The 72,089-nt window shown below is 46.7% G+C and overlaps 2 protein-coding genes across 3 annotated transcripts; both read right to left on the bottom strand.

Moving 5' to 3' along the window:
* Positions 1-37,402: 37,402 nt before the first annotated feature.
* Positions 37,403-41,193, bottom strand: LOC125527899 (uncharacterized). Of its 2 annotated transcripts, none has more exons than XM_087528553.1 (2): positions 39,401-41,193; positions 37,403-37,995 (listed from the first exon to the last, which is right to left on the bottom strand). In XM_087528553.1, exon 1 carries the CDS (start codon positions 41,056-41,058, stop codon positions 39,910-39,912), a length of 1,149 nt encoding a protein of 382 aa, XP_087384679.1. In that variant the 5' UTR covers positions 41,059-41,193; the 3' UTR covers positions 37,403-37,995; positions 39,401-39,909. The 2 variants fall into 2 exon arrangements, with proteins under 2 accessions (XP_087384679.1, XP_048548364.2); XM_048692407.2 differs by having other exon boundaries at positions 37,403-37,929.
* A 5,370-nt stretch (positions 41,194-46,563) lies between these two features.
* Positions 46,564-49,882, bottom strand: LOC147963453 (uncharacterized). The gene is made up of 2 exons (XM_087528552.1): positions 49,695-49,882; positions 46,564-48,864 (listed from the first exon to the last, which is right to left on the bottom strand). The coding sequence occupies exons 1-2, from the start codon at positions 49,754-49,756 to the stop codon at positions 46,713-46,715; spliced, it is 2,214 nt and encodes a 737-aa protein (XP_087384678.1). The 5' UTR covers positions 49,757-49,882; the 3' UTR covers positions 46,564-46,712.
* Positions 49,883-72,089: the final 22,207 nt, after the last annotated feature.

Raw genomic sequence — 72,089 nt, 5'->3', positions numbered from 1 at the left:
CTCGTCAAGTATAACCTGAGTATTCCGCGTGTGCAACTGTTTTGCACCCGTTGTATTTGAACGTAGAGCCTATCACACCCGATCATCACGTGGTGTCTCAGCACGAAGAACTTTCGCAACGGTGCATACTCAGGGAGAACACTTCTTGATAATTTTTGTGAGAGATCATCTTATAATGCTACCGTCAATCAAAGCAAGATAAGATGCATAAAAGATAAACATCACATGCAATCAATATAAGTGATATGATATGGCCATCATCATCTTGTGCCTGTGATCTCCATCTCCGAAGCACCGTCATGATCACCATCGTCACCGGCGCGACACCTTGATCTCCATCATAGCATCGTTGTCGTCTCGCCAATCTTATGCTTCCACGACTATCGCTACCGCTTAGTGATAAAGTAAAGCATTACAGCGCGATTGCATTGCATACAATAAAGCGACAACCATATGGCTCCTGCCAGTTGCCGATAACTCGGTTACAAAACATGATCATCTGATACAATAAAATTTAGCATCATGTCTTGACCATATCACATCATAACATGCCCTGCAAAAACAAGTTAGACATCCTCTACTTTGTTGTTGCAAGTTTTACGTGGCTGCTACGGGCTTTAAGCAAGAACCAATCTTACCTACGCATCAAAACCACAACGATAGTTTGTCAAGTTGGTGTTATTTTAACCTTCGCAAGGACCGGGCGTAGCCACACTCGGTTCAACTAAGGTTGGAGAAACTGTCACCCGCAAGCCACCTATGTGCAAAGCACGTCGGGAGAACCGGTCTCGCGTAAGCGTATGCGTAATGTCGGTCCGGGCCGCTTCATCCAACAATACCGCCGAACCAAAGTATGACATGCTGGTAAGCAGTATGACTTATATCGCCCACAACTCACTTGTGTTCTACTCGTGCATATAACATCAACACATAAAACCTGGCTTGGATGCCACCGTTGGGGAACATAGTAATTTCAAAAAATTTCCTACGCACACGCAAGATCATGGTGATGCATAGCAACGAGAAGGGAGAGTGTGATCTACGTACCCTTGTAGATCGACAACGGAAGCGTTTGGTTGATGTAGTCGTACGTCTCCACGGCCCGACCGATCAAGCACCGAAACTACGGCACCTCCGAGTTCTAGCACACGTTCAGCTCGATGACGATCCCCGGACTCTGATCCAGCAAAGTGTCGGGGAAGAGTTCCGTCAGTACGACGGTGTGATGACGATCTTGATGTACTACCGTCGCAGGGCTTCGCCTAAGCACCGCTACAATAATATCGAGGAATATGGTGGAAGGGGGCACCGCACACGGCTAAGAATATGATCACGTGGATCAACTTGTGTGTCTTTGGGGTGCCCCTGCCTCTGTATATAAAGGTTCAAGAGGGAGAGGCCGGCCGGCCATCATAGGGCGCGCCAGGAGGAGTCCTACTCCCTCCGGGAGTAGGACTTCTCCCCCAATCCTAGTTGGAATAGGATTCGCGAGGTGGGAAAAGAGGGAGAGAGAAGGAGGGGGGCGCCGGCCCCCTCTCTCCTTGTCCTATTCGGACTAGGGGGGAGGGGCGCGCGGCCCAGCCCTGGCCGCCTCTCCTCTTCTTCCACTAAGGCCCACTAAGGCCCATATAGCTCCCGGGGGGTTCCGGTAACCTCCCGGTACTCCGGTAAAATCCCGATTTCACCCAGAACACTTCCGATATCCAAACATAGGCTTCCAATATATCAATCTTTATGTCTCGACCATTTCGAGCCTCCTCGTCATGTCCATGATCTCATCCGGGACTCCGAACAACCTTTGGTACATCAAAACATATAAACTCATAACATAACTGTCATCGAAACCTTAAGCGTGTGGACCCTACGGGTTCGAGAACAATGTAGACATGACCGAGACACGTCTCCGGTCAATAACCAATAGCGGGACCTGGATGCCCATATTGGTTCCTACATATTCTACGAAGATCTTTTATCGGTCAGAACGCATAACAACATACGTTGTTCCCTTTGTCATCGGTATGTTACTTGCCCGAGATTCGATCGTCGGTATCCAATACCTAGTTCAATCTCTTTACCGGCAAGTCTCTTTACTCGTTCCGTAATACATCATCCCGCAACTAACTCATTAGTTGCAATGCTTGCAAGGCTTAAGTGATGTGCATTACCGAGAGGGCCCAGAGATACCTCTCCGACGATCGGAGTGACAAATCCTAATCTCGAAATACGTCAACCCAACATGTACCTTTGGAGACACCTGTAGAGCACCTTTATAATCACCCAGTTACGTTGTGATGTTTGGTTGCACACAAAGTGTTCCTCCGGCACACGGGAGTTACATAATCTCATAGTCATAGGAACATGTATAAGTCATGAAGAACGCAATAGCAGCATACTAAACGATCGGGTGCTAAGCTAATGGAATGGGTCATGTCAATCAGATCATTCAACTAATGATGTGATCCCGTTAATCAAATGACAACTCTTTGTCCATGGTTAGGAAACATAACCATCTTTGATTAACGAGCTAGTCAAGTAGAGGCATACTAGTGACACTCTGTTTGTCTATGTATTCACACATGTATTATGTTTCCGGTTAATACAATTCTAGCATGAATAATAAACTTTTATCATGATATAAGGAAATAAATAATAACTTTATTATTGCCTCTAGGGCATATTTCCTTCACCTTAGCCTTCGTATCGACAGGCATGGAAGCAGGCTTGCAATTAAGCATGCCCGCTCGCTCCAGAAGCTCGTAGGCGTACTTCTGCTGGTGCAGGAAGAAGCCAGTAGCCCGGTGCATGACCTCGATGCCGAGGAAGTAGTGGAGAGCCCCCAAGTCCTTGAGGGCGAACTCGGCGCCAAGGCGAGCTGTGATCTGCTGAAGAAGCGCTGGCGAGGACGCAGTCAGGATGATGTCGTCAACGTACAGGAGTAGGTACCCGGTGGCGTGGCCCTGGTGGTAGACGAACAGGGAGGCATCGGACCGTGTGGACCGGAACCCCTGTTGCTGGAGGAAGGCCGCAATCCGCTGGTACCAGGCCCGAGGTGCCTGCTTCAACCCGTAGAGAGAACCGGAGAGCAAGCACACGTGGTCCGGATAGTCGGTGTCGATGAAACCAGTCGGCTGCTGGCAGAACACCTGCTCGTCGAGATGGCCATGCAAGAAAGCATTAGACACATCGAGCTGGTGGACAGGCCAAGCGCGAGAAACAGCGAGCTGGAGAACAGCGTGAATCGTGCCCGGTTTAACAACCGGGGCGAAGGTGTCGGTGAAGTCCACGCCGGCGCGCTGGCGAAAGCCGCGCACCACCCAACGCGCCTTGTAGCGCTCAAGAGAACCGTCGGGGCGAGTCTTATGGCGGAAGACCCACTTGCCAGTGATGACATTGGCACGGGGTGGCCGCGGGACAAGCTGCCACGTACGGTTGCGCTGCAGGGCGTCAAACTCCTCATTCATCGCAGCGAGCCAGTTCGGATCCCGAAGGGCTGCGCGAGCGGAGGTGGGGAGCGGTGACGGCGTCGAGGAAGAAGCCACGCATGCATATTCGTCCGACGAGTAGCGCTGCTGGGACGCAGGGTCCCAGTCCGAGCCCGAGTGACCACACCGGTGAGGGGTGCGGCCGTGGCGACAGGAGCCGCCAAGGGAGCCGCGGCGACGGGGGCCGCGGTGGGGGTCGTGGCGGGGCCGGCCGAGGGGGCGTCGGGGGCGGCGACGGGGGCCGCAGGGGCGGCCGAGGAGGCCGCGGCAGGGGCCGCAGCGCCAGCGGCCGAGGACGTCGCGGCGTCGGGGGCCGCGGCAGGGGCCGCAGCGCCAGAGGCCGAAGAGGCCGCGGCGTCGGGGGCCGCGGCAGGGGCCGCAGCGCCAAGGGCCACCGGCGCGGGGAGCGCGGGCAGAGCCGGACCCGAGGCGCGGATGGGCGGTCCGCCAGAGGTGGAGGCAAGGACGAAGCGCGCCGCAGGAGACTCCGAAGGTGACGGTACCTGCTGAAACGGGAACACGAGCTCATCAAAGTACACATGCCGCGAAGTGAAAACGCGGTGGGAGACTGGATCATAGCACCGGTAACCTTTGGTGTTGGGAGGATAGCCAAGGAAGATGCAAGGAAGGGACGGAGGCGCGAGTTTGTGAGGAGCAGTGGACGCGGTGCTAGGATAACAGAGACACCCGAAAATGCGAAGACCATCATAGGATGGAACCGCATCGAAGAGGAGCTGGGGAGGGGTGTAGTTCCAGCGGGAACGACAGGGGCGAATGTTAATGAGGAGGATGGCGGTCGCGAGCGCGTCTGGCCAGAACCGAGCAGGCACGTAGGAGTGGAAGAGCAACGTGCGGACACAGTCATTAAGTGTGCGAAGGACGCGCTCGGCGCGACCATTCTGCTGAGACGTGTAGGGGCAGGTGAGGCGAAAGTTGGTGCCATGGGACGCAAGTAAATTGCGGACGGCGACGTTGTCAAACTCCTTGCCGTTGTCGGTTTGCAAGGCGAGAATAGGACGACCGAACTGTGTGGTGACATAGGAATAAAAAGCGGTGAGTGTGGCAAGAGCGTCGGACTTGTGACGGAGAGGGAATGTCCAGACATAATGAGTAAAATCATCCAATATCACCAGATAGTATAAATAGCCCGTGTTGCTAGCAACCGGGGACGTCCAAACATCACTATGCAATAACTGAAACGGAAAGGTGGAAATGTTTGTAGAGTCGCTAAAGGGAAGACGAACGTGCTTGCCAACACGGCAAGCCTCACAAGTTTGATCGTCGACCTTATTGCATGAGAAAGAAAAACTTTGAAGAATCTGACGCATAACGGTGGAGTTGGGATGACCAAGACGGGCATGCGAAAGATCGACACAGGCGGCGGGGCGACGGGTGGTGGTGGCGCCGGAGGGATGCACTGGATAAAGCTCATCCGGGCTATCACATCGGTGGAGCACCATCAGGGTACGGGCGTCCTTCACAGAAAAACCGATATCGTCAAATTCAACAGTTATAGGATTCTCACGAGCAAGGCGATGAACGGAAACAAGATTAGTGACTAAGTCAGGAGACACAAGAACGTTAGACATATGCACAGGAGTGGAAGTAGAAGGAAAAGACATATGACCGACGTGAGTAATGGGAAGGGAGGAACCGTTACCAACGGTGATACGGGTGGGAGTATGAACGGGAGTGGCAGATGTGAGGTTACTGGGATGAGCAGTCATGTGAGCAGTGGTGCCCGAGTCCATGTACCAGTCACCACCGCCACCATAGGAGCTCGGTGACGGGGCGGAGTGCAGTGCAGCGAGCAAGGCCGGGTCCCACGGCGGCGGCACCTGAGGAGGGTAGAACCCTCCATAGGCCGGCGCGGGAGCAGCCCCGAAGGCCGGAGCGGCGGCGGCGCCATAGGCGGGCGCGGCCCCATAGGCCGGCGCGGCAGCGGCGCCATAAGCCGGTGCGGACCCATAGGCGGGTGCCGGCGGGGGGGGGCACCATAGCCGCTGTAGGGAGCGGCGTTCTGCGCGGCGAAGAGGGCCTGGTGACCCGCCAGGCGGGGCCCAAGGATGCCCGGAGCCGGATCCCGAGGGACCGGCATGGAGTACGCGTGGACGACGGCGGTCCACGGGTTGGTGTCGTATGTCCATGGGGGAGTCACCTGCTGCTGCTGACGAGCCCCCCCCCTCCCCCCCCCCCCCCGGCGCCTGTTGCTGCTTGCGGCCGCCCCCGCGGCGGTTACCACGGCGCCCGCCACCCGGCTGCTGGGGGGCAGCGGGAGGGGCGGGAGGCGCGGGCGGGAGGGGGAAGTACCCCGGAGGCGCTGGTGGCGGCGGCTGCTGGCGCGACACGGGAGGGGCGGTCGGTGGAGGGGCGCCGCGAGAGGTGCCAGCAGCGAGGGCGTGGTGCTGCACACGCTTCTTGACCCCCTTCATCCGGTGCTCCTCCAACCTCAAGTACGCCACAAACTTGGGGAAGGAGGGCTCCGGCATCAAGGTGAGGTTGGAGGCGGCGTTGCCAAAGTCCTCGTTGAGGCCTGCAGTGAGCGTGCTGAGGAGGAGGTCGTCGTCCACCTTGGCTCCAATGTCATGGAGCTCGTCCGCCAACGTCTTCAGGCGGCGGCAGTAGTCATCAATGGACTGGTCATCCTGGTGACAGTCAAAAAATTCCTGCTGCAAAAAAATGCGGCGCTGAAGTTTGTTGTCGGTGAAGAGGCCGTTCAGCTTGACCCACATGGCGCGGGCGTCGTCGCCGGCGCTCACGACCGTGTGGAACAAGTCCTTGGAGATGGTGGTGAAGAACCACCGGATGATCGTGGTGTCGATCGCGGTCCACTCGGCGTCGTCCACCATGGTGCGGGAGTCCACGGTGCCATCCACGTGATCCACAAGATTGTTCTCGCGAAAGAGCAGCGTGAAGTACGTCTTCCACGCGAAGTACGTGGAGTTGGAGGCGTCGAGGGTAACGGGGACGCGTGCATGGACGTTGATGTCGCGGATCTCGGCAGGGTCGACGGCGAAGGGGTTGGAGTAGGTGGAGGCGTTGGAAGACATGACGATGAGATCGTGGGGAGGGAGGCGGCGGCGGGGCTAGGGTTAGCGGCGCGGCGACGAGAGGCAGGCGGCGCGGCAGGAAGGGGCAGCGTGGCGTGGAGGCGCGCGGTGGGGAGGTGGCGCGCGGGGAGGAGGGATGGTGGCAGCGGCTTGGGGCGGTGGCGGCGGCGGCGGGAGGTCGTGGTGGCGGCGGCGGCCCGAGGCGGCGGCTAGGGTTAGCGGAAGCTGGAAGATCGACTTGCGATAGATACCATGTAGAGAATGATTTGGTGCATCGATAATTGATTGATCGTGCACTAGGCACATATATATAGGTACAAGGGGTGCGACCGGTATCTTGTCTCCTAAGATACACGTACATACAGAGAGAGACAGATACTACAGGTACTGCATACAGAACCCAGACCTACGTATATGTACACATGTTCAACAGGTAGGTCTAAAATTAATTGTAGATAGTGCGTAGGTAGGTCTAAAATTAATTGTAGATAGTGCAGGTGAACTTAATTGTTGATCTATGCTTGGTGATGTTTAAAGCGGATCCCCTCCATGTTCTTATGGACGAAAGGAGGACTCTCAAGTGGCCATCAAATGGACTATGGATGAGTCAAAGAAAATGCAAATTGCTGAAAAAAAGAGGAGGCTCGCTTTGGGTCCATATATAATAGATTAATAGTGCAATATGTCATTCTTGTTTGAGTTCTCTCCTTCTGAAACCTCTAGTTTTTTAGATGGAGAAGTATTATAGATTTATTTGAAATAGTTTGGGAATGGTAGGTCACGGGATGGCAAACACATTCACCTTTGTACATGATCCTTGCTCGACGCGCTAAGATCCAGTCCAGTCACCCATGGTGATGACTTCTGGCCGTTTTGCGACAATGTTTCAACAGTAATTGCTTCATGACTAACTTGGCATGTTGAAGGTGAGCCCCTATTCAACTACGCCATTCCTCAACGGGAAGCCAGGGAATCTCCAACCTCAACAGGAAGCCAGAGAATCTTCAGGATCAACTTCTTCTTGGGTATTATCAGGATTTTCCTTAGCTTGTGTCCTTCTTCATAGTGGTGAAGTAGGAACATTTCCTTCTTGTGGATAGGGGTAAGCTAGTCTTTTCACTAGCTTGTTAATGTGAAAAAAACAATTAAAACGGGGCTAATGGCATACTAATCAAGGATGCAACGACTGAAGTGGCAATTGTGCGAATCAAATCTCAAGAGTGGCAAATCTGCGAAGCCCCACCAACAAAGTGGCCAAAATCCAAATATCTCGTTTCTTTAGGGGCGAATTGGTTGGATGCCGATGCCTGGTAGGGCGATTCGTTGGGCGATTACTAATAGTGCATTGGACCTGTACCCTGTAGGCGGCCTAGTGACAATGCGAGTCTCAAAAAAATCCCTAAGAAAAATTCCGTTGATTGTTCTGTTGCAAAAAACAAATTCTAAAAAGTTCTTTTAATAAATTCTGTAGAGATTTTCTATTCTAGAAAATACTTAAGAGATGATATAAAACATTTTAAGATAATTTCCAATAGGAACCAATCAGAAAATTTGCAGTACACAAACTTGATTGGGATAGTGACAGGAACATGACGAGGATTTATGTGGTTGGGCAGAAAGTGCTTCGTTCAGCTGGCTGTTGATTTTGGCTGGTTGTAGTATTGTTTGAGTTGCTTAGTTTCTGCCTGAGGGCCTATGTTAGCTATATCTGCTCCTGCGTGAGCTTTGAACTGGTGGTAGGTTAGTTTAGTGTTGTCGAATTTTTGTCACGCAGTGGATGTTTCGATGATGAGCACTTACTGTGAGTTTCCCGGTGATGTGTTTTACTCACTTTTCTCTTTCCTATCCCCTTACTTTCTCTAGTTCAGACAGTAGTATTTTTGTTATTGAGTTAATGAAAAGGGGTTATGCCTAGTTCAAAAAAGGAAAACCTTGATGGGTCTTGATCGGTTGGCAATATGATTTTAGAATGATCACACGTCTTGATTTTTTGTTTTCTGTAAGCCATCTTCGTGCATGAAGTAGATTCCCTTTTTTTTGTGCGTGTTTCCCAGACAAATTTAATTACATATCCATTCTATTGGGGAGACAAACAAAGGAACATCGTAGTCTAACTGATCAAGCGAAGAAAGATAGATTCATTTTACCAACCAAATGAGTGTGGATAAGTACCTTTTGCAACTTTAGCGGGTCTGATTTGAGGCTCTCTACAAACAATTGTTTCATGGACGAGCATACCGTATTTATTAAAGTGAGGTAAATCTAAAAATTGATGTAAATAATACTCCCTCCTACCAAAATTAGTGTCTCAACTTAATATTAACTTTAGTATAAAGTTGTACTAAAGTTGAGACCCTTAATTTGGGACGGAAGGACTACATATAAACAATGAATGGCTCTCTGGTGGTAATAATATTGGCCTATGCATGAGCCAAAGCAAATACAAAGTGTTAAATCGATATGGGGTTGGCATTGTATGCATATATAGCAGATTAATAGGCATTCTGCCATTCAATCTTTCTGGTTTTTGAGTTCTCTCTTTATGAAATCTCTATCTTTTTAGACGATTGAGGTAGTAATATAGTTTTTCGAGGATAGCTTTGATAATGGTAGGCCTCAGGATGGCGAACACATTCAACTTTGCACACAATCTTCCTGAAACCCTCTAACATCCATTATAGTCACCAATGGTGATGACGACGAGTTGGTCCGTACCGGGGCTTTTTTGTGCGGTCCCTTCTCTAATCTCTGAAACCTGTTCCGGTCATCTATGGCGATGATATAGCGTGGTCGTGCTGTAAAGTAAGAGAAGCTGACGCTGTAGTGATGGTACACCAAGTTCTGCTCGTTTGACACATTTGGTAAACACTTGATATGCATGACGTCAAGTACCAACGATGGTTCCAGAAACACCGAACAGAAGGCCAGTAACTCAGACAGTCAGACCTAGGTGGTGTTGTAGAAGATCACGGAGGCAACATCTCCAAGTCATCAGCATGCCTGTGAGAACGTTTAGCATGCTGCAATACACAAAACTGAAGGCATCAAGTTGGAAAGTACATAAGAGACTGCCTGCTCATGTGTGACACCAAATGCAGCTTATACGGGTTGCGGCGGCATTACGGCTGGGAGAGGGTAATTTGTCGACCATGTCGCTGCCGTGCTTTTTTTTCGCGAATACGCAAGCTGTGTATCTTTGTATTGATAGAAGGAGAAAATAGCATGGGATTACAACGCCTACAAGGCCATGTACGCAGGAGGCATGGTGCACGAGTGTCGGAGCAGACTTGGAACTAAGGGTCTGCTCAGCCCTAAAGTCTAACCTAGTAGCTACTCGCCAGGGATGATGTTAAGTAGCCCTTTGGCGCCTGCCTTTGCCCATAGGCGCGCCTCATCTTTGATGGTGTCAGAGACGAGGGTGATGGAGGGAGTGGCTCGGTCGCTGCCGTGCTTGAGGCCGTTGTTGTAGGTGACGGAGGTTGGTTTGGGTTACACTGGTAGAAAAAGGGCCTGTAGTCCCGGTTCGTAAGGGCCTTTTGTCCCGGTTCTGGAACCGGGACTAAAGGGTCGGTACTAATACCTCCCCCCTTTAGTCTCGGTTCAAACCAGAACCGGGACAGATGGGCATCCACGTGGCCGCTGCCGGCAGCCCAGGCAGGGGGGCTTTTGGTCCCGGTTGATGACATAAACCGGGACCAAAAGGCTTCCACGCGTCAGCAGCTGGCTGGAGCTGAGGTTTTTTTTTTAAAAAAAGTGGCTGTTTTAGGGGTTTAGGGGGTTATTTTTAGGTTGTTATTAGCTAGCTAATAGAGAGAAGTGTCCTCTCTTATATCTTCATCCTTAGTTTACCAATGCTAGCTACTGCTATGTTCATTTCACCCGCAGATATATAATAACTCATGCATACTCGCATCATACATCATCATATATAATAACAAGTCCTACTAATCAAGCATCATCATACAACTTCTACTCGTTATTAATAATAAGTCATACGATCATCATCCTCATAGTCATCGAACCCAACCCTACATAATTATTCTTAGCACATGATCATCAGTATCAGGTAGGACCTAAACACACTTAAGGTAAAATAGCATAAAACAATATAGACCCTGACTCTCCATTATGAAGAATGGAGATCATCATGTCTCCAATTCTTGCGCCTCGCTTCCTTTTGCTTCCAAGAAGCTCCTTACGACTGTCCATACATTTTTTCCATCCTTTGATTTTCATGTCTCCACTTCTTTTAGAAATCTCGTATGGACAGTTGAGATTCGTAGGATAACCTGGATATATGTTCAAAACACGAAGGCTGCCGCCATTCTGATACATCAAATGAGGCACACAATCCTCTGGGATTCTCTGTTGAAAAACATAGTAATAACTTCGTAGTTAGCAATGATGTACTAGTTTTAGAAGTATGCAAAAAGATGCACGGTTGTCGTAATAGTAAAAAATCTTACCAGGGTATCTCCATAGTAGTTACCGTAGTTCAACACGTGCACTAGTGGCACGTATTGACCATAATGTTGAGGAGTTCGATTGTAGATATTGTAATTCTCAAGATCATTACAAAATCCAACCAGATGAGTTTTCTCCTTGTAAGTTAACTCAGAGCCATCGGTGTAGTAAGTTCTATCTACCATCTTCTGCACATTCTTTGATACTTCAAAATAAGCTGTCAATGGAAATAAGCTGTCAACTATTTTGAAATGAACAATATAAATTAGTTAATAATTAACTATGTTTGACAAACTCACATAGCGGTAGAACTGGAGGCGTATCAACAAGGACCCAAATGTCCATATTGTCTTGCTCGATTTCAGGATCACCAAGATCCATGGTGACAAGCATACCCTCATCAAAACCATACAATTTACAAAATGCTTCCCAATTTTTGCAACCAAAATGGGTTACGCTCTCAGCATTATACAACTTTACTTCAAAATCAACATCATGATGGGTCCTTAGGTGAATTTTCTTCGTTTCAAAATTTTCATGGTCTTCAAAATCCATCCTCTCCAAGACATAGCGTCTTGCATGGCATGGGATAAACTATACTCGATTTGTAAAAGATGAAAATTAGACGTTGAAATAGTTGAAGTCATGCTTAATTATGAAAAAAAACACTTGTCGTCGTTGCGTACCGTTTCAACTTCGAAGGTCTCCTCGAGCTTAATGCTGAAGCGCCGACCATCGTCCAGGTGAGGCCTGTCGCACTGACCTCGATCGTCGTGGCACCAGTCGCACTCCCCCGGGAGACTTCCATCGTCCGATGATGACATTTCCTATGCGTTCATAATTCAAAGACTAAATTAGATCATTATTATTCAACTAATCATATGCATATGCCTTGCATAGTGCTCTCCAATTTGAGCATTCAATAAGAAAAATCAAATCGCAAAATAAAGTAGTATTCAAATTAGGATGCATTCAATTATAAGAAAAACTACATCATCTCCATGTGTCCGTACATCGAATATTATCACTAATACACGTCGAATACTATCATACATATCGCCAGTACAGCTAGAACCGTAGCGCCCGACGGGTATCGGCGCGGGCGGTGGACACCCAAAGGGAAGGAACCATCACAGGATCATAGCTCCAGTGAGATCCCTGAAGAACCTGCCAGGTATTCTCGAACCTGCCCTCCAACGCAACCATGTAGCGACGGACGTGCTGGTCCTCCTCGCTGACACGGTGACGTACCACCTCCGCGGTGTCCGGAAGCCTCGGCACCGTCACTGGCCCATGCGACCGCCACCAAACAAAGATCGGGTCAACGACGGGCTGGCTCCTCACCAAGCTACGCCCACCGGAAGGTAGCGCCTCCCAGTACCACCCCGGCTAAAAATAAACTAGTTCTATTAATTTTCTTGCTAAAAATAAACTACTTCTATAGTAAAATAAACCAGTTTTATTAAATCAACTAGTTCAACTACTAAGCACTTACTATAAATAGAATAATGTAGTACTTACTAAAAATAAACAAGTTTACCTAGTTCTAACTAATTCCATTAAACACTTTCTAAGTAGTACTAATTACTAAAAGTTATCGGGGAGGGGGGTATATCGACAACAACATACCCGATAACAAAAATAAGAAGAGGAAGAAGAAGAAAAAAAGAGGAGAAGAAGAAAAAAAAAAAGAGGAGAAGAAGAAGGAATAATAGAGGAGAAGAAGAAGAATATTCCTTCTTCTTCTCCTCTTTTTTTTTCTTCTTTTTCATCTTCTTATTTATTTCTCTTGTTATTCCTCTCCTCTTCTTCTTATTCTTCTTCTTCTTCTCCTTCTTCCTCTTCTTATTTTCCTTTTTTCTCTCCCTCTTTTTCTTCTAAATATGAAGATATACGTAAATTGACAAAGATAATTCTATGAACAAAAAAAATCATAAAAATTCTATGAACAAAATTACAACAGAAAAAAATCATAAAAAATCTATGAACAAAATTACAAAAGAAAAAATCATAAAAAATCTATGAACAAAATAAAAATTCTATGAACAAAATTACAACAAAAAAATTCATAAAAATTCTATGAAAAAATTGACATATTCTTTGCATATATATGAACACACAAACTTTTGCATATGCAACAATAATATCACCAAAAAATGTATGAACAGTAAAAAAATTCTAACTTTTGCATCTAAACTATACATCTAAATTAACTACAACAATTCAATTAACTATACATCTAAACTACGCATCTAAATTAACTACAACAACTCAATTAACTCTACATCCTAAATTACGCATCTAAATTAGGAAATTACGCAACGGGCCGGGGCGGCGATCGACGAGGAGGCCGGCAGGACACGGGGGCGACGGTGAGGGGCGCGGCGACGGCAACGGTGAGAGGCGTGGAGACAGCGATGGTGAGGGGGCGCGGCGCGACGGGCGATGAGGAGGCAGGGGGCGGCGACAGCGACGGTGAGGGGCACGGCGTCGGCGGCGAGGAGGCAGGGGGCACGGGGCGGCGACGGCGTCTGCGGCCGCGCGGGACGGCGTCGGAGGCAGGGGCGACGGCAAGGCGCAGCCTGGCGGCATCGTCGGGCGGGGAAGAATGAACTGAATGAAAAATTTCACAAGTGCTACTTATATAGACGAAGCATTGGTCCCGGTTCGTGACAGAAACCGGGACGAATGCCCCCTTTAGTCCCGGTTGGTGCCACCAACCGGGACCAAAGGCCACTTTTCGGCAGCCCAAAGGGCGGGAAGCGGCGGCCTGTGGTCCCGGTTGGTGGCACCAACCGGGACTAAAGGGGGCATTCGTCCCGGTTTCTGTCACGAACCGGGACCAATTCCCTTGCGCTGGCGCGGTGGTGGGAGTTTAGTCCCACCTCGCTAGTTGAGAGTGACCAGCATCTGTTTATAAGCTCCGCTGCCTCTTCCCTCTCAAACTCCTCTGAAATGCAAGCTTATGGGCCTAATTGGACACTGCAATGCATGTGGGCCTGCTGGGCCTGAATCCTGGCCCATGGTTGGGTTTCTAGTCGTATTCAGGCCGTGCTGCCCAGTAGGTGGCATTTTTTTCTTTTTTTCTATTTATTTTTTCGTTTCTACTTAGAACTAAATACTTATAGTTTTTTAGTGATTTCTTTTTTCTTTTAGGTGACAAAAATTATAAACTTTCTGTTAGTGCCATTAGCTTTAAAATTTGAATAGTTTAAATTTGAATTTTTTAAAATTTGTGTGAATCACTAGTTTATGAATCACTAGTTTACTAAGTTTGTGTGAAAACACTTTGTAGAATAGTTAAAATTGATTTTTGAGTCAATCTTTTTCCTGCTATTTAATAGTAGGTGGCACTTTTTTTGTTTTTTTGTTGTGTAGTGATTTCTTTTTTATTTTAGGTCACAAAAATTATAAACTTTCTGTTAGTGCCATTAGTTTTAAAATTTGAATAGTTTAAATTTGAATTTTTTAAAATTTTGTGTGAATCACTAGTTTATGAATAACTTTACTCAATTTGGTAATTTTAGTTAGTCATAACAAATATTATAGACATTTTTTTCTTTTTTGCTATTTATTTTTTCATTTCTACTTAGAACTAAATACTTATAATTTTTTAGTGATTTCTTTTTTCTTTTAGGTCACAAAAAATAAAAACTTCTCTGTTAGTGAACATAGATGCACTTATAGAGAAAATTAAACATAAATTCATAATTAATTTCTATTTATGAATTTAGGTCCAATTTCCTCTATAGGTGCATCTATTTTCACTTTGAGAGGAGCTCAACAACGCAGAGAGGGGCGGGCTTATAAACAGGTGTGGGCGCCCATTCGGTTGGCGAGGTGGGACTAAACTCTGGGCAAACCCTTTAGTCCCGGTTCGTGGCATGAACTGGGACTAAAGGGGAGCCTTTGGTCCCGGTTCATGCCACGAACCGGGACCAATGGTGGTGGGCCAGGAGCCAGGCCCATTGGTTCCGGTTCGTCCCACCAACCGGGACCAAAAGGTCCAGACGAACCGGGACCAATGGCCCACGTGGCCCGGCCGGCCCCCTGGGCTCACGAACCGGGTCCAATGCCCCCATTGGTCCTTGTTCTAGACTGAACGGGGACTAATGGGCTGACCCGGCCTGGACCAAAGCCCTGTTTTCTACTAGTGTTAGCTTCCACGGTTGATGCTTAGAGCATCTACAGCCTGACTTGGCAAATCTGGTACCATATATGTGTCACGAACGCGCCCGTCCGCTGACAGTGACCAGTTACACCTCAAAAAATTTCTTTCACAAACTGATAAATCAATTATGAAATCTCAAATTCATACAATTACATGCAACTTAAAACTAGTCTAAATTTTTGCTAGCGACCATCCTTGTTGTTCCGGCTCTATCCATGTCCGGCGACAAGCCGAGCCCTACATTTTCCTCTTCCACAAGTGAGTCTAACCTCTGTCGGGCGGTCTCCTCTCGGGAGCGGCGGAGCGCAATGCAGACTATCATTTCCTCCTTGATGCCACGTGGGAAGAGCTTCCCGTCAACAGATCGGGAGGTGTAGGACTCGGCTCCGCTGCCCGACATGCCAAAGAAGGCTTGAAATCGCCGAAAGGGAGCTTGGGGGCGGAGTGGAATGGAGTGGTTTTGCCCGGAGAGTGGATGAGGACCAATATATGTTGGCTTGGGGTGGGCCAGTGTGGACTGGATCCGACGCGGTGAACACGCCCTGCCTCCCCATACCTGCCACAAATTTGGGCCGCATATGAAGGGTGCCGGTCAGCCAGGGTGTTTGGGGTTGAGGCATCCGTCATGTTAGAGAAGTCCATGCTCCGCCTGTCTACATATTGTAAACAATAATGCTACACTTACGGTAAGATATTACGGACTCATCTTATGGACAAGGGCACGGCGTCGTGCCACATGAGTCCGTAGCAATCATCCCTATGAATTCATCCGTAAGTGTAGCATTATTGTATTGTAAATGCTACATCCAGTGGCTATAAAATGACATGTGCATCACTTTTATTATGTAAGCGCATATATCTAGCAAAATTTCGAATTTCAGCAAAATTGGTTATTAGCCCAACTATATTTTGTGGAGCTCCCCTAAGTAATAGAGGCATATAGCAATTTGTTGAACTTCGAACAGACGAGTCATCAGTGGCTAACCTTCTTTTGGAACTTTAGTGGGTAACAAAAAGTTAATCACATTGGTTCCCTGTCAAGCTCTCCGTAAAAAGCTATTTCGAAGAGGCAATGTAAGCTAGAATCTAGAGTACACAATACATAAAAAAAACCATTATAGCTCTGTACTTGACCATCATTAAGATTGATGCCAAACCATATCTATAGATGGGATGCTCAATTAGTGGCTATAAAATTCCCTATGCATCGCTCGCTTACCTACGAGCAAAAGAAAAATGCAAGATGCTACCAGGAGAAATCAACATAGATCTTTTAGGATCATTTGGGAATGGCAGGTCTTGGGATGGTAAACGCATATGCCTTTGTAGACGACCTTCCTAGATATCTTTGAAAGAAGATAAGTCAACAAATCCACAGGAAACAAGCATGAAGGGCCCCGACGAGAAGAACAGCCAGCGCGGCTGCCATTGTATATGCACTGCACTTGCAGCACGACTACTACTATACATGCACTCGCTCTGATTGGTCATGTCTCTTGTATGTGCAAATGGGAATGGACACATGCACGGTGGCACCGGTGGCGAATGAAGTCCATGCTCCACCTTCTCCTCCCACCAGTAGCTTATCTTTTCTCGTCCACTCGTTGTTATAGACACCCGTAAGTTCGCTGCAGGGACAGAGCGAAGCAACCATGGTGATTCTGAAAAATGCAAAGCAGAATTAACACTAGAAATGCATCCATATATTGACCATTTATCAAATTCATATGTAGAAGACCACAAACCGTGCATGTCAGGCGGTGTAGTATGTTTGCCACTAACACTCAAAGTTCGGGGAGCAGGGATATTCACTGCCGGACTCGCGGACTATGCCTACGGCCCAGGGCCGTCGGCATAGGTCCTATGCCTACGGCTGCCGTTGGCATAGACCCGTCGATGTAGATCACGTCAGCGTAGTCTTGTCAGACCGTCGGCATAGTATAGCCGTCGGCATAGGGGCCTACGCCGACGGCCCGGCGTCAGCCGTCGGCATAGGGGCCTACGCCGACGGCCCGGCGTCAGCCGTCGGCATAGTATAGCCGTCGGCACTGTTTTTCATCCGACGGCAACAGACGGCGCCGTCAAAAGCACGGACGAATCGTGGAATGCCACGTGGTAGAGGTATGCCGACGGTTTTGCAGGTCTATGCCGCCGTAGGCATAGGAAGAATCTATGCCGACGGCTTTGCCGTAGGCATAGTTCTGCCACGTGTCGACCCCTGGTTTCTCCTGGCGGCAGAGATATGCCTACGGCAAAGCCGTCGGCATAGACCGAAAACTATGCCGACAGCTTTGCCTTCGGCATATCTCTACCACGTGGCGCGTCCTGGTATCTCCTGGGCTTATATATGCCGACGGCTTTGCCGTAGGCATAGTTTTTTTTATTTTTTTTATTTTCTCTATTTTCTCTTTTCAATTCATTTGACAGCATTTCAAAGGAGAATAATATAGAATTATGCAGAAATATGACAGTTTATCATCTAAACATACTCAAGTTCATCATCATCTAAACATACTCAAGTTCATCATCATCATCTAAAGATCATCACCGGCGAAAGTTCATGAACATAAAACTAGTGCAAGACATGGAACATAATAAAAGTAGGACATGAAAGGCATGGCACGACGGCCACATGCACGGAATCATCATCGACATCAAACAAGACCACCTCCGCCAAAACCACCACCACCAAGACCACCTCCGCCAAAAGCACCACCACCAAGACCACCTCCGCCAAAAGCACCACCGCTAAGACCACCTCCGCCAAAACCGCCACCGCGACCACCATCACTCTGGAAGATCGGAGTGACTGGGGTCGACGGAGCAGGAGTCGAGCCACCGGTCCCCTACATGTTTGAGAGAAGATTCTAACGGTAAATATGATATGATAGTGTTGAATGAACGAGAACTAGTTTGTCAGTAGTTAGGCAAATGTACTAACCGGACTATCACTGCCTAGTGCCACCCATTCATCGAACATGGGCATGTGTGGGGGTTCTCCCGCAGGTGGTGGTGGGGTCCCATTTGTGGTGGATCCGTGCAGTTACTCCAAGACGCCAACATAGCCTGGATGTTAGTTAAACAAGCAAACTAGAAGGTCAGAAGGAATGAAAGTGCAAAAATTTAGCTTGGTTTTAAGAGGGCAAAACTAACCGCCATCATCTGACGGTTGTAATCATCATTTGCCTTCACTCGTTGCAAGTACTCTCGCACCTCGAGATTCCTATGCTCGACAAAGGCCTTATATGCCTACATAATTTAGGTTGTTTCTAAGTGAGCAATGCTGAAAATGAACTGAGAATGCTAGAGAGAAAAAGATAAAGGGGAAGTACTTACAGCATGCTGGCGGGCTAAGGGGGTCTGTGGCCCGTACTCTCTAACTTGCTCGGGTTGGTAGACCGAAGCCGTGTGTACGAGATCGAAGGAGTGATCAAGCCATCGAAACACGGATACCGGCCATGTGACTTCCCCTGGATGGCCCGTGTCGTCGATCTGAGACTGGGCGACCTCAGGAACAGGAACATCCGAATGCAACTTCTGATAGTGCTGAGTGTAAGACTCCAGGTGCTCCTCGGTCTTGCCGTAGTACTGGCTCTCGCCCTCCTTGGGATGACTCCGTTCGCGGGCCAGCTTCCATGACTCAATATATGAGAGCGGCCTCTTCAACTTGTCCTCCTGCAACGTCAAACAGAAGTTAGCCATACATAAGAACATGACGGTAAAGAAGAACAAAAATGCATCATGCATATAGATATACCTTCATGGCCTTGAAGCCCCAGTGGTTCCTGTTTCCTTGGCCGTGTGTCCCGTCTTTTCCACGGTTAGCCCGGGCCTTGATGCTCTTGGCAGCAAACTCTGCATCGTCGCCGAGCCACCTATCCACCAAACTCGCCCATCCGTCATGCCTTCCATAGCACCAACGTGGAACAACCTATGCAAATTTTGGAAGCATGACATGTGAGCACGAAACATATAGTTGACTGCTTGAAACAATGAAAAGTTAGTAATAGTTACCATCATGAACTGCTCCCTGTTCAAGGTAAGTCGTTGCTTTTGCGCTTGAGTTTTGGTCATCTTTTGTTGCAGGTAGATGTGGTAGTACTATGAGACGGCAACCCCGCACACCTCGTACTGCAGCTGACGAGCTTTCTTCTTCGCAGCCGCAAGCAAGACTACGTCGGCTCTGGCCTTGTGCTCGTCAAGAACTCTATAGAGTTGCTGCAATCATGCATAAACCAGAAGCAAACAAGGCATGAGTTGAGTGATTCAATGATAAACTATGGATGAAACTGAAGACCAGTGATTCAGAAGAGAACTTACCCAAAATTTGGTGATCACGGCCTTAGCGGCCGTCCCGCACTCTGCGTTGCTGCAAGCCTCGTAGTGGGCCCAGTTTGTGGCCAAAACCCGCCGCTGCGGGTCCTTGTCTGGCTGCGGGCAGACTAGGCCAGGCCAAAACTCCTTCAACAGGACAGTGATAAGGCCGTTCGGTTTACGGCCCTTTCCGCGAAGGATCCAGTTTCTGCAAAAGAATCAAAGGATTGCCATGTGTACAATAAGAAAATGTTGTCATGTGTTGAAAATATGATTGAGAGGCACTTACTCTGTCCCCGCAGGTTCAATGAGCCACTTGTGCGCCACGATAGAAGGTGGTGTAGGTAGTCCGGCATTACCACGCAGCCACCCCTGCGGAGCACCAGGTGGCAAGTCACCCCACAACTCGGGATCAACCTCCCCTCCACCACCCTCCTCGCCCTCCTCCTCAACCTCCTCCTCCTCGGCCTCCTCCTCATCGGCCTCCTCCTCCTCGCCCTCCTCCTCCTCACCATCAGGAACATACTCCTCCTCCTCAGACTCAGAAGGTGCCTCTGTATAGGAGGGCATCGAAGAAGACCCTCCTATTTCGGACACGGCCCGGAGTTTTTTGCTCCGGCTGCCTCTCCCCCCACCGCCTCCTCCTCTAGGGGCTCTCCCCCACCGCCTCCTCCTCTAGGGTCTCCTCCCCCGGCCCCTCCACCTCCCTGTGAGGTTTCATCCTCGCGTAGCCGGGAGGGAACCTTGTGGGCTCGTCCACTCCGAGTAAGTCCTTTGAATTTACTGAGGAAACTGGCGCCATTAGACTTGCCCATGATTAGCAAACCTGCATTGAGAAGAGAATAAACAATTAGTAAGGATATCAAATAAACAAGCATACAGGAAAGACATTAATAACAAAAGAGCACATTAAGCATACTATTGTAATGATCATTAAAAGAACTTATATTTTCTAGAACCGATATGAATCATCACTATTGTAATCTATTTGTGAACCGGTCTCATTATCACTATCACGCATATCTTGTTCGTTGTCTGACGGAGGTGGAGGCTCTTCCTCATCGTCGTCTTCATTTAACTTTTCAAGCATAATTATGTCTCTTTGATTCACAACTGCCTCACCATCAATCCATGTGTCGTCGTCGTTTGGGTCCAGGTCAACATAACCCAAGTCATCATCCTCATTGTTTCCGACCACGTCATCATGTTCCTCTTGATAGAACACTCCCTCGTATGTCATGGGGTTTATGTTGTAGTAATCATCATCGTTCGGGTCCGGTAGCTTACCATGTGGCAACACCTTGAACACAACTTCCCAACCCTTTAGGTGCTCTTTCTGACATGGGTAAGGCAGATAATATACTTGTGTGGCCTGGGTAGCGGCGATAAAGAGATTAGCTCCGGCATAGACGGTTGATGGTTTAACTTCAACTAAACCAACGGAAGGCGTATGTCTCAGACCCTTTTTGGGGTCGAACCATCGGCATTTGAACACAGTGAGACTTAGGTGTTCGCGGCCACGTTTGAATGCAAGCTCGTATATTTTTCCTACCCTTCCGTAGTAATCTACTTTATTATCTCCTTCAGTGAAGACTCCGGTATTTATGGTTTTGGGATCAGGCCGACTGTTCTGGTGTTCCTCTGTATGGAAGCGATACCCATTCACATCATACCTTTGGCATGTCATGACAGCAGGGTCAAAACCCATGGAAACCCATCTCAATTCTTCATCCATTGATTCGGTCGGATCATTTCCCTACAAGTTTAATTGAAATTATAGGGTGCATGAGTTTAATTGAAATTATAGGGTGCATGAGTTTAATTTAAATAGGTAATAGTGAAGTGTGAAAAATTACTTTCTCCATGAACCACGTAACGAAATTTTTCCTTCCATCAGCACCCTTTCGGAGAAGAGCAAGTGCCTCCGCTTCAGTCGGAGGCAGCATTCCCGTCCACTCTTCTTCAACGAATCGACTACAATAAGAAAAGCGATATAAGAACTAGGCAAAGTGAACATAACGAATTGACTAAAAGAATGGTGCAAAGGTATTACCTCATCCACTCATCCTCAACTTCCTTGATGTTGTGCAAGATATAGAACATGACATCCTCCCACTCATCTCGTGGCATGAGATAAGGTGTCGAGCATCCAGCCCTGCCACCTTTCCCGATGAATAGAGGCAACTTGGGTTTATACTTGGGTTCTTCTGTATTGTATCGAGACACCTTATTGTGCAACGTGGGAACATGATCCGGATAGTAGGCTGTCCTGAGGTCTGCCACCTCCTCTAGGATAACCGCCTCAGCTATGGAAGCTTCAATCTTAGCTTTGTTTCCACATTTCTGTCTCAGATGCTTGTTCTGTCTCTCAGGGCCGTACTGCCAACGATTCTGCACAGGGCCCCCCAACAATACCTCGTTCGCGAGGTGCAAAATCAGATGTGTCATCGGAGTAAAGAAGCCTGGCGGGAAGATCTTCTCTAGCTTGCATGTCAACTCCGGCGCATTCTTATGCATTTCTTTTATCTTCTCAGGACATACTTCTTTAGCACAAAGCGTGGAAGAAATGGCTTAACTCCGCAAGCACACGCCAGACACGCTCGGGAACATAGCCCCGAACCATCACCAGCATAATCCGCTCAATCCATACATGATAGTCATGACTCTTGAGTCCGGTCACTCTGCCCGTTGAAAGATTGACCCCCTTACTTATATTCGATGCATAACCATCAGTGAACTTCACGACGTGTTTCAGCCACTTGAATGCCTCCATCTTATGATCCTTTTTAAGTACGAAGTCAGCATCTGGCTTGAACCAAGATTTTCGACTGCCTGTGGGAGGCTGCATGTGTAGACGTGGTCTATCACAAATATTCTGTTGATCGACTCTAGCATTAACATTATCCTTTGTCTTATCAGGAATGTTGAGGATCGTGTGAAAAAGGGACTCTGCGACATTCTTTTCGGTGTGCATCACGTCGATGTTGTATGGAAGTTTGAGGTCCTTAAAATAGGGAAGTTGCGTGAAGGGGGTAATGTGAGTCCAGTTGTGCGTCTCACCATATCCTTCAAAACATTTTTTCCCTTTACCTTTTCCTTTGCCTCGCCCTCGTCTTCGCCTGTGACTTTGTCTTTGCCTTTGCCTTTCCCTTCACCGGCAGGCTTAAGAGCTTTCAGCTAAGCAAGCACATCCGCACCACAAAAAGTTGGAATCTCATTTACTTCATGGACAACTTTGCCTTTTGTGAAGTTCTTCTTGTCTTCCCTATCAGGATGGTCTGGAGGGAGGAACTGTCGATGCAGGTCAAAGGCAACATACTTGCCACCCTTCTTCAGCCAAATGAAAATCAAGGCCTGCATGCACACTGGGCAAGGCATCTTTCCACTTGTACACCATCCGCAAAACAGGGCATAGCCGGGAAAGTCATGCATGCAATATTGTAGCCAAACTTTCATCAAGAAATTTTTCTGCAGATGCCGGTCGTATGTCAACCTCGGGAAGTACCAATAATGGTGCAAATCATCCACCAACGGCTGCATAAACACACTCAAATTCTTCCCCGGATATTCAGGCCCCGGAATTATAAGCAACAGGAACATGGTCTTGCGTTGCATTATGGCGCCGGGAGGGAGATTGAGTGGAATAACAAATACGGGCCAGCAGCTGTATGGATTAGACGACATACCATATGGATTGAACCCATCACCTGTTATAGCAATTCTGACATTTCCAGCCTCGGCTGCTTCCTCCGGGTACTCTATATTGAATGACTTCCATGCTTCACCTTCTGATGGATGTACAATTTTTTTTGGATTGTACATTTTCCCTTCCTTGTGCAACTTCATCATTTTGGTAGACTCCTCGGAGACGAAAAGGCGCTGCAGTCTTTTTATAAAATCAAGATACCGAAGAACCTTCACAGGGATTTTTAGCTGCTGCTTCTGACCATGCTTATCGACCACCTCAATATACCGAGAGGAACCGCACTTCCTACAGTACTTGTCATCCGCATACTCATGCCTAAATAAAAGGCAATTCTTTGGACAAACATGTATTTTCTCATAGTCCATGGAGAGCGCCTTCATGATTTTCTTCGTAGCGTACATGGTTTTCGGCAGTTCATGGCCCTCAGGCAGGCTGTTAGCCCATACTCCCAGAAATGCTTCGAAGCAACCTCGGCTACAGCCGTACTCAGCCTTGACTGCCATCAGTTGTGAGATGGCATCCAGCACAGACAGCTTGGCACCCTCATAGAGAGGTTTCTTTGACGAGGCCAAGATTTCCAGGAAGGCCTTTGCGGTTTCCTCGGGCTCCTCCGGTTCATTGGCTGAATGTGACGGAGGTGTCGGCTATGCAGCAAAGACATCATCTATCATGTCTCTAACCCCATCGTCCTCATAACCAGTGACGCGTTGCCGTATCACATCCTCTCTACCACGGTCCCGCTAGGCAAAGTTTATCGGCATATTAAAGTTGGGCATAAATCCATGCGTGCAAAGGTTCTTAGTCATCTCACTCTTATCTCTGCGGATACGTCTCTTACATTTGGCACACGGGCATTCTGGCACCATCCTCATTGGACTACGGAATATCTCTTTCAAAAACACATCAGTTTTCTCGACCCCACTCTGTTGTTACTTGATTCCGACGGAAAAACCCACTATACATCCACTGATTATCTGCCATCTCTGCTTTATTGGAAGCCACACAACAAAATTAAGGATTCATTTAAATTACTCACATCAATATTTTATTTTTTACAAGCTTGACGAGAAACGACATTTAATCCACCTACATCGCTAATAGGTAAAGATGGGTCCTAATCCCACCCTAGAATGTGTAGATTGAGTACGTTGTCCATGCTCTACCCCATTCCGAGACAAAATTTCGGCAGCACCTCCCCGCTGTTCTCCAAATACACGTCTCAGCAAAATGCCGAGAGAATGTGCATCCGGAGAACAACAGGGAGGCGCCGCCGAAATCCTGTCTCGGAACGGGGTAGAGCATGAACAACGTACCCAATCTACACATCCTCGGGCTGGCCGTGGAAAGCGCTGGACAATCCGAAAGAGCTGCGGTGATAAATATGCAATTGAATGCATATTTATCGATGCAACCCTTTCGGACGGGAGACCTAGGTTACGCGACTTGATATGAAAATTTAATCTAGTGACATGGAAAAAAAGTGGACGAGGTCATGGAATTGTTGCTCACCCTCCGATGTAGTCAATCAAAGGAGAGGGACGATCGTGGACCAACACCTCCAACGTCGACGATCACTCCACGAAGATGAAAACACCAAAAATCCTGTTAATTACATCGAGTGAAAAAAATTAGGTCATCACCTCACATTAACAATTTGGCACAACATTATGAATCGACATGAAACAACATGTCAAATTGCAAAAAAAATCTTTATTAAGTATTTTAGAAACCAAGTGCCTCGATTTGCTTCTTATATATGAATCAACATTACCAAAACACTAAATTCACCAATATCCATCCATCTATCACAAATTTGGCCAACATCTAATTCATCTACATTCACAAACTTAGTAAAAACTATCTAGTATGTATCTAAATACCTAATAAAACTACACAAAACTATCTAGTATGTATCTAAATATCCATCTATCTATTCATCTAGCATCCATCTATCTATTCATCTAGCATCCATCCATCTATCTAGCATCTATCTATTAATCCAGCCACCATGAACACAAGCAACGGCAACAACGGTTTGTGGGAGGGGTGCTCACTAGGGCTGGGAGGGGGCACGGCGGCGTCCGGTGGTGGAGGGAGGTGCTCAATGAGGCTGAGAGGGTCGACGATGGACGAGCAGGGCCGGCCGAAGCCGTGCCCACAAGTGCTCGTCGGGGCGGCCTGCGGGCTCCGGGTGGCCGAGCCAGGGGCGGGGAGCCCTGCGGCCGGCGGCGGCGCGAGATGGGGTCGGCGCAGGGCGGGTAGACGGCGGCGTTGTGGGGTCGGGGTGGGGTTTGGGAGGCCGGGGTGGCGTCGGGTGGAGGCGGGGAGGGGGAGGGAAGGGGAGGTCGGGATGGAGGCGGGGAGGAGCGGGCGGCGGTGCGGGGTCGAGGCGGCAGTGCGTGAGTAGATGAGGCTCGGGGGAGAGAACGAGTGGAGGAAGGGTGGCCGCGAGTGGATAAGGCGACCTATGCCGGCATATATATATATATATATATATATATATATATATATATATATATATATATATATATATATATATATATATATATATCATGCCACGTGGCATGTATGCCGACGGCTAAGCCGTAGGCATAGGTATATTTTTTTTGTACATGTTAATTACAAATTAGCCATATACATGTTAATTACACACGTGGCATATATTATTAACTGTCTTCAAATATATTTTTAGTGTATATTATTGTCATATGCATTGAAAAGTTTCATATACATATCAAATATTTGTACGTACATATTAAATATTTCCAAATACGCGTTCTTGAATTTTTTTTGAATGATACATGGTATATAATTATATTAAAAATGATACATGGTATACATATTTTTGACATGCATGAACATTATTTAAAATGTACCACCATTTGGCACACGGGCATTCTGGCACCATCCTCATTGGACTACGGAATATCTTTTTCAAAAACACATCAGTTTTCTCGACCCACTCTGTTGTTACTTGATTCCGACGGAAAAACCCACTATACATCCACTGATTATCTGCCATCTCTGCTTTATTGGAAGCTACACAACAAAATTAAGGATTCATTTAAATTACTCACATCAATATTTTATTTTTTACAAGCTTGACGAGAAACGACATTTAATCCACCTATATCGCTAATAGGTAAAGATGGGTCCTAATCCCACCCTAGAATGTGTAGATTGAGTACGTTGTCCATGCTCTACCCCATTCCGAGACAAAATTTCGGCAGCACCTCCCCGCTGTTCTCCAAATACACGTCTTAGCAAAATGCCGAGAGAATGTGCATCCGGAGAACAACAGGGAGGCGCCGCCGAAATCCTGTCTCGGAACGGGGTAGAGCATGAACAACGTACCCAATCTACACATCCTCGGGCTGGCCGTCGAAAGCGCTGGACAATCCGAAAGAGCTGCGGTGATAAATATGCAATTGAATGCATATTTATCGATGCAACCCTTTCGGACGGGAGACCTAGGTTACGCGACTTGATATGAAAATTTAATCTAGTGACATGGAAAAAAAGTGGACGAGGTCATGGAATTGTTGATCACCCTCCGATGTAGTCAATCAAAGGAGAGGGACGATCGTGGACCAACACCTCCAACATCGACGATCACTCCACGAAGATGGAAACACCAAAAATCCTGTTAATTACATCGAGTGAAAAAAATTAGGTCATCACCTCACATTAACAATTTGGCACAACATTATGAATCGACATGAAACAACATGTCAAATTGCAAAAAAAAATCTTTATTAAGTATTTTAGAAACCAAGTGCCTCGATTTGCTTCTTATATATGAATCAACATTACCAAAACACTAAATTCACCAATATCCATCCATCTATCACAAATTTGGCCAACATCTAATTCATCTATATTCACAAACTTAGTAAAAACTATCTAGTATGTATCTAAATACCTAATAAAACTACACAAAACTATCTAGTATGTATCTAAATATCCATCCATCTATCTATTCATCTAGCATCCATCTATCTATTCATCTAGCATCCATCCATCTATCTAGCATCTATCTATTAATCCAGCCACCACGAACACAAGCAACGGCAACAACGGTTTGTGGGAGGGGTGCTCACTAGGGCTGGGAGGGGGCACGGCGGCGTCCGGTGGTGGAGGGAGGTGCTCAATGAGGCTGAGAGGGTCGACGATGGACGAGCAGGGCCGGCCGAAGCCGTGCCCACAAGTTCTCGTCGAGGCGGCCTGCGGGCTCCGGGAGGCCGAGCCAGGGGCGGGGAGCCCTGCGGCCGGCGGCGGCGCGAGACGGGGTCGGCGCAGGGCGGGTAGACGGCGGCGTTGTGGGGTCGGGGTGGGGTTTGGGAGGCCGGGGTGGCGTCGGGTGGAGGCGGGGAGGGGGAGGGAAGGGGGGGTCGGGATGGAGGCGGGGAGGAGCGGGCGGCGGTGCGGGGTCGAGGCGGCAGCGCGTGAGTAGATGAGGCTCGGGGGAGAGAACGAGTGTAGGAAGGGTGGCCGCGAGTGGATAAGGCGACCTATGCCGGCATATATATATATATATATATATATATATATATATATATATATATATATATATATATATATATATCATGCCACGTGGCATGTATGCCGACGGCTAAGCCGTAGGCATAGGTATATTTTTTTTGTACATGTTAATTACAAATTAGCCATATACATGTTAATTACACACGTGGCATATATTATTAACTGTCTTCAAATATATTTTTAGTGTATATTATTGTCATATGCATTGAAAAGTTTCATATACATATAAAATATTTGTACGTACATATTAAATATTTCCAAATACGCGTTCTTGAATTTTTTTGAATGATACATGGTATATAATTATATTAAAAATGATACATGGTATACATATTTTTGACATGCATGAACATTATTTAAAATGTACCATACATTTTCTTTAATGGTTTGAAACATTATTTTTAAATACATGATCTTTTTTTATATTGTACACCAATTTTCTAAAATATCACGTATATTTTTTTCTAAACCGAATTTTTTCTATAGTCAGCAACATTTCTTTATGATACAATTACTTGCTAAATTGTACCATTACCGAGTGCCTAATCCGGTAACTATGCGAGTGCCCGATCCGTCTACTACCGTGTCATCACCGTCCGTGAAGGGGGCCACACCCCGGAGACGCGTGCCGCCTCTTCGGACATGCCACCACACCACCCCGCATGTACGAGGGGTCGATGCGACGCTCCGGTGGCATTGCTACCCCCAAGGGCCCCCATCCCGCCTAACCCTGGAGCGGTTGACCACGAGATCTAACCCTTTGACTTTCCACGGACGGACTTTGAACAGTGGGCCTCTCCACCCGGTTGTGTCAGGTCAGCTCAGAGGGACACCTGGGAGCAACATCCGGGCCAAAACCACAGCTACATCCCCTCCGTGTAGACCCGACGCGTCTGTTTCCCCCCTCCAGGTGCTGGCGGCGGCGCCATCCGTGAGGGGGGCCACATCCCGGAGACGCATGCCGCCTCTTTAGACATGCCACAACACCACCCCGCATGTATGAGGGGCCGGTGCGACGCTCTGGTGGCATTGCTACCCCCAGGCCCCCCATCTCGCCTAACCGTGTAGCGTTTGACCACGGGATCTAGCCCTTTGACTTTGCACGGGCGGGCTTTGACCAGTGGACCTCCCCACCCGGTTGTGTTAGGTCAGCCCATAGGAACACTTTGGAGCAACATCCGGGCCAGACCCACAGCAAGATCCCCTCCATGTAGACCCAACGCATCCGTTTCCCCCAACAGGTGCCGATGGCGGCGCCGTCCGTGAGCTTTGCCAAACCCCGGAGACGCGTGCCGCCTCTTCAGACATGCCACCACACCATCCCGCATGTATGAGGGGCCGGTGCGACGCTCCGGTGGCATTGCTACCCCCCCCCCCCCCAGGGCCCCTGTCCCGCCTAACCCTAGAGTGGTTGACCACGAGATCTAGCCCTTTGACTTTCCACGGACGTGCTTTGAATAGTGGACCTCTCCACCCCGGTTGTGTCAGGTCAGCTCAGAGGGGCACCTGGGAGAAAAATCCGGGCCAAAACCACATCTACATCCCCTCCATGTAGACCCGACGCGTACGTTTCCCCCCAACAGGTGTCGGCGGCGGCGCTGTCCGTGAGGGGGGCCAAACCCCGGAGACGCGTGCCGCCTCTTCGGACATGCCACCGCACCACCCCGCATGTATGAGGGGCCGGTGCGACGCTCCAGTGGCATTGCTACCCCCAGGGCCCCCGTCCCGCCTAACCCTGGAGCGGTTGACCACGATATCTAGCCCTTTGGCTTTCCACGGACGGGCTTTGAACAGTGGACCTCTCCACGCAGTTGTGTCAGGTCAGCACAAAGGGACACTTGGGAGCAACATCCGGGCCAAACCGACAGCTACGTACATCCCCTCCGTGTAGACCCTACGCGTCCGTTTCCCCCTCGAGGTGTCGGCGGTGGCGCCGTCCGTGAGGGTGGCCAAACCCCGGAGACGCGTGCCGCCTCTTCGGACATGCCACAACACCACCCCGCATGTATGAGGGGCCGGTGCGACGCTCCGGTGGCATTGCTACCCCCCTCTCACAAGTCTGGAAGTGTTGTGGCGCCGTCCGTGAGGGGGGCACACCCCGGACACGCGTGCCGGGCGTTTGCAACCGCCACAACACTTCCAGACTTGTGAGAGGCCGCCTACGCAAGATTTGGCGGCATGCTAGCCCCCGGAGGCCGCCGGCCACAGCCGTAGACGCGCGAAGGGCAATCCGCGTAGAGGGAATTTTTCGGATACTTCTCCATCACCAAAAATTATGAAAAAATACCATCGTTCCTATAGCACATGTGCCCACGTCGTGCAAAAAACTCATGATTTTATCGCGCTCCGAGTATTTAATAATATTCACGCCGCATCGTTACCGCAGAACGTCTACTACCGTGTCATCGCCGTCCGTGAGGGGGGGGGCACACCCCAGAGACGCGTGCCGCCTCTTCAGACATGCCACCACACCACCCCGCATGTATGAGGGACCGGTGTGATGCTCCGGTGGCATTGCTACCCCCCCCCCCCAAGGGCCCCCGTCCCGCCTAACCCTGTAGCGTTTGACCACGGGATCTAGCCCTTTGACTTTGCACGGACGGGCTTTGACCAGCGGACCTCCCCACCCGGTTGTGTTAGGTCAGCCCATAGGAACACTTTGGAGCAACAACCGGGCCAGACCCACAGCAAGATCCCCTCTGTGTAGACCCGACGCGTCCGTTTCCCCCCTCCAGGTGCCGGCAGCGGCGCCGTCCGTGAGGGGGGCACACCCCGGACACGCGTTCCACCTCTTCGAACATGCCACAACACCACCCCTCATGTATGAGGGGCCGGTGCGACGCTCCGGTGGCATTGCTACCCCGAGGGCCCCCGTCCCGCCTAACCCTGGAGCGGTTGACCACGAGATCTAGCCCTTTAACTTTCCACGGACCGGCTTTAAACAGTGGACCTCTCCACCCGGCTGTGTCAGGTCTGCCCAGAGGGACACCTGGGAGCAACATCCGGGGCCAAACCGACAACTACATCCCCTCCATGTAGACCCGATGCGTCCGTTTCCCCCCTTCAGGTGCCGGCGGCGGCGCCGTCCGTTAGGGGGACCACGCCCCGGAGATGCGTGCCGCCTCTTCGGACATGCCACAACACCACCCGGTTGTGGTAGGTCATCCCATAGAAACACTTCGGAGATGCGTCCCCTCCGTATAGACCCGATGCGGCTGTTTCCGCCCTCCAGATGCCGGCGGCGGCGCTGTCCGTGAGGGGGTCCGTGAGGGGGGCACACCGCGGCGCTGCCCTCCAGATGTTTCGGCATAGCTGTTTTTTATTTTAATAAAATATAATGTCCTATATTCAAAAGAACATGACGGCACATTATTAATGTGCTCGAAAAAAATACAAACTATATATATATACATATTCATAATCTATGAAAAAAATTACAAACTACACATATATTCATATAATACATAAAAAAGCATAAAAACATATGTAAAAAAGCATAAAAACATATGTAAAAAAGCATAAAAACATATGTAAAAAAAGCATGAAAACATATGTAAAAAAAGCATAAAAACATATGTAAAAAACACATGTAAAAGAAATAACTATGCCGACAGCATTGCCGTCGGCATACATACGGCAGGGTTTAGGCGGGCGCCGTGCCGCGGATCGATGACGTGGCGCCTATGCCGACGGCTGCCGTCGGCATACCTACGCCGCGGATCAGTGACGTGGCGTGCGAAGGTATGCCGACGGCCGCCCGTCCCGACCGTCGGCATAGCTTTGACGCCGTTAGCCGCTGGTCACGGGCGGGGTCGCCGGGCCCACATGTATGCCGACGGCTGGCTTATGGCGACGGCAGCTGTCGGCGTTTATTAAACTATATCGACGGCTGATCTGTGCCGACGGTTGCCGTCGGTGTAGATAGGGGTAGCCCGACGGCAAGGATAAGCCGACGGCCAGGACTAGGCTGTCGGCATAGATCCAAGTAGGCCGACGGCTGCCGTCGGCATAGTTTTGGCCGTTGGCGTAGAGCCGTTTTCCAGTAGTGATTGAATGTGAATTTGTGAAGCCAAACAGACTGCAAGGCATATGTTCAGTTTCAGAACACCAAAGAAGTGGTGCTACATGCCTCCTTTCAGTGCTGGAATAAGGAAACAAGATACAGTCTTCTCACGGAAACAAAAGATGGCGTGAGCCAAGTAATGGTTTCTTCGCTGAGGTGGTAAGCATGTTGTGGTGAGAGGCTGCATGTTCAGAACAATAAATTAGTGGGATCATCATTCCAGTTGTTATATTATGTAAGATGCCCCAAAAATATATATAAAGAAATTTTAAACATGACACGTGCAAACTGGATGATCAACACTGTGGTAAGAGGGACTTGACTATTCTTAGAAAAGGGATTGCTGCGTATCAGTTTACTAAACGGAGTGCAAATGCTAGATTCAGAACTTCAACAAAATAGGTCTTTAGTGGCTGCCTATTGTTTGTAACTTTAGTGGGTAACTGTAAGTTAATTAACGACATGGGTCTGCTACCAAACTCTCTGCAAACAATTGTTTTGTGGGGCGAATCGTAGATCATTAATCAAACCAATGAGGTAGGTCTAAATTTAGAGCAGACAACACATGAGAACTTATATAGCACTATAACTGACCATCGATCACAACCCTGTCCATATAGAGGTGGTTGGGGCCGTTAGCTATAAAATTGGCCAATGCATTGTTGCAATTACCTGAGAGCCAAAGCAAATGCAAGATGACAAAAAAAACAATGTTTGTTTAGGATCGTTTGAGAATGATAGGTTTCGGGATGGTGAACATGTATGCCATTGTACATGATCTTTCTTCCTTTATCAAAAATCCATTTCAGTAACCAATGGCGATGATAGAGATGGTGCATGCTGCAATGTCTCGGCGATGACATTCATTGTAGGACTAATTCGAAGTGTTGAAGCCGAGCCCCTGCTCAACATGCATCTGCTGTTCAACAGACACGGAGAGGGATCTGGAACTAAGACATCACTTAGGCCCCCTCTCTTTACCATGGACCTTGATCACATATAAAATGGCCAGCATGTCTCGCTCTTTTCGTTCTACACTCAGATAGGAGGAAGCATTACAAGGGTGAAATTCTGCTATATTCATCTTGTTACTGTTTGCTTGAACAAAGAGACCTTGGAACATCAACCTAGTGATCCATATTCTTTCCCTCACCCCTCTAGAGAGATATTTTTCTCACCCTCTCCTCCCCCTCGGCCCCCGCGTCGCCTGACTGGGCGACTCGGGCAGCGGCTAGGGATCCCGAGCGCAGCCTCCCCCACCCCTCCTCGTCGCCACCTGAGGTGGTCTCCGGGCAAGCCCGCGCGGCCGCCAGTGACGGTGGCGGCGAGGGCCCTCGTCGCTCCTGCAGCGGAGGATCTGGATCCCAGGGGCGGCGGCCCCTGCCGGCGTGGCGTCGCCGTTCTTGCCCTGAACGGCGCTCGCGGAGGGCTCTGGCCGGCGTCCTCGACTGCGGGGGCGGTGGGGCGTCGGCGGCCGGTGACTACAGCGTGGAGGCCTCCTCTTCCTCGCCAGATCTGGAGGTTTGCCGCCCCCAATTCGCGCCCTCCCCCTCTGCGCTTGTTCCTGCGGCTGGTCGCTGGATCCGGTGGAGTTTGGGGCTGGTGTTGTAGATCGGAACCGTTTCCCCTGGCCGGCTGGTTTGGCCCGGCATCGACGTCGGCCTTGGGCGACGTTTCTTTCTTGGAGGCGATGTCGTGGTCTCCTTCTCCCCACCTCCGTTCCCTCTCCCGGGTGAAAACCCAAAATCCAGCAGGATTGGGCAGCGGCGGCGCCGTGTGTGTCGTTTCCTCCATGGAGGCGTTGTCTAGGGAGTGTGGATTCGGGCGTAGGGTTGCTGAAGGTGGGGTTTTTGGCCGGCAGCAGGTGCAGTGCCTCTCGCTGTCCCACTGTCCGCCTCTCTGTTGTTGCTCGGCGGCTTTCCTGCAGCCTTCAGACGTTCTTGGCGCGTGATGGTGTGGCCGGCTGGGTTTGTCCCAGCGGCATTCCTCCTGTGCCTTTGGCGCCTGAGGGTTGCGGTCATCGTTTTATGCTAGTAGTGCCCTTTCTTAGTACCTATTGTAACTAGCTCTCCGATGTGTTGTAAGTTCAGAGTGCCCCCTTGTATCTTTTGGGCTTTTCTTGTTGTTCGTTTTTGTGTCGTTTGTCGTCATTTGGCGTCATGGTGGCGTTGATGGCGGACGAGCCTGCCAAGGTTGGCACCACAATCTGTTTGGAGATGGACCAGTGGAAGATGGTGGAGACGACAGTGAGTGCGTCAGACCGGTTTATGCCCTAGACCCGGTATGTGGCTAGGCTGGGGATTCCGGCTTTCGATGTTAGGATTAGGTGAGTGGTCTGGGTAGTGGCCCAGCTAGCACCCCTTCATCATATGGATAGGAGTAGCGGCATATGTTGCCTAGATGGTGGATTCAGGCTTATTGTTGTAACACTTTGTAAGGTCCTCGATAATAATCAATAAAGTGGCCGTATGCATCTCCCAGATGCAGAGGCCGGGAGTCATCCTCCTTTTTTTTAAAAAAAATATGGTTCACCAAACTATGTATGCATGCATGCAAGGCATAGAGATTGCACTTTTCACTTTTGATGAAATAAGAGGCAAGTTCTAAGCCAATCTATGAGAGATCCAGGGCCTTCTCCATGTATGTCCATCATTAAGATAAGGTTTATCTGATGGCTAAAAGTTGTGTTTGCGCTGAAGTATTACAAGTGCTTGCTCTGCCATATTTCTAACATACGGTACTATTTGTAATTTTCTATACGGACTGAGTTTTGCGCAGGATAAGACTAGGAGAAGAACTTAAACACTATTATTAGACACATTGCTTCCTCATCTACTCTTATGCATCTAGATGCTACATCGACTTCCATCCGAGATCACGCAGGCCTTGGTGTACATCTCTCTATTGCTAATGCTATAACCGCTACTAATCTGAATGTTTAGGCTGTTTCTTGGGGAGCACATCCCTTGTACATGCAGAATCTGTCAGAGCCACCTTTGTCTTGTCAATTTCTTGTATGTAGACAATTGGAGCCATCTACATCCTTTTACCACCAACCTAAATTAGCAAGCAGTACCACCATGGGGATAACAAATTTCTGAGAACATATACAAACATGACATATCCCATGATCACCGTTACAAAAACTTTGTCGTGGAATTCTTTGAGGAATATGTTGATTTGAGTTCTACAACATCCAAATCACTAGCAGACAAGCTACATTACTACGCATAATGAATAGGTTCAGATGTTAGTACTACAAAGCTGCCCATACGATTAAATCTATTAGAATTCACAGTGAAGGTACCAGCCGATTTTTCCGCAAAAAAAAAAAGGTGAGACCAAAGAACATCAAAGGCTGCATGAGAAACATGTGGTTTTCACATTTCAGATTCATGTAGAAGTAGAACTCCAGGCTTAATTCCAATATTGAACAAGTGTATCTCATAAGATTGAAGTACAATAAGAAGATGCAACAAGAGATGACATCCCTAATTCTAAGTTATCACTGAGATCGCTACATTATCTAATAGCTAGTCATATGAGCCCAAATGATGCAAAGCCTGTTAGGTTCGTACTCTGCCATTAAAGTTGTAACGTTGCTAGTGATCTTCTTTGTCCATGTAGATCTGCTCAAGCATCCCCATAAATGATGCTTGCTCGATACTATGTCACATTATTGTGATACTTGTACGTTATTACACAAAACACTCGTAAGATGGCAATGGCTCTCTAGATAACATATGAATGACTACATCGCAAGGTAAGGTCGATCGGTATAAACATTCTACAAGAAGTGTCGAGAGCTATCTTAAGTCAGGGCCACTTCTTGTTTCTCTTGCCACACAACTCAGTGCAAGGACTACTATCTGGCATAAACCAGAAAAGCGGTAAGCATGACCGAAAAACTGAAATAGAGTCGGGGCATGACAGAATTATTTGTGGACAACTATGTTCCTGCAACCTAAGTCGGTAACCAAAAGTTAACACGTGGTCATGATATTGAGTTCTTGCAAAACAATTATTTCACGGGACGAACATAACTCATCAATCAAACTGCGAGGTAGGTCTAGCATTTAGCGTGGGCAATACACGAGAACTTTATAGCTCTGTACCTGACCGTGGTTAGATGGATCCAAACCATGTGCAGAAAGTGGAAGGGGTTGATTCAGTGGCTACAAAATAACATATATACACGAGCCAAAGCAAATGCCCCTCCATTTGATAGACAAGTTTGGGACAACTTTTTTCGGCTAGAGGGAGTATGTGCTAAAAGGAGAGGTTGGCGTTGGGTGCACATATGTATAGCATATTATTATTGGGTTGTACAATTCAGTCATTCTGGTTTCTGGTTCTCTCTTCTGGAAATGTCTAGCATGTATAATTATTTGGGAATGGTAGGTCTCGGGATGGCAACCGCATGCACCTTTCTACATGTTGGTTCTTCGGTAGGGGCAACAGAAAGCCTAACTCAGTCGAGTTGTAAATTAGATTGACGTCGATTTGTTGGACTACTACTATTAATTAATCACTCTGGCACGTTGTACCGGGCCTCGAGCGTGTAGGTTACTGGGATTGTAGTTTTTACCATCCAAAAAAAATACTGAGGTTGTAGTTGTACCTTGCCTCGTGCCAATAATAATACATGAGTTGATTTGCAGGCCGTCGTTATCCAGGCCCACAACCGTCTCTGCCTCTCTCGTTTCGCCAGCGCATTCTGACGCTCTTTTTTCCTTGTTTCAAAAAAATCCTAGGTTTTCCTTTTTTTTCGAAAAGGGGGAAGGTTTTCCTTTTTTTTGCAGCTCAAAATCCTATGTTTTCCTCTGCTTCTTCCATTTATTTAATTGTTTTGCATTTCCAAATAATAAGAATATGTAGTTCTTATTTGGTTTAATTATTTTGCAAACATATCTTACAGTATTCTGGAATCTGGAAAATTCTCCAGATATTTCTTGTTCTAGAAAATACTCCGTACTTCACAAAATTTCCAGCAAGAAAACATCAGAAACATATGTGGAAAACTGTGGGCATCTAACCTTCATTGGTTGACGAGATGGTCTTACCATGACGTCAAATCTTGAATTTTTGTTTTCTGAAGCCATCTTCACCTATACGTGAATTAAAATCTTTTTGGTGTTTTCCCAAACATACATAATTGTATGATCAACACCCTATTTTTAGTTGTCATATTATTGTTCATATTGGGAGTTTCAACTGATACCGCAATGTAGCACTTACTTGGAGAAAAATGAATGGTACTACTTGATTGATGAATTTTCACCATAGAAAAAGTCAATTACCAAGCAAAACACAATTTTCTCCACTAAAGCAACACACAGTTAATTATATTTTGGCACGTGGTTAATCAGTCTAGCCACAAGAGTAAATTTGTTAGGCCCCCCTAATCATATTTTAATTTGTACTCCCTCCATTCCTAAATATGTCTCTCTAGAGATTTCAATAAGTGACCACATACGGAGCAAAATGAGTGAATCTACACTCTAAAATATGTCTATATACATCCATATGTGGTTGTCCATTCGCAATCTCTAAAAAAACAAATATTTAGAAACGGAGGGAGTAGCTAATATCGACACGTGAAACAGTGCATGCTTAACGATCATATGTTGCATTAAGAGTTAATTTCAGATAAAGTAAAACTGGTTCGACAAGTCTAGTCATTAATGGCTAATTACTTTCTTGAAACTTTAGTGGGCTACTAAAATTTAACACCACATGGCCTGCTGCGAAAGTGAAGGGGTAGGCCTAAAATTTAGAGCAGATGGCATGAGAGCTTTATAGCTCGATACCTGGCCATGTATAAGATGATCTCAACTATTTCCATCTAGTGGAAAAGCTGGATGCAGTGGGTATATAATGGCCTATGCATAGTTGATTACCACCTTGGAATGAATAATGGCCTGTGCCTGATGACCAGCACATCTCTGACCATTGAAATCTCTGTCAGTCGCCGTTTGGTGCTGCAGGTCGGCTGGCCGGCTGGCCTGAATTGAGCCAAACATGCATCTGCAGGTCGGCCGGCCGGCTGGCTTGAATTGAGCCAACCAAGCATCCGATTGCATCTTCTCCAAGACTTAATCGACCAACTCGATCTTCCTTTGATTCACTCACCATCCCTGCCATGAGTCAACTAGCTTGTCAACAATCTCAAGGTTTCAGTTAAAATTTTGGTCCTCTGAATCCTGAAACCGGTTGACCAAACAAATGCGTCACAAAAAAATAAAGGAAACAAATTTTGCATGACAAATTCTACAATCCATGAATCATTATTCTTCTTTTTTGTTTTTTAGGGGGGCAAGGCTTAACTTTCTTTTTTCTTCTTCCAAGAGATAACACATTCTCTTCTCTTGGGCATTAAGAACAGCTCTAATCCAAACAAGAACAGCACTAATCCTAAACATGTATAGACCTAACTCCTATGTAGCAGTAATGTTGACCTCGCTATCTTGTTGTAACTACACGATGTATGCTACTGATAGAGTCAAGTGCACATTGGGGGCAATGTTTATGAGCCTTACCTGCACTAGTTCATATCGGCAATTATTATTCTACCTGGTCTGCACATTACTGACTACAGATACACAAGCACATTCTTCTGACGATATAGGAAATGTAGAAATGATTATGAGCATACAAACAGAACACACACAAATGCTTGCTCTTCCATCCCTACTACTACAAATACAGGCCTTGGTATTCACCTCTATTGCTAATGCTGCAATTATTACAATACATGTCACTGACTTCTCATATCATACTTATTATATGTTCAAAATCTAGAAGTTACTAGGTAAAGAAACCTAACCCATCTGATAAAAATATATAACCAGATATCTGAAGAGTGTAGTCAAATATTTAATCTTTGACCAATATTATATTTTGAAATATTCAGATTGTTGTGTGGAGATTATGTGAGTACGATATCAGAAAAAAAAAAGATGTGAGATCCGTTACGAACAATTATATCTGGAGGTTAAGCTTTATGGATTTACAAATACACCGTGAGATGGTCAAAGATGCATCTTAGGATTACAGATTATGAGAAGTTAAGAACATGAAAGTGATAAGAAGTAAACAGAAGGAAATCCATGAACAGCTAATGCTGTTTGTGTTAACAAATTTTTCCATCTTGTGAATAAACTTTGGTTTTCTATGGTAACTCAATGAACCAATAATTTTCTTTTTGTTAAAATAACCCATAACTTGCTAAGATATCAAAAGAAATATTGCTGACAGTGCTCCCTGATTGGGTCATCCATCGATGGTATGCTCGAAAGTAGGAATAAACCAATTTATAAATGCTCATCAAATTAAAGACCATAGAAGGAACAATGAACCTATTTATCAATATTCAACATTGACTGGGCAATCAACTTCTTGTGCCATGCAAGTATACAACTTCAGAAATACTATACTGCTCATTCCGGCTATCATAGAAGTGATGCTTACATAAGAAAAAACAGAAGATACTAAAAAGGCAGAAAGTGTCATTATCACTTGCTTCTACCACAGAGTCAAGTTATGCTGATAGATATGGTAACATGGTGTATATGTTTGTTCAAAGACAGTCAAGTAAATATTACTTACCGGCAGATCAGAAATGGCCTGAGAAATTGCACTGCAAGCTGCAGCAGTTGCACCAGTTTGTAAAGCATTCATTGGGACATCAATGAAGAAGACAGCTAAATTTTCAATAAACATGACAGCTAAAATTCCTCTTACGATGGGAATTTAGAACCGGTCAGAGTGTAGAAACAGAACACACACAAATGCTTGCTCTGCCATCCTACCACTACGAATAAAAGGCCTTGGTGTTCACCTCTCTTAATCTGAACATTCAGGCAATTTCTTGGGGAGCACCTTTGTGTGTACATGCTGAAGTTGTCAAACTCCTTTCGGTAATGCATCTCTTCAATTTCTTGCAGGGAGAAATCTCACCCAAAAAAAGGAGAAACTTCCAGGTAGATAACTGGAGCCATCTGGAGCTCTTGACCACTGATTGTTCTTGTTATGATTTACAACCTGCTCTCTTGCAAACCTGCCGCTGCATCAAACTAGTGTGCCTTATCCAGCAATGGTATCATGCAAATATCAATCTACTGGGCAGGCAATTCCCCTCGACAAGCGGCAGCATAGTATTTGGCAAGGTGCGGTGCAGCTTCCTTGTGAGGGCATATGTACTTGTCCGTGAAAGCCTTGTCAGTCATCCTGCAAATTGCATAGTAGCTCCGCTCGCGATCTAGCAGTCCATTTTCCTTAAGAAAATTTACAACGTAGTGCCGGGGTCTGAGCCGGCACTCCAGGCTGAAAGTGATGAATACTGAAATACGAGAAATATAGGCCGGTTCCAACCCCACCACGGAGATGAGGAAATCAGACTTGCGCTGCAGAGATTCCTTTGACCTCCTTAGCACACTCGGATTTCTAGACACAGCAAGGGCCACCTCCGCATCTGACCACCTGAATGTATTTTTCAAGTACTCCACTTTGGCGGTGATCTTCTCCTGGGTGAGGAAAGCGACAGCCTGCAGCGCGTATCTAAACATCCCAGAGCCAGGGGGCATACCTAGTCTCTGGGCACATGCCACCATCGCCCGGACCTGCTCTGGGTTGGTGGTCAGAATCCTCTCTGCAGGGATGCACAGCTTGACAATATCACAAGCACCTAGCCCGCACTCTTGTAGGAAGGCGACATTGGGCTTGACCACCTTGTCGAGGTTACAGCGGAGGAGGCAGTTGCTGCGCCTGAGCGGACGGAGCAAGTTGTCGATGGAGCCGAAGAGGGGCAGGTAGTAGTCCAGCTTGGAGACTATGGATCTACACCGGCTGTTGGCCGGGGCGAGCGAGACGAGGCGGCCGATCTCGGAACGCGACAGGCCGAGGCCGGTGAGCCCGGCGACGACGGGGGCCAGGGTTTTGTCCACTTTGGCGCAGAGTAACCGCGGGTCCTTGACGACGACGGCGGCGGCATCGGCGCCGGAGAGGCCGAGGCCGGCGAGGAAGGCGAGGACGGCGTCGGGCTTGGAGGGGGACTTGAGGTGGGAGAGCTTGGCGGAGGCCTTGAGGGCTTGGGGTCGGGTGAGGCCGCAGGTGCCGACGAGGTAGTCCTCGACGGCGAAGCTGCTAGGGTTTGGGGAAATGGGGGGTGCGGTGGCGGAGAGGAGGCGGCAGAGGGAGGAGCAGGGATAGGCGGAGGACGAGGGGATGGCGAGATGGGTGAGGATGGAGGTTCGGAGGCGGAGCATGGCGCGGGCGGCGGCTTGGCGGCGCCGGCAGGGGCGGGGAAGTCCGGCGGCGGCGAGCTACGAGACTGCGATTTTTTCTGGTGGGTGGGCTGCGAGCTGCGATTTGGTTCGATGCTGATGCGTGCGCTGGCGAGTCGTTGGACTTGGACCACAATTGTGTGGGTTATTGGGCCTGTAGTTGTGGCTGGCCCGCTTCTTCCGTTCGTTTGCAAAATTCTGAGATTTTCCATCCTAGAAAGTTCGTAAGATAACTTCCAGCAGGAAAACATAGGAAAAGTATTGTTGGCATGGCTTTGTGACATTCAATCATTCAAAAGTTCTAAAGGAGAGGAGGTTGGTGTTGGATGCGTATACCGCAAAATAATAATGCCTTTGTGACATTCAATCATTCTGGTTTCTGAGTTGCATCCTTATGAAATCTCTAGCTCTGAGAGCGATCGAGGGATTATTGTTTTTTAGGATAGCTTGGGAATGGTAGGTCTCGGGATGGTGAACACACTCACCTTGGCACATGATATTTCTTCAACTCTCTAACATCCATTCTAGTCACGAATGTTGATGGCTAAGTGTAGGCCTTGTGCAAGGTATCAACAATCGTAATGGTTACATGACTAACTTGACGTGCCTAAGCTGAGCCCCTGCTGAACTGGAGGCCAAGGAATCTCTAGCCTCACAATTCTGAAATGAAACAGTATCGATAGAGGGAGGGCCACGATCTGCAGAGGCGTTGGTGCCGGATACGTGGGACCAAGTCCGGCCTTCCAACGCACATGGTGTGGTGTGAGGCTGGTTCTGTTCCTATGGTATGAGGTCAGATAAATATGTTTGTGTTTTTCATGAAGAAATGACATTTGCGGTGTTCTGAGAAAACAAATCGATGCACCAAGCTACTAGTATAAGAAATGACATTTTTAGAGCAGCACCAATGTCAATGTTTCACATAAGTTTCACCACCCCGACTTGGGGCCGACTGAGGCCTCATTTGTCGACGAGGTAACAAAAAATGAAACCGGGTCCATGGACCCTCTAGCAACAACAACAAACACTGGAGCAACCGAAGGTCGAGGAAACCTTGTTATAGTAGTCGAGAAATCGTCGTGCTAAGGCTCCACATGACCTGTCCACAATACTTGACCATGATCAGGATTGATACCAACCATCTCCATAGAGGGAGATGCCAGATCAGTAGCTACAAAATGGCATATGCATCATTCGATTACCTAGGAGCCAAAGCAAACGCAATGTTCCGAAACGAGAAACCAATATAGATCTATTAGTATCATTTGGGAATGGCAGGTCTTGGAATGGCGAACACATATGACTTTGTACATGATCTTTCTAGAAATCATTGAACAACTAGTCTGGACGCAACTAGTTGCACTTGAATTTGATTCCACGAAATTCAATCTCCAAATTTTCTGTTTGGTTGCCATTAGGACAGTACATAAAGAACCAGGTGGGTCTCAAATTTAGAGTAGACAGTACATAAAGAATTATTATAGCTAGATCAGTGGCTACAAACCATCTCCATAGAGGGAGATGCTAGATCATGGCTGCAAAATGGCATATGTATCGCTCGATTACCTAGGAGCCAAAGCAAAGGCAATGTGCTAAAAGGAGAAACCAATATATATCTATTAGGATCATTTGAGAAATGGCGAACGCATATGACTTTTTACACAATCTTTCTTGAAATCATTGAACAACTAGTCTGGATGCAAGTAGTTGCACTTGAATTCGATTTCACGAAATTCAAGCTTCAAATTCTCTGTTGGCTGCCATTAGGACCTGGCACGAGCCAGTATCAAAGAAGGAAAGATCTAGGCATGCCACCCGAAAGGAGAGAAGTCAACAAATCCAGAGGAAATAAACGTGAAGGGGCCGACAAGAAGAACATGTAGCACGACTGCCTTTGTACATGCACTCGCTAGGATCGATTGTCTCTCTCGTACGTGCACTTGGGAATGGAGACACGCATGGTGGCACCGGCTGCGGATGAAGTCCACGCGCCGCCTTATCCTCCAACCAGTAACTTCTCCCTCCTCAACTCGTTGCTGTAGACACCCATCGCTCGCTGTGGGGGCAAAGCAAAGCAACGATAGTGATTCTGAAAATGCAAAGCAGAATTGATGTCAGAAATGCATCTATATATTGTCCATCTATCAAACGCTTATGTGGAAGACCATTGAAGCATCAGAAGCAAGTTCTAGTAAATAAAATATTTCTTATGCATGAAAAATAATTCTAAGCTTTGCTAGGCTTTGTAGCTTCGATATACCAAATAACCATTTTTGCTCAGTCTGCCCATTGCAGCATCTGTGGTGTGCGGATCAAAGCATCTGAGCTCGTTTGCAACATTGTGTTGTATCTTTTATCTGTAAAGAATTGACCATTGCTATAGAAAAATGATGTTCTGTTCCGGATGAAAGGAAATGTTGACATTTAACATCTTGTAAGTTGTACAGGTAATCTGCTCTTTCAATCTTGGCCAAGTAGGCCACAATAGTTATCGTAATCCATTCTTTTAATCATAATTGTAATGAGTGTTAAATTACGAAGTTCCCTGGACCAAATCATTTGAGCTCGTTTGCAATATTGTGTTGTATATCGATTATCTGTAAAGAATTGACCATTGCTTTAGAAAAATGATGTTCTGTTCCAGATGAAAGGAAATGTTGACAATGAACATCTTGCAAGTTGTACAGGTAATCCGTTCGTCTAATCTTGGCCAAGTAGGCAACATTAGTTATCGTAATCCGTTCTTTTAATCATAATTGAGATCTACAGGTAATGAGTGTTAAACCATGAAGTTCCCTGCACTGATGTTCCCGATAGTTATAGTACAGTAAAACAGCTCTTCTAAAGAACCAGTTCCCTGCGCTGAGCATCCCATGTCTCGTGCTCCGTGCACGATGCATGTGCCTTATGTGCTCGTGTATTCACTCTTAACTTCTTCTATCAAGGAAAGGATATACAAGCTTTGCGTATTCACGAAAAAAAAAAAGAAATTGTAGAAAACAGAGGAACATGGATGGAGAGGGGGGGGGGGGGAGCAGAGTATTTGCAGTACATAATTGGTTCTTTTTTATCACAGATGGAATGTTTCTAATAGTAAAAAAGAAAATAAATGATACTTACAGTACAGCCACCCGGCATTACCAGTCACCTTCAACTATATCCCCTGTGAACACTAAGTTGCCATGTTCTAGCAGAGAAGTACAAAATACGAATGTTGATTTTGGGAAGAAAAATACCACTCCTTCAAACATATCCTTCGCTGAATGGCCTGCATCTCAGAATTACGTAAGCTGCACATGTTACACTGAAGCAAAGTCTTTTTTTACAAAAATCAGATGGAAAAACTAGCAAGAGAAGATTCTTGAAACAGAGTACTTTCACGGTCAATCGTTTTCTTGCAGCTGAGGCAACACAAAACCAATAGTTATCATATTTCTCGAAGATGAAATGTTTCTCAGAGGATCACCAATTTAAAACAAGGTCATTGTTCAGTAGAGTATGGCCGTTCCAATAGTAAGCTTCCTTCTGTTACAAACATTTTTTTTAAATCCCCACCCCTGCAGCTTAGCATCACGGAATTTTGTCTGGCGCTATCTTGATATCAATGTGCACATAGCAACTAGCAAACAACCATACACCATTAGCCGCCACACGCCCTCTGAAACCCATCACAGCAGCGACATCAGGGTCAATGTTCTCAGGTTCATTCTCGCCAGCCTGCTCTTTCTGAAACCATTTCATATGCACCAGAGTGAGGTTTTCTACATCGGTTCAGCACGCGAGGGTACATCATGTTCGGTGTGGCAGGCTGGAGATTACTTGCTCTCCCATTCAATAGGGTCTTTGGTTTCACCATGCCAAGTTATGAGTCCCACGATAATTCTGATTATTGATACTCCCTCCGTCCAGGTGCATAGGGCGCCTAAGAAAAAGCTCTGTGATTTAGGTGGGTTAAGATTGAACGAGAGCGCACCCAGGTTTCCCTCAAAATCGAGACTGAATTTGGAAATTAATACTGTCATTAATGCTGGCCGTTTCGGCTAACCCATACAAAAGAAATATCCCACGTCGCACGGCCCACCAGTATAATTCACTCGTCTAATTAGCGCCTAGCTACCGTGCATGCCTTGGCTCTTTCCTTCTCTCACAAAAGCACCATGCATGATGTTTGCTTTCACACAGGAGATTACTAGGAAGTGGACGGGTGGGAGATTAGGAGAAGGAGCGTGTCCGCGTAGAGCGAACGGAAAAAAACGAGTTGCTTTCACACAGGAGATTACTAGGAAGTGGACGGGTGGGAGATTAGGAGAAGGAGCGTGTCCGCGTAGAGTGAACGGAAAAAAACGAGACGGTTTAGATAAACGAGGAGCATTTAATTGAATTATGTCTAACACTTTTGGAATTTTAGGATTCTCTTAGGCACCCTATGCACCTGGACAGAGGGAGTAGGAAGTGGACGGGTGGGAGATTAGGAGAAGGAGCGTGTCCGCATAGAGCGAACGAAAAAAAAACGAGACGGTTTAGATAAACGAGGAGCATTTAATTGAATTACGTCTAACACTTTTGGAATTTTAGGATTCTTTTAGGCGCCCTATGCACCTGGACAGAGGGAGTAATAGTTAGTCAACTAACAGTTAGCTAGTCCTATGTCTGTTTGGAACTTGGACTAATTGTTAGTCCAGACAGCCACGAAAAACCCATTTTGCTCCTTACTAATTGTTAGTCGGAGTATATTTGGATCATGACTAATTGTTAGTCTGGGTATATTTGAAAATAGATAAGGGGTAGGGTGGTCTTTTCATGTTTTGTTGGAGAAATTAGTTCCTATTACTTGGGTTCTATTTGGATCCACTAGGGCTAATTCTTAGTTCATACAGCCATGAAAAACATGTTTTGACTAATTGTTAGTCCGAGTATGTTTGGATCCTGACTAATTGTTAGCCCGAGTATATTCGAAAAAAGATAAGGGATAAAGTGGTCTTTTCATGATTTGTTCGAGGCGTTAATTAGTCCCTAGTACTTCCTCTCTCTCGGTTTACAAGGCGTGCGCGTACCTCTAGATCGTCAATTTGACCAACCTAATAGAAGTCATATATTAAAAAAAACAAACCATTATAAACTTCAGATGTTCTATTTTCAAACGGTATAATTTTTGTGTTATATAGTTTATATTACGGTGATAAAATTGACAACCTAGGTATACGCGCAGAACTAGTAAACTGAAACGGAGGGAGTAGTTTAGTTCTTCTGACTAACAGGAAAACATTTAGTCCTCCTATTAGTCCGTCTGTTTGGATCCTCAAGAAGTGAAATTAGTGAGCTAACAGTAAGTCCTATGTTCCAAACAGGGCTTTAGTCTCTCCCTTGACTAACAATTAGTCTTCCTATTAGTTCATCTGTTTTAATCCTCTAAGGACTAAAATTAGTGAGGTAACAATTAGTCCTATGGATCGAAACAGGGCTTAAATTGCATCTCGCTCATCATAAGATCGAGCCACCGATTCGAAGACACAATTACGTACAGTCCAAACGTATGGAGTAGAAGTTCAAATAGGAAATTAACTCATGCAATCCAAACATATGGAGTCTGCTGGGTAAAGATCAAATAGGAAAGTCAAAAAATCACAGAAAAAACGTTATGAATAGATATTCCCAGCTTCAGGGAACAACGATTCTTTCACATCCTTGAGAAAAGGCACGCCTACCATAAACAGGAGCATCTTGATATGCGTGACAAACTCGCCACCGGTGGCCAGATGCTTGGCGTGGAACGCAGCCCCACAGTTGTACGCAATGTAACAAAGCATCTCCAGCCACACCACGGAGATGAGCTCCCAACGATCGCCCGCTTCTTCAACCTTAAGCAGGTCCGAGGCGACCCGGCGAGCTCGATCCAGCACGGGGTAGTAGTTTTCGTGGAAGAAGGAGCTGTCCTCGTCACGAATCTTCTCGATCACCTTCCTCCAATCATCAGATCCTCCTCCGTGCTTCTCAAGCAGCCAGCGTGATACCTCTTTTTGGCCCTTAGTCACCACGTAATGACCTTCACTGCCGGCCATGGTGCCGCATTCTGCAACGAGGTACATGACATAGTCTGACAGCTCTCTGATAGGGCCTCTTAGCTCCGACAAGCTGCCCTGTACATCCTCATGGTGAGATGAACCGCCGTCTTCTAAGTGCTCCTCGTCGTGGGAGGAAGAATCACCGCCCTCTACGGCAACATCGTCATCGGTGGCGAGCAAGCATATGTCCGTCACAATGTGCCAGAGAAGCACACTCGACACGAACTCCAAACCTTGGATGTTACAGATCTGCAACACCTGATGATGATTTGCCCGGTCTTGCTTCGTCTCAACCACCCATTGCGCCCACTGGCCACGGAACTTGCCAACGCCAATGTCCCATTCTTGGACGCGTGGGGTGGCCGCTATGTCCAGCAATTTATCAAGGATGAGCTTCTTGAGCTCAGGAGAGACGCTGATATGCGTGATGGCCCGGGGCTCACCGATGATACCAACCCAACGCATGGCCCGCCGCAACAAGCCAGTTTCTTGTTTCTCCTTGATGCATCCTCGGATCATGTTGTACTGTGCCATTTTCGCCGACCACTCTCCTTTGTTTCCTGGATGGAGACGCCTGGCTAACCAGAGCAGCCCTGCGATTGCACCGGGAATATCTCGGCACAGCGGGCACGTTAGGGAACATGAAATGATGGTCTTGTATGCCCAGCATGAAGAGATAAATGACATGAAGATTGAACATGTCTCCAATACGACGGCACCGGCAAGCAGCACGTAACATATGACGACGTCAGCTGCATCATGGACATGCCCCTTTCGACCACCACCGGTCATCATTCCCCTCACGAACAACCCAAGCGCCACCGATGGCAGCGCAAGAGCGACGATCCGGTGGAAGACGTTACAGAATGGGAGCATGTGGAAATGGCGCGTGCCAAACTTTGTGTACAAGTAGTCATAGATCAAGGAGAGGTTGATCTCAGCCAGCTTGTACGCCATGTGGACTCTGTCCTCTGAAGATTGGAACACCTCTACGGCCTGCTTGATGTCCTTGGTATCTTCAGGAAGCAGAGAGATTGAAGGGGTCATGTCCATGAGAAAGTGGAGGCTCAGTTTGAATGCCTGAGCTGCCACATCCAGGATGACCTCGAAATTCCTCTCCTGCTTCTTGGAAATCACAAAGCACAGCTGACCGTAGAATCCCTGCGTGTCCCAGACAGCATCGTTGGACGCACGCGAAACGAGTTTTGAAGTAGAGCGGGTCGTTCCAGGCGCCACTGAACCAGCTCTCTTGAGTGCCCAAATCCTTTCGGCGTACTTCCCCGTCCCGGCAACGAACACGAGCACCATGGGCGCCAGGAGCCACTGGTCATCGTTGTCTCCGCTGAGCTGCTTGCTGACGACGTAGGTGGCCATGGGCACCTGGGTGACGAGGCTGAGAAGGTGGCGCTTCCACAGCGCGTTGTCCTCCATGGAGAAGGCTGTCATGGTCTCCTGCCCGCCGAGATGGAGAAGCAGGAATGGCGCCCAGAAGAGGGCCAGGTGGCTGTTGCCGCTGCCGCCGCGGAGGGTGAGGCGGCCGAGGATGTAGACGGCGAGGGAGTCGGCCGATAGGTAGGCGAGCCACAGCAGCACGCTGAGTACTCGGGAAGAGTAGCGCTTGCGGAAGCCGGAGAAGAAGAGGAGGAAGACTTGCAGGGAGAAGCTGGCCACCACCATGCACTTAAGCTCCCACTCATTGACGAATTGGTGGGCACGTGACAGTGAGCTGATGTAATTAAACACTAAATTAAATTGCTGCAAGGAAAATATATATGAACTGTATCTGCATTGAAGGAGAAACTGTGTTGTTGTTCGTTTTTTCTGTCTGTTACTAAAAAATAACCGACCGATTGATGCTAGTAGTGACTTGGATTTACATTGGGATGGTTGGTTTTGACGGTGTAGCATTTTTACGTGAAGATGGAACTAATTTTTACTATCTGAAATATAAATAGATTTTTAGTCATTTGATGCACAACTAGGCATTAGAAAGAAGGAGACCGCGCAAATGTGATTTCCTCTACAAGCCTTGTTCAAGGTCAGCCAGACTACCCGACAGCCAGTCAAATTGGAACAGTAGGTAGGACCGCGGAAGGATGACACACGACGACTTTGTCAGCCTTGGCTGTCTTTCTCGAATTAGTGCATGGTCCCACAATTAATCTTCTTTCGATAGACTCCTTTCATTATCTCTCTGGCTGCTTCCCGTCCTAGATTTTCTCTTGAATAAACTAGCTAAGAGATCACAGTAGCTAGGCAGGGAATCCGGCGAATACATGTATAAGGTGTTGTGCTCCTCGTCTCCGATAGGCAGGCAGGCCTAGCTAGATCTGATGGCGGCGATTTCCGGCGAATACAGCATAACGGCGGCGAGATCTGATGGCCATATAGCTTGATCTGAAGGAGATCTAGAGATAGAGCAAGCACGTAGGGAAGGGTAAAGCGGGGAGAAGCTCGACTAAAGTGTCGGCTCAACGGCTAAGTGTTGTGCGGGCTGGAAATCGAATGCAACTCGCATATATTAAAATACTAATACGGTAATGCAAGTTTAGGTACCTGCGTTGAGCTGTCTGAAGCTGAAGGACACCGACTTCTTGGAGTTCCTTGAGCATCCTCATGTCGGCCCAGCAGACGAGCACAGAACCTTACAGAAGTGAAGGCCAAGTAAAGCACGAGCTGGTGGGTAAGGGTTATCACCTGGTGACCCAGATATGGTTCTTCTTCTCTCTGAATATAAAGGAGAAAGGGAACGCTTGTGCACATGGGCTGGGCCTACGGGTGCTGCTCTCTCTGTTAGAATAAATTCGAGTCTATACCGTCGATCATCCGAGGACCAAGCAATCACACGAGCACGACATCGAAATTTGTTAACGAGGTTCACCGATATGGCTACATCCCCGGGGCTTGACTACGGGCGCTCCTTCCCGTGACACCGCTACAATACCGCACCCGGTCGCCCTGGACGCCGGCACATGCCGCCGGCTTCCCCTGCGTTCCGGTGCTATTATGTTGGCATAGGTTACATCGTGTGTCTAGCCCCGCTATATATGAGAGGCCTAGGATACAAGTGTCCTATTAGGACACGAGTCCATATCCTATCTAAACACAATACAACTACAAGTTCAACTGTAACCTACCTCGTACACTATATTCGACACAACTCCAACACTCTCACCACGACCACATACCTCACGCTACTTTTCCTTTGCCTTATCCCTTCATCGTTGAAAGGAATACCGTGGTTAATTTTGCTGGAACTTGGTAAATTTTTTGCTTCAAACGATTACCCCAAAGTTCCTAGATGCTCAGTTTGTTTTGCTGGAACCATAGTAATTTTTTGCTGGAATCGGGTTAAATTTTTTTGCTTCAAGCTTTTACTGGGTTTCCCGTTGCTCTCATCGTTTTGCTGGAACCACAGTTTTTTCTGTTGAAACAAGTTTTTGGTTTTGCTGCAACTGACCACTAGAGCTTTTTTAGGGCCGAGATGTGTTTTTTCGTTGAACACAGTGGTGCATATCGACAACGGCGGTGAATCAGAGGCAGCGACGTCGTGCTGTGATCAGCGGTGGACTACAACGGTGGGCTAGAGGCGGCGACGTCGTGCTGTGGTGAACAACGGTGGACGATGATGGCACGATGCAAGCAGTGGACAATGACGCTATAACCAGGGGCCGCGGTGTTACAACCATTGCCGGGGTTGCTGGAACCGATAGTGCGACGAATCTAGGAACGGCGGACGGCGGCAAGCAGGCTGCAAAACGGCGGCTGGTGGTTGTGGCGACGAGTGGAGGCGTTAGGGGTGTTGCAAAGATGTGCATGTCATGGGGATTTTCCCTCTCTGAGTTGACTGCGGGGAGCAAAGATAGAAGACAACTGCCAAATCTGACGGATATGAAGAGCCTGGGCGGGGCCGATAAAAAGGCTGCACAGTGTCTGGCGGAAGTTTCGGCCAGCTAACCGTCGCCTGTCAGCCGCCGCCAATAGAAATTGATAGCCCCCCCCCCCCCCAAAATAAGGGCTATTAATTTTCCAAGACTAGTGCCCATTAGTTTTAGGGTAGTTTGGTAATTGCACTATTTATTAAGAAATTTACATTTATTTTCACGAAATGGTTGACTCAGGGGCGAAATGGCTAGAGATGAACCCTAATCTAACTGTACCTAAGAATGAAGATGAACAGAATTAATTAATATCAACCCCTCAAAAATTAATTAATATCAAGAATTAATTTGATTACTAATTTTGATTTATACTATGAAGAAATTAATTTTCATCAGTCTATCTCTTTGATGATATTACCCTCAATATGATAAAATAATGGCCAGTAGTTGTTGATTACCGAAATCAGATGTATACCGTTGGATTAAACTAATGGCCATTGATTTTCAGAAACTAGTGGCTATTATTTTGGACCAGAAAACAGCTCTAGAAATTTTGCCAACTTTCACACCTCAGCGTGCCCACTCTAAAAACAGAGCAGCCCAGCATCCTGCACCGTTGCTGGAGAATAGTGTTTTTGAAACCAAAGCCACCGTCACTTCGCTTCCTCTCACTTCGCATGGTTCCAATGATGAGGTCGTCTGCTGAACAACTCATTTGTTGTACCTTCATGCTGCAGCTGCGTCCAGAAACGCAGCCAATATGTTTCCCTGAAAATAGCGCGCATAATTGAGGAATATTTAGTTTTCTTAAATATTATATCATTAGACATTTCCAAATAGCGCGCATAACGCAGCTACCCGCACCAAAGTGATTTTCTTTTCGTTGTCATTTAGATGAGAAAGCCACGTTAGGAAACTGTTCTCGGCGGGGTTAGACCTGTAGCTAGATAGATCATCCTCCAATTTATTTATTTATTTTTGCATGCTGACAGTGAAAGAGTAAGAGCAACTCCAACGGGCCGACCCAAACGGACGGTACATTTGTCCGTTTTTTGTTCGTTTGGGTCGGCCGCCCATCCGGTGTCCGCCCAGTTTTGTGTTTGGATCGGCACTGCGCTCAACGTGCCGACCCATTTCATGTCCGCATTCAACTTTTAAATAAAAAAGCCCGCGGCCGATCATGCCAGCAGCCATGTCTCATGCCGGCATCATGTCAGCGCCGGCATACAATGCTGACTTCAGAAAATATCACCACAGTTCATGCTGACGCACTCGCCAGCCGGCCGGCACACATGCCAGCACATAAAAAAGGATGGGACTTGAGTTCGACCACGCCATCGCGGCTCCCGTGGTCATGCCGGCACACCTGCCGGCATACAAAAAAGATGGCGCTCGCCGCCGTAGATCATGCGTCATCGAACTTGAGCATGTCGGCCTGCATCTTCTCAAACCACGGCCTCTTCCTTGGCGACACGGTGTTGAGATCCAACTTCATGATCTCCACCCCGGTCATCATGCTCGCGAGAGCCACTTCTTTTGTCTTGGTCTTGACGTTGGCGGCCTCGATCTCTAGCATCTTGGCTTGCTTCTTCGCCTCTAGCTCGAACATCTTGGCTTGCTTCTCGGCGTCCAGCTCAAGCCTCCTCCTTTGGATCTCCATGAAAGCATTCATTTGCTCCGCCTTGAAACACCGGCGCTCCTTCTCCCTTGAGTCCTTCTTATTCATCATGCCATCCATGCTTGCTATCAAGGCATTGGTGGCCGCATCTTGCTTGTCCTCCTTCTTGGAGTTGGTCTTCCCCCGCAGCAGTGCCTGCTCGCCCTCCCCAGCATCCTCCATGGCTTTCTTCCCCCCACACGACTTGAGTGCGGCATATTGCGCCTTAAACTTCTCCTCGTCCTTGATGACCCGATAGCAATGGGAAAGCTTGAAGCACTTGCCATTGTGTTGAACCTTGAATGTCTCCAAAGCTTGAAATGCCTACAAAATGTTTCCATGCAAGCATATGGGCAAGTGATATGCAAATGAACATGCAAAGGATGAACTTGATGACACAAAAGAGGGCGGCTTGCTAGCATACCATGTCTTGCATGCCGATGCCGCTCACGGGGCGGGCCTTGATGCTCTCAAGAGTGGCGCATTACTTGTTGCACTCTTATTGGATCACCCTCCACCGCTTGAAAATGGAGACCCACCCGCGCGTGCTCACAAGTTGGTAAGGCGAAAACTTCTTGCGCTCATGAAACTCTGGGTGGACACGAATCCAAAAGGTTGAATGCTTTTGCTCGACGCCCGTCTTGGGGTCTTGTCCAATGTCTCGCCAACACTCGCAAAGAAGCTTGTCCTCGGCCGCCGTGTACGCCTTCGTGCACTTGCGCTTGCGCTTCGGCTTAGGACCGGCGGCTTGGTTGGCGAGCTCGTCCTTGAACAAGGGCTCCACTTTGATGTCGCACTCGTCCTCTTCCTCTAGCCCGTAGTCGTCCGGGAACTCGTGGTCGAGTGGGAAGCCGTCCAGGTCGACGCTGACCTGATCACGCATGAAGGCCGCCTGATTGGGATCATAGCCAGCGGCCGGCGTGAATGCCCCGCAGCCGTCCTGGCTTTGTGTCTCGTCGGGATCGTAGCTAGCGGCCGGCGCACCATCCTCGAAGATGAGGTTCTGCATGTAGTCCTCGTCGACGGCGGACGGCATTCCTCGAACAAGTTGCGGGCGTCCGGGAGCACGTCGATCGGCGTGTGTCGCGTGTGTTTCCTCGCGCCGCCGGATGACGAGCCACCGGCCACCGGGGTGGCGTTGAGGTCGATGGGCATAGGCGCGGGCGTGGAAGGCGCGACCACGCTCACGTCGGGCGAGCACTCCCCGGAGAGGCGGGAGGCCTGCGGGTAGACGTAGAAGCAGGGGATCGGGTTGGAAGCCGACGCCCGGGGCGAGTCGGGCAGCACCATCCGAGAAAACGCCGACGAGTCGGTGTTGGCCGCGACGACGGCGGCTTGGACGAGGCCGTGCTGGCTAGGGTTTAACCCTAGCATGTAGAGCGCCTCCCTCGTTGCCACTGCGAAGCGAGCGTTGGTGACCTCCTGCTGCGCGGCGGTGACGACGGTGGCCTGCGCGGCGGCCTCACCCCTTGCGTCTGCGACGTGCCTCCGACCCTTCCTCTTGGCCGACTCCCTTCCCCGCTGTTCGGGCGTCAGCGTCTTCTTTGGCTTGGTCGTGGCGGCGGTCTTGCGCCGGGCACGAGGCTTGCCTTTCCCGGGGGAGGTGGCGGCGCCGGACGAGGCGAGGGAGGCGAGGCCGGCGGCGGCGTCGAGGTCGATGGTGTCCTACATGGCGGGGTGTGGGGCGGGAGCGCGCGCGGGCGGGAGTGTTTTTGGAAAAAATAGGGGAAAATGATGGTGGCTGCACCGACCAGCGGGCCCGGGGAGAGGAGTAGACACGCGCGCACGTGTTCGTCTCGTATCCGCGCCGACGCAAATCCAGCTCAAAATTGGGTCAGAAATGGGTCGCCATGCGGACGCCAAGAGGACACGCATCCGTTTGGGTCGGCGCGTTGGGCCGACTTTTCTGTCTCCACCGACCCAAACGGACGGCTGCGGACGAAATGGGTCGCCCCATTAGAGTTGCTCTAAACGTCTAATTGTTTCATTTGAATTACAAAAGCAGCATTTCCGACTACCCTTCTGGTTCTTCCTCGCTATATTGTCTTTTGTGAGAATGACACATCTTTGAAGGTACCAAAAGAAAATCTTGATCTTGAGTGAAAATTTTAGTTTCCAAATCAATTTGTGATGGAAAGGGGCATGTTGATTCCATATGGAGATACACAGATCGGATGGTGAAAAGTCCATCGGTATGTAGATTCCATCTAAAAATGTCTCTCCCCTCTCCTAACTTGACATTGGTTAGGGTAGCTATCAGATCTAGCCATTCTTCAAGTTTTTCATGCATAAAAGCCTGCCTAACGATATGTTACAAAGGGTCCCAACTCATTACACTCGCCACCGGGTCATGTGGATGGTGAGCTATACTGTAAATGGCTGGATATTGGTACTTGAATGGCCTTTGGCCCACCCATGGATATAGGTTATTTAATTTAGTTGTCTATCAGTTGTAAAGCCCATGATTTAGCTGATTCGAAAATTGCTTACTATTTTCGATAATATCATGCCCCATTCAATTTTCTGGTTAGTTTATGCTCTTTCAGCTGTAAAAGCCATGACATTTTAATCCCTGCTAATTGTGTGTTCTCCCTTAATTTAGCTACTAGACTATAGTTTACAAACTTCTTGTGATGACACGTAGTGGTTAGCTACATGTTTGGGTAAATGTGAACACAGGCTCTTTCGACGGTAATCAAATCAATGAGTTTGTTAGTAAGGACCTCGATCATTTCCAAAGTCTTCTCATTCATAACTAGCTAAGTCTAGCCAAGTCTAGATTAACAATGTCTGTATCACATCGAGACCGGCAGGCCCTCTTAGTTAATTACTAGTACGATCTCGATCAATACCCAAGTCTTCGCATAGCTGTAGTTATGTCAGCCATATCTGGCAATGCATGCTAGCATGCAAAACAATGTCAACTTCGATGATGTTAGCTTGATCTGAGAATTATTCATTACAATCAGAGCTGCGAGCACATCTTTTTATTTTTTTAATCTAGCTGCGAGCACATCTATGTATTTATGTGTGTTCAGTTGTTTAAGCCCACCGGCCGGTGACTAATCCCCAAGCCATCCATCAAAGCCTGCATTAACGATATGTTACAATGGGTGGGAACTCATCACACTCGCCATCGAGTCATGTAGATGATGAGCTATACTATAAATTTTTTTAGACAATGAGCTATACTATAAATGGCTGGATATTGGTACATGAATGGCCTTTGGCCCACCCACGTGTCTTCCTAAAACCTTGTTTGGGCCCCATCGAGTCAAGACCTTTTGTTTTATCTTCATTAGACCCCTCCAAAAGTGAGAGTCATTTGGTCTAGCTTGGACTTGTGTTAGAGATTTGGTTCTTAGGTACTTGTTCCTAAGCAAAGACTGCCATGTACCTTCGCTGTTATGCAAATTTACTATCCATTTGCTTAGTAGGAACACCGTCATATATTTCTTATGTATAAAGTTATGACATCTTGTTCCTCTTGTCAATTGTTTTTTAATAAAAAATATTGATATCTCAGTCTCTAAATGTTTTTGGTATTTTGGACCTGAATAACTTGTGTATATGGGCACTTTCAAAAAAAAAACTTGTGTATATGGGCCTCGAAAAAAAAGCTTATTCGCCTGCCGCGTCATGTCTGTATTGAGATTATTGTCCTTAATCTACACTTAACAATTTGCATCTTCTTAATAAATTACTTCTAAAATTCAAGATAATTTTCTATTTCCATAATTCAAGATAATTTTTTTCTTCCTTTCTAGAGTCCCATTCATGATGAGAAAATCATTGTCAGAGGCAAAGCAAGCTATCTCTTACTTTCCATGATCATCGCGACTTCGGTCCACTTCGACACAGGGAGGTTGAGACCTCCTCGAGGGGTAAGTAGCCTCAACTCCAGTGATTGAAGAGCAGCCAGAAGATTTTAGGGTGTTCGTCCCATCGGTTTATTCTTCAGGCGTGCAACTTGCATGCATATGTTGACTGAATATTTTTGTAAAAGAGTCGATTCACATTTTTCAAAAATATATCGAAGATCATTATGGCCGGCCTCGAGGGCTTGGACCCAGGACGATGCGGATAGGAAAATCGAGGACAACGATAACCAGTGTTTTGAGATTATCGTGTGGCCACGTTCCAAAATCTGTATATTGCTTTCTATTGAAAGCCATTCAGAATTCTGCTCGGGATACCATCTTTACATGACAGTGCATTCAGGTGCCGAAGCATCTGTATTAGTTCCTACAACATTAAGTAATAAAGGTTATTACATGATATCCACTTAAATAGTATTACAATATATTAAAATTAATATAGTATGTAGAAATATCTCATGGTCGTTACAAAATGTATCAAAAATATATTAAAAATCTTTATATGGTGTACATATCACGTTTGGAGTTGATATCACAAAATATTCTGAACTATCACACAATGTAGATAAAAGGCTAGTAACGTAAATAAATGTACTAAATTTAATTTGTTACAAGACATATGTAACAATTTTGGCGCTTTCTAAAGTATCGAACAAATGTTGGCCCTGACAGGTCGGACTCTATACATGTTACGCCCTTAATTTAGCAAGCTGTAAAAAAATTAAGATCCGTGAAAAGATGAATGAATGACTAAGATGAGTAAGGGTGGGAGAATGGAATGAGGAGGCGCTGCCACATGGCACAATCTGATTGACTCGGGAAAGGTGAGAGAAAAGGACCTGTTTTTATACTCTAAAGGTATTTTTCTCGCAAATAGTAAGTGCAAACAATCACAAACATGCGCCATTCTGTGTCCGGGCCGACTCATTTGAAGCGCAAACATGCGTCGGATTTGGGTCATGGCGGGCAACAAACGGACGCGATGCTCGTCCGCGTCGGGGACGCGTGGCAGGCGGCCACCTATCTCCCACCCGCCAACATCAATGCGCACGCGCGACCGGCCCCACCTGTCATCCGCCCAGGAGATGGGTCGCCATCCTTCTTAAATGGGGAGGTCGTGGACCGGTCGTCGTCCACACTCCCGACTCCAGCCCGCTGCCTCCTCGAAACCCGACACCCCCAAACCCTAGCCTCTCCCCGTCCTCGAACGCGCCGGCCGGCCGCCTCGCGGCCATGGGGCTATGGAACCACGGCCGCAAGGGGAAGCACGACCGCGAGGTTGGCTCCTCCTCGGGACGCCGCCGCGGCTTCGTGAAAGAGAGGCCACATCGCCACCGCGTCGGGCCCCCGTGCCTGCCCCATTCACCATCGGCCCTAGGTCCGCCTACGAGCGCGACCGGCAGTACATCAACGCGGATGTATGCCGGCGCTATTGGGAGACGAGGACGCCGGTCCCATGGAGTGACGTCCACCTCCCCAACAACTGGCACCTCTCCGCCGACTGGGTCCCAATCCTGCCGGTCTCGACGAGCGGCCGTGCGCGCCGCGAGGAGATCGAGCGCTGCCGCCGCCTCCTCCCCTACGACTTCTACTATGACGATAGTTACGCCCCCGACTCCGTGCTCTGGGACACGTGGCTAAGGGACGAGCACGACGTGCAGTGCGCCTCTTTCTTCGTCGGCACGTCGTCGGGGCCGCGGCGGCCATTTTGAGAGGTGCGCGGGTGTACGCGGGTGCGCGGCCTCACGCCCACGCCGTCGCCTTTCCCATGTCCGTCGCCACCACCACCTCCTCGCATGACAGCGGAGGAGGAGGCCCGGCTCATGCAACGTGTCATGGAGGACTCCATGAACACGCACGATGAGCGCCAACGGCCGGGCCTCGAGAAGACGATGGCCCTCTCTGTGGCCGGCGACGTCGCCATCCCCGAGCTGGAGATGGTGAGGACGGAGAAGGTGATGGAGGAGGAGCCGGTGGCCGCGTTCCAGCCGGGCCTGGTGGGCCATGGGTGGAGCTGGTCGTACACGGGTCCGGAGATGGCCGACGCCGTGGGCTTGAACTGGTGCCCCACGCCGCTGCAGTCACCGGAGCGGGAGGCGTCGCCACGGGAGGAGGTGCTGCAGGCACCTCCCGCCTTCCAGCCCACCCCCGTGTACCACGGACCGCCGTCCCACCTCTGGACGCCGCCGGACTACGTCGACCTTGTTAGCGACGACGACAACACCGGCGGCCACTGAAGACGGCGACGACCACGACATCGACGGGAACGGCAGGAGCGCGCGGGTGATGGTTTTTTTATGTTAATTATGATAATGTGAATCGTGAAACTGGGCCTTTTGTGACCGTGATGCTTAATTTATGCTTTTATGTTTTTATATTTACGTTTATTTACTTTTTTCGGCATTTTACTTTAATTTTTCTTTTTTTTCATCACGTTCACCCTGGACATTATTTGGGGTACGGCCGCGCGTTGGATGAACCCACGATCTAACGGACAAAAGTGAACATGGGCAAACGCATTGTCGCTCCAAAAAAATAAAATCCGATCAAATCGAACATCCATTTAGGATTATGCGATGGAGTTGGTCTAAAGAGCTCACCTAAGCAACCCGTCAAGGATCACACACAGAGACCGGTACCTCCGACCTCCACTGGTACGTGGTACACCAGTCAAAAAGGCATTCTCTTTCCCGTCACTTACCTACTTCCTCTCCACTCCAAGTAATTAAACAAAGAAAAGAAATCTGTGGTGGCACGACGGCGGCTGGCGGGGGTTGGGGAGATAAGACATAGATGCAGCTGCGTGTAAGGCTAGCCATAGTGAGGTAACTTAGGTAGTAACCTAATACATCCTAAGAAAATTTTACTTATGTGGCAAGTATTTAATAAAAAAAAGAGGTGCTTGTGGTAACATAATATGTTACTATAACATAATGTTTCCCGAGGCAAAATGAGTCTATGAGCTAATAAATAAAGCAATCTATGCCACTACTACTATATTATTTTATACTATAAAGATATGCATGACACTAGTCTAAGTTACTCCTCATTATGACCAGGAACGGAGCTGCTTGGTAAGCATTGGATCAATTGATCCAATAAAATTAGGCAATCCTTCATTAGTTTAGTACTAATGACTATTCATTTATAAAAGCTGATCCCACTGTCATAGACATGACCCAATAGACTTTTTTTCTAGCTTCGTCCCTGATTATGACCAGCCTAATGCTGCTTGCGATCCATATCACGGCGCCTTGGAGCCTCCAACTACTGCCCTCGCGCCAACTGAGGTACTCACCCCGCTCCCCAACGCCACAGCCCTCGCGTCTCCTTCCTTTTTTCTCGAAAAGGAGAGCTCCCTGGTCTCTGCATGAGAACGATGCATATAACCAACTTTATAAAAAAGCAAATAAGCTCAACCAGGTTTTATAGTCTGACGAAAAGTAAAGAAAGGCTCACAAAGAGCCTATAAAAAAGTAGCCAAAAAGTCACAACCGGCTGGCAGTAGAAAGATAGGAAAACTAATTGCCTACCCTATTACATGACCGTCATCCAAACCGGTTAAAGATATCCCGTGCTACCATCTCACACCGGATAAATCCAGTAACCAAACGCATCCTGGCCTTCATCGGAGTGAGTAGCGACCACATACGGATCAACGCAGTGGCACAGAAGATAACATGCAAAAAATGAATATTTGTTGTTATGTTAAAAACCAAATCATTTCTGCACTTCCAGACTGCCCACAATAAAGCACATACTCCTACGTGAATGTGTCTCGCTGTTTCGAACTCTATCCCGTTAAGCCACGTTCCAAATAACGTGCTGACAGAATTCAGAGGAGTAATGTTAAAAGCTAAGTGCACCATCCGCCGTAGAACCTTGGGCAACGGGCAATCAAGAAAAAGGTGTTTGATGGTTTCCTCCCGATCATAAAAACTACACCTAGTAGGTCCTGTCCAGTTACGCTTTGCCAGATTATCCTTAGTTAAGATGAATTGTTTATATACAAACCACATAAACACTTTAATTTTCAAAGAAACTTTGACTTTCCAAACATATTTGGAACTAGGAATGGAGCTAGAATTGATAACATCGAGATACATTGATTAACTGTAAACTTCCCAGTCCTAGTAAGCTTCCAGCGCAACTGATCGGGCTGTTGAGACAGCTGAACCTCCATCAGTCTACTCACTAAATGGAGCCACGCTTTCCAACAAGTACCGGCTAGCGTCCTCCTGAATTGAATATTAAGGGGGGTGGACTGAAGTACCGTTGCAATGTAAGCATCGCGACGTTGAACAATACTATAAAGAGACGGGTATTGAAGCGCGAGGGGTCTCTCTCCTAGCCAAGTATCCTCCAAGAAACGCATGTTGGCGCCATTTCCAATTATAAACTTTGTCCTATTGAAAAAGGATGATTTGACTCTCATGAGCCCTTTCCAAAAAGTCGAGTCCATCGGCTTCGCTGTCACCTGGGACAAAGTTTTGGAATGAAGATACTTACTACGGAGAATCTGCGCCCATGTGGCCTCAGTCTCTACAGATAGCTTATACAGCCACTTGCCGAGAAGACATCTGTTCTTGACTTCAAGATTTTCAATGCCAAGACCCCTTTGGTATTTTGGTCGACAAATAATATCCCATTTGGCAAGTCTGTATTTTCTTTTTAGTTCATCACTCTGCCAAAAGAATCGGGATCGATAGAAGTCCAGCCTTTTCCTAACTCCAACTGGAACCTCGAAAAAAGACAAGAGAAACATAGGCATACTCGTGAGAACCAAATTAATAAGAATTAATCGGCCTCCGTATCACATGAGTTTGCCTTTCAAGCAACTTAGTTTCTTCTCAAATCGATCCTGGATGCACTTTTATTCTTTGTTTGTCAGCTTACGATGGTGAATTGGTATACCTAAGTACGTAAAAGGTAAAGTCCCCAATTCGCACCCAAACAATTTCCTATAAGCCTCTTGTTCCTCATTGGCTCTTCCAAAACAGAACAATTCGCTTTTATGAAAGTTAATCTTTAATCCGGTCAATTGTTCAAATAAGCATAACATCAGCTTCATATTTATCGCTTTCGCCAAGTCATGCTCCATAAATATGATCGTATCATCGGCGTACTGTAGGATAGACACAGCTCCATCAACTAGATGAGGCACAAAGCCACCCACCTGACCAGCCTCCTTAGCCCTTCCTATTAGAATTGCCAACATATCAACTACAATGTTGAACAAAATAGGAGACATAGGATCACCTTGTCTCAGGCCCTTATGTGTTTGGAAATAATGATCTATGTCGTCATCCACTTTAATTCCAACATTCCCTTTTTGTGTGAAGGATTCTACCTGGCGTCGTCAGGCTTCATCGAAACCTTTCATACGTAAGGCCTGTTGAAGGAAAGGCCATTTGACTTTATGATACGTCTCCAACGTATATATAATTTTTGATTGCTCCATGCTATATTATCTACTGTTTTGGACATTATTGGGCTTTATTATCCACTTTTATATCATTTTTAGGACTAACCTATTAACCGGAGGCCCATCCCAGAATTGTTGTTTTTTTGCCTGTTTTAGGGTTTCGAAGAAAAGGAATATCAAACGGAGTCCAAACGGAATGAAACCTTCGGGAACGTGATTTTCTCAATGAACAAGACCCAAGAGACTTGGACCCTACGTCAAGACACAAAAGAGGAGGCCACGAGGTAGGGGGCGCGCCTACCCCCCAGGCGCGCCCTCCACCCTCGTGGGCCCCCTATTGCTACACCGACGTACTCCTTCCTCCTATATATACCTACGTACCCCCAAACGATCAGATACGGAGCCAAAACCCTAATTCCACCGTCGCAACTTTCTGTATCCACGAGATCCCATCTTGGGGCCTGTTCCGGAGCTCTGCCAGAGGGGGCATCGATCACGGAGGGCTTCTACATCAATACCATAGCCCCTCCGATGAAGTGTGAGTAGTTTACCTCAGACCTATGGGTCCATAGTTAATAGCTAGATGGCTTCTTCTTTCTTTTTGGATCTCAATACAATGTTCTCCCCCTCTCTTGTGGAGATCTATTCGATGTAATCTTCTTTTTGCGGTGTGTTTGTTGAGACCGATGAATTGTGGGTTTATGATCAAGTCTATCTATGAACAATATTTGAATCTTCTCTGAATTCTTTTATGTATGATTGGTTATCTTTGCAAGTCTCTTCGAATTATCAGTTTGGTTGGCTTACTAGATTGATCTTTTTTGCAATGGGAGAAGTGCTTAGCTTTGGGTTCAATCTTGCGGTGTTCTTTCCCAGTAACAGTAGGTGCAGCAAGGCACGTATTGTATTGTTGCCATCGAGGATAACAAGATGGGGTTTTCATCATATTGCATGAGTTTATCCCTCTACATCATGTCATCTTGCTTAAGGCGTTACTCTGTTTTCATTAACTTAACACTCTAGATGCATGCTGGATACCGGTCGATGAGTGGAGTAATAGTAGTAGATGCAGGCAGGAGTCGGTCTACTTGTCTCGGACGTGATGCCTATATACATGATCATACCTAGATATTCTCATAACTATGCTCAATTCTGTCAGTTGCTCAACAGTAATTTGTTCACCCACTGTAGAATACTTATGCTCTCGAGAGAAGCCACTAGTGAAACCTATGGCCCCGGGTCTATCTTTATCATATTAATCTACAAATATTTAGTTATTTCCTTTTTATTTTACTTTGCTTTTATTTTACTTTGCATATTTATCATAAAAATACCAAAAAAATATCTTATCATATCTATCAGATCTCACTCTCGTAAGTGGCCATGTAGGGATTGACAACCCCTTAACGCATTGGTTGCGAGGATTTATTTGTTTTGTGCAGGTACGAGGGACTCGCGCGTAGCCTCCTACTGGATTGATACCTTGGTTCTCAAAAACAAAGGGAAATACTTACGCTACTTTGCTGCATCCCTTCCTCTTCGGGGAAAACCAACGCAGTGCTCAAGAGGTAGCAAGAAGGATTTCTGGCGCCGTTGCCGGGGAGGTCTATGCAAAAGTCAACATACCAAGTACCCATCACATACCCTTATCTCCCGCATTACATTATTTACCATTTGCCTCTCGTTTTCCTCTCCCCCACTCCGCCCTTGCCGTTTTATTCGCCCTCTCTGTCTATCCTCCTTCTCTTTCCCGTTTACCTCTTTTTGCCCGCTTGCTTTTTGTTTGCTTGTGTGTTAGTTCATTCGCTTGTCACGATGGCTCAAGATAACACTAAATTGTGTGACTTCACCAATACCAACAACAATGATTTTATTAGCACTCCGATTGCTCCTCTTATCGATGCTGAATCTTGTGAAATTAATATTGCTTTGCTGAATCTTGTCATGAAAGATTCGTTTTCCGGCCTTCCTAGTGAAGATGCCGCTACCCATCTTAATAGCTTCGTTGATTTGTGTGATATGAAAAAGAAGAAAGATGTGGATAATGATATTGTTAAATTGAAGCTATTTCCTTTTTCGCTTAGAGATCGTGCTAAAGCTTGGTTTTCGTCTTTGCCTAAAAATAGTATTGATTCATGGAATAAGTGCAAAGATGCTTTTATCTCTAAGTATTTTCCTCCCGCTAAGATCATCTCTCTTAGAAACGATATTATGAATTTTAAGCAACTTGATCATGAACATGTTGCACAAGCTTGGTTGAGAATGAAATTAATGATACGTAATTTCCCTACTCATGGTTTGAATTTGTGGATGATTATACAAAAAAATTATGCCAGATTGAATTTTGCTTCTAGAAATCTTTTAGGTTCGGCCGCGGGAGGCACTTTTATGGAAATCACTTTAGGAGAAGCTACTAAACTCCTAGATAATATTATGGTTAATTATTCTCAATGGCATACTGAAAGATCTACTAATAAAAAGGTGCATGCGATAGAAGAAATTAATGTTTTGAGTGGAAAGATGGATGAACTTATGAAATTATTTGCTAGTAAGAGTGTTTCTTCTGATCCTAATGATATGCCATTGTCTACCTTGATTGATAATAATAATGAATCTATGGATGTGAATTTTGTTGGTAGGAACAACTTTGGTAACAATGCATATAGAGGAAATTTCAATCCTAGGCCTTATCCTAGTAATTCCTATAATAATTATGGTAATTCCTACAACAATTCTTATGGAAATTATAATAAGATGCCCTCTGATTTTGAATCTAATATTAAAGAATTTATTAATTCGCAAAATTATTTCAATGCTATGATTGAAGAAAAATTGCTTAAGATTGATGATTTGGCTAGGAACGTTGATAGAATTGCTCTTGATGTTGATTCTTTGAAACTTAAATCTATTCCACCTAAGCATGATATCAATGAGTCCCTCAAAGCCATGATAATTTCCATTGATGAGTGCAAAGAAAGAACCGCTAGGATGCGTGCTAAGAAAGATGCCTTTATAAGAGCGTGTTCTTCTAGTTGCTATGAAAATAAAGATGAAGATCTAAAAGTTATTGATGTGTCCCCTATTAAATCTTTGTTTTGCAATATTAATCTTGATAATGATAGGGCTGAATATGATCCACCTTTACCTCGAAGGCGTTCCAAGAATTCGGAGTTTTTAGATCTTGATGCTAAAATTGATAAAAGTGGGATTGAAGAAATTAAAACCCTAGATGTTGCTAAACCCACTATTTTGGATTTCAAGGAATTTAATTATGAAAATTGCTCTTTGATTGTTTTATTTCCTTGTTGCAATCCGTGCTAAATTCTCCTCACGCTTATAGTCAAAATAAAGCGTTTACTAAACATATCGTTGATGCCTTGATGCAATCTTATGAAGAAAAACTTGAATTGGAAGTTTCTATCCCTAGAAAACTTTATGATGAGTGTGAACCAACTATTAAAATTAAAATTAAATATCATGAATGCTATGCTTTATGTGATTTGGGTGCTAGTGTTTCCACGATTCCAAAGACTTTGTGTGATTTGTCAGGTTTCCGTGATTTTGATGATTGCTCCCTAAACTTGCACCTTGCGGATTCCACTATTAAGAAACCTATGAGAAGAATTAATGATGTTCTTATTGTTGCAAATAGGAATTATGTGCCCATATATTTTATTGTTCTTGACATAGATTGCAATCCTTCATGTCCTATTATTCTTGGTAGACCTTTTCTTAGAACAATTGGTGCAATTATTGATATGAAGGAAGGAAATATTAGATTCCAATTTCCGTTAAGGAAAGGCATGGAACACTTTCCTAGAAAGAAAATTAAATTACCTTATGAATCTATTATGAGAGCCACTTATGGATTGCCTACCAAAGATGGCAATACCTAGATCTATCCTTGCTTGTTATGCCTAGCTATAAGGCTTTAAAGAAAAAGCGCTTGTTGGGAGGCAACCCAATTTTATTTTTATTCCTTAATTTTTGCTCCTATTTAGTAATAAATAATTTATCTATCCTCTGTTTTGGTTGTGTTTTTTGTGTTTAATTAGTGTTTGTGCCAAGTAGAACCGTTGGGAAGACTTGGGGAAAGTGTTGTTAAACTTGCTGTAAAAAACAGAAACTTTAGCACTCACGAGAACTGCTGTCATTTTTATTTGGAAAGTGATATTTAGTTAATTCTTTTGCAGATGATTAATAGATAAATTCCTCACGTCCATAAATTTATTTTAGAATTTTTTGGGTTCCAGATCTTGCGCTAGCTACAGATTACTACAGACTGTTATGTTTTTGACATATTCTGTTTTTCGTGTATTGTTTGCTTATTTTGATGAATCTATGGCTAGTAAAATAGTTTATAAACCATAGAGAAGTTGTAATACAGTAGGTTTAACACCAATATAAATAAATAATGAGTTCATTATAGTACCTTGAAGTGGTCTTTTGTTTTCTTTCACTAACGGAGCTCACGAGATTTTCTACTTTGAGTTTTGTGTTGTGAAGTTTTCAAGTTTTGGGTAAAGATTTGATCGATTATGGAACAAGGAGTGGCAAGAGCCTAAGCTTTGGGATGCCCATGGCACCCCCAAGATAATCTAATGACACCTAAAAGCCAAAGCTTGGGGATGCCCCGGAAGGAATACCCTCTTTTTGTCTACTTCTATCGGTAACTTTACTTGGAGCTATATTTTTATTCACCACATGGTATGTGTTTTGCTTGGAGCATCTTGTATTATTTGTGTCTTTGATTTTTAGTTTACCACAATCATCCTTTCTGTAAACACCTTTTGAGAGAGCCATACATGATTTGGAATTTGTTAGAATACTCTATGTGCTTTGCTTATATCTTTTCAGTTATATAGTTTTGCTCTAGTACTTCACTTATATCTTTTAGAGCACGGTGGTGGATTTGTTTTATAGAAACTATTGATCTCTCATGCTTCACTTAGATTATTTTGAGAGTCCTAAATAGCATGGTAATTTGCTTAAAATCCTAATATGCTAGGTATTCAAGATTATTAAAATTTTCTTATGAGTGTTTTGAATACTAAGAGAAGTTTGATGCTTGACGATTGTTTTGAGATATGGAGGTAATAATATCAAAGTCGTGCTAGTTGAGTAGTTGTGAAATTGAGAGATACTTGTGTTGAAGTTTGCAAGTCCCGTAGCATGCATGTATGGTAAATGTTATGTAACAAATTTGAAACATGAGGTGTTATTTGATTGTCTTCCTTATGAGTGGCGGTCGGGGACGAGCGATGGTCTTTTCCTACCAATCTATCCCCCTAGGAGCATGTGCGTAGTACCGAGGTTTTTGATGACTTGTAGATTTTTGCAATAAGTATGTGAGTTCTTTATGACTAATGTTGAGTCCATGGATTATACGCACTCTCACCCTTCCATCCTTGCTAGCCTCTTCAGTACCGTGCATTGCCCTTTCTCACATTGAGAGTTGGCGCAAACTTCGCTGGTGCATCCAAACCCCGTGATATGATACACTCTTTCACACATAAACCTCCTTATATCTTCCTCAAAACAGCCACCATACCTACCTATTATGGCATTTCCATAGCCATTCCGAGATATATTGCCATGCAACTTTCCACCATTCCGTTCATCATGACACATTCATCATTGTCATATTGCTTAGCATGATCATGTAGTTGACATAGTATTTGTGGCAAAGCCACCGTTCATAATTCTTTCATACGTGTCACTCTTGGTCCATTGCATATCCCGGTACACCGCTGGAGGCATTCATATAGAGTCATCTTTTGTTCTAGCATCGAGTTGTAATCATTGAGTTGCAAATAAATAGAAGTGTGATGATCATCATTTTCTAGAGCATTGTCCCAAGTGAGGAATTATAAAAAAAAGAGAAAGGCCATAAAAAAGAGAAAGGCCAAATAAAAAAATGAGAGAAAAATAGAGAAGGGACAATGTTACAATCCTTTGCCACACTTGTGCTTCAAAGTAGCACCGTAATCTTCATGATAGAGAGTCTCTTGTTTTGTCACTTTCATATACTAGCGGGAATTTTTCATTATAGAACTTGGCTTGTATATTCCAACAATGGGCCTCCTCAAGTGCCCTAGGTCTTCGTGAGCAAGCAAGTTGGATGCACACCCACTTAGTTTCTTTTGTTGAGCTTTCATACATTTATAGCTCTAGCGCATCCGTTGCATGGCAATCCCTACTCCTTGCATTAACATCAATTGATGGGCATCTCCATAGCCCATTGATTAGCCTCGTTGATGTGAGACTTTCTCCTTTTTTGTCTTCTCCACATAACCCCCCCTCATTATATTCTATTCCACCCATAGTGCTATGTCCATGGCTCGCGCTCATATATTGCGTGAAAGTTTATAGGTTTGAGATTACTAAAGTATGAGACAATTGCTTGGCGTGTCATCGGGGTTGTGCATGATGAGAGCATTCTTGTGTGATGAAAATGGAGCATGACTAAACTATATGATTTTGTAGGGATGAACTTTCTTTGGCCATGTTATTTTGAGAAGACATAATTGCTTAGTTAGTATGCTTGAAGTATTATTATTTTTATGTCAATATGAACTTTTGTCTTGAATCTTTTGGATCTGAATATTCATACCACAATTAAGAATAATTACATCAAAATTATGCCAAGTAGCACTCCACATCAAAAATTCTGTTTTTATCATTTACCTACTCGAGGACGAGCAGGAATTAAGCTTGGGGATGCTTGATACATCTCCAACGTATCTATAATTTTTGATTGCTCCATGCTATATTATCTACTGTTTTGGACATTATTGGGCTTTATTATCCACTTTTATATTATTTTTGGGACTAACCTATTAATCGGAGGCCCAGCCCAGAATTGTTGTTTTTTGCCTGTTTTAGGGTTTCGAAGAAAAGGAATATCAAACGGAGTCCAAACGGAATGAAACCTTCGGGAACGTGATTTTCTCAACGAACAAGACCCAGGAGACTTGGACCCTACGTCAAGACACAAAAGAGGAGGCCACGAGGTAGGGGGCGCGCCTAACCCCCCCCCCCCCAGGCGCGCCCTCCACCCTCGTGGGCCCCCTGTTGCTACACCGACGTACTCCTTCCTCCTATATATACCTACGTACCCCCAAACGATCAGATACGGAGCCAAAACCCTAATTCCACCACCGCAACTTTCTGTATCCATGAGATCCCATCTTGGGGCCTGTTCCGGAGCTCCACCGGAGGGGGCATCGATCACGGAGGGCTTCTACATCAAAACGATAGCCCCTCCGATGAAGTGTGAGTAGTTTACCTCAGACCTACGGGTCCATAGTTAGTAGCTAGATGGCTTCTTCTTTCTTTTTGGATCTCAATACAATGTTCTCCCCCTCTCTTGTGGAGATGTATTCAATGTAATCTTCTTTTTGCGGTGTATTTGTTGAGACCGATGAATTGTGGGTTAATGATCAAGTCTATCTATGAACAATATTTGAATCTTCTCTGAATTCTTTTGTGACGCCCTCGATTCGATCGTACACTAATCATACACGCAAACGTGTACGATCAAGATCAGGGACTCACGGGAAGATATCACAACACAACTCTACAAATAAAATAAGTCATACAAGCATCATATTACAAGCCAGGGCCTCGAGGGCTCGAATACAAGAGCTCGATCATAGATGACTCAGCGGAAGCAACAATATCTGAGTACAGACATAAGTTAAACAAGTTTGCCTTAAGAAGGCTACCACAAACTGGGATACAGATCAAAAGAGGCGCAGGCCTCCTGCCTGGGATCCTCCTAAACTACTCCTGGTCGTCGTCAGCGGCCTGCACGTAGTAGTAGGCACCTCCAGTGTAAAAGGAGTCATCGTCGACGGTGGCGTCTGGCTCCTGGGCTCCATCATCTGGTCGCAACAATCGGGTATGGAAAGGGGAAAAGGGGGAGCAAAGCAACCATGAGTACTCATCCAAAGTACTCGCAAGCAAGGAGCTACACTACATATGTATGCATTGGTATCAAATGGAAAAGGGGTATGATATGTGGACTGAACTGCAGAATGCCGGAATAAGAGGGGGATAGCTAGTCCTGTCGAAGACTACGCTTCTGGCCACCTCCATCTTGCAGCATGTAGAAGAGAGTAGATGGTAAGTTCACCAAGTAGCATCGCATAGCATAATCCTACCCGGCGATCATCTCCTCGTCGCCCTGTTAGAGAGCGATCACCGGGTTGTATCTCGCACTTGAAAGGGTGTGTTTCATTAAGTATCCGGTTCTAGTTGTCATAAGGTCAAGGTACAACTCCAAGTCGCCATGTTACCGAAGATCACGGCTATTCGAATAGATTAACTTCCCTGCAGGGGTGCGCCACATTTCCCAACACGCTCGATCCCCTTTGTCCAGACACACTTTTCTGGGTCATGCCCGGCCTCGAAAGATCAACACGTCGCAGCCCCACCAAGGCACAACAGAGAGGTCAGCACGCCGGTCTAAATCCTATGGTGCAGGGGTCTGGGCCCATCGCCCATTGCACACCTGCATGTTGCGAAGGCGGCCGGTGAGCAGACCTAGCAACCTCCATTACAAAGGAAGTTACGTTACGCGGTCCAACCCGGCGCACGCCGCTCAGTCGCTGACGTCACGAAGGCTTCGGCTGATACCACGACGTCGAGTGCCCATAACTGTTCCCGCGTAGTTGGTTAGTGCGTATATGCCAGTGGCCAGACTCAGATCAAATACCAAGATCTTGTTAAACGTGTTATCTGGAAGTAACCGCGAACGCCGAACAGGGCCAGGCCCACCTCTCACATGGGTGGTCTCAACCTGCCCTGTCGCTCCGCCACAAAGATCCACACAGAGGGCCGTCGGGAAAGTATGTCCTTCCAGCCCCCAATTCGTGAATCAACCGCGGGTACTCAACGAGCCGACCCGACTTTAGTCACAACATGTATAGTATGTATGTATAGTATATACCCGTGATCAACAACCGACGTGATCATGGCCCGATAGTATAGCACGGCAGACAGACAAGAATGTAGGGCCACTAACGATAATCTAGCATCCTATACTAAGCATTTAGGATTGCAGGTAAAGTATCAACTGTTGTAGCAACAATGACAGGCTATGCATCAGAATAGGATTAACGGAAAGCAGTAACATGCTACACTACCCTAATGCAAGCAGTAGAGAGAATAGTAGGCGATATCTAATGATCAAGGGGGGGCTTGCCTGGTTGCTCTGGTAAGAGAGAGGGGTCGTCAACACCGTAGTCGTACTGGGTAGCAGCAGCGTCGATCTCGGTGTCTATCGAGAGAAGAGGGGGAAGAAACAATAAATATTAAGCAAACAGATGCATAGCGATGCATGACATGACAAGTATCGGTGCTAGGGGTGCCCTAACGTGGTATGAGGTGGTACCGGTGAAGGGGGGAAACATCCGGGAAAATATCCCGGTGTTTCGCGTTTTCGGACAGATGAACCGAAGGAGAAAAGTTGCATGTTCGCTATGCTAGGGATGCATGGCAGACAAATGGGCTACGTATCCGGATTCGTCTCGTCGTTCTGAGCAACTTTCATGTACAAAGTTTTCCCATCCGAGCTACGGTTTATTTTATATGATTTTCCAAAGATTTAAACAACTCCTGGAATTTCTGCATTTAATTTAATTCGAAATAATAAAGAGACAAATTGTTATGGGTACACAGGAGTGTACCCAGCAATGTGTGCATGTGTATGACATGTGGGGCCAGGGGCTGAGTTGACCCAGTCAATATTTTGACTAGTCCAAAGTGAACAGTGTATGTGGGTCCCAATTGTCATGGACTCATTTTAATTAACAGGTTCTTGACTAAATTTACTAAGCTTAATTAGGGGGTTTTGGGCTAAACTAATTAGGCCTCCCTAATTAACAGGGGGTCGGTCCCATGTGCCAGTGGCCCAAATCAGCCTCTGGTGAGGCTGTGCCCGTACGTACGTACTCGTAGAGTACGACGCCGACGGCCATGGTGCTGGCCGGGGGAAGGCTCAGCATAGGGGGGGGGGGGGCGCGAGCAGGCCCTGGCGGAGGTGGACGCCGTCGGCTGATGACCCACAAGTATAGGGGATCGATCGTAGTCCTTTCGATAAGTAAG

This window comes from Triticum urartu, chromosome 6A, assembly GCF_056163025.1.
Source record: "Triticum urartu cultivar PI428250 chromosome 6A, HENAU_Tu73, whole genome shotgun sequence".
In the NCBI taxonomy this organism is placed as follows: Eukaryota; Viridiplantae; Streptophyta; class Magnoliopsida; order Poales; family Poaceae; genus Triticum; species Triticum urartu.
The sequence above is the reverse complement of the archived record's forward strand: the minus strand, read 5'-3'. Positions and strand labels throughout refer to the sequence as shown.

Excerpts from the sequence above, each read along its gene's own strand:
- LOC125527899 (XM_087528553.1), bottom strand. The coding sequence starts at position 41,058 with ATGCTCCGCCTCCGAACCTCCATCCTCACCCATCTCGCCATCCCCTCG.
- LOC147963453 (XM_087528552.1), bottom strand. The coding sequence starts at position 49,756 with ATGAGGATGCTCAAGGAACTCCAAGAAGTCGGTGTCCTTCAGCTTCAG. Across the intron at positions 48,865-49,694 it reads CTTCAGACAGCTCAACGCAG|CTCACTGTCACGTGCCCACC; the intron begins GTACCTAAACTT and ends TAATTACATCAG.